We start from the raw sequence: 72089 nt of genomic DNA, 5'->3' as shown, positions 1-72089 counted from the left end.
TCCCAAGGGGGAGATAATGTAACACCCCTCAAATATTTTCCTAAGATTCGGACCCTTGTTGTATTCGTGTAGGGTCTAACTCAATTATTTCAAAGTAAGTGTGTGAGTTAAGATGAGTCCCCGAGTAATTGAAAAGTGTTGGAGGTGAGGTGGGGTCCCTAGGACCAAGCTAAGACCAAGAAGGTTCGTCGTGGCTAAGTTTTAGGACGAGTTTGTATGAGGAGTCGACTTCTAATGACCCTATATTTTGAGAGACGGAAATATAGGTGGCCCACAACCTATTAAATTAAAGGTCGTCGAGTCTTCTTTCCAACGCCACCAAGAATGTAAATTTTGGAGTTCGGAGTCGAAAGATATGCCAATCCTAAGATGAACGAGCACAACAGAGATTTTCAGGCCTGGGGTTCAACTACTGGAAATTTGGGCTTGGCGCCGTAGTGGCGCGATGCGCCACTATCACTCCAGGAACATGCCTCAGTAGTTTGGCCCCTGGCGCGATGCGCCGCTAAAAGTTGTGCAGGGTTTTTCAAGCCAAATTTCCAGAACCCAGAAAATATGGCCTTGGCGCTGTAAGGGCGCGACGCGCCACTATCGCGCCAGAAACATGCCTCAGTAGTTTGGTCTCTGGCGCGGCGTGCCACTGCGAGGTGTGCAGGTTTTAGGCGTAATTGGCCTGACGCTGCAATGGCGCGACGCGCCACTATCGCGCCAGGTGCGTTTTTGCCTATTTTTCAGAACTTTTGAGGAGGGGCAATTTGGGAATTTACCCAAATTATATATATGTTACCCTTGGTCTTTTGGGAACATATTTTTGCAGCCTCACTCTCTCTTTAAAAAGCCCTAGGAGCTTCTCTCTCTCTCTTCTTCTTTTTCTCCATTTCCAACAAAAAGAGACCAAGAGCTTCAAGATTTGAGTCCTCCATTGAAGACCCAACCACAAGGTTTTCTTCAAGTCTTCACTAAGGTATGTAAGGCTATCCAAAATATGTGTTGAGTCCACCCATGTGCCCTATTCTTGCTTTGAGGTTAGATGTTCATGAAAATGGAGTTTCTTGGTATGGTTTAAGTTTAAATGAGTTTTGTCCCTTATTTATTTGATTCTATATGTGTTGATGTTGTGGAGTTAAGAAGTTCCCAAAATGAGCCTTTATGTGAGTATGAGTTGATGAAAATGAGTTGTTAAATATGTTCTGTTGATCTTCTTGAGTATGTAGATTTTGATAAAGGATGCTATTTTCTTAAAAATGTTGCTTATTATAAAGATGTAAATTTAAAGTCTTGAAATTGTGATGAGTCTCAAAGATTTCTCATATGGATGGAGGAAATGATTGATTATATCTAGATGTTGCTATATATGTGCATTTAAATTTCTTTTGAAGATATGATTGAGATTGATCGGATAGTATGATTGGAAGAGATTTGATTGTGATAGAGTTGATGAGTTGACGAGGTTATAATGAGACTTGTCGATGTGATTTGATTGAGTTTATTGGATGGAGTTTTATGAGCATTGAGTCTTGGGAGGAGTATCGAGCACCGAATTGGGCGAGAGTATAGTCCATACTCAAACCCAATAACTGCGTCGCCAAACGTAGGGGGGATGGAACCGTTAAAGTCGGATGCTTCCCCGAGAGATTTGTCCTGACATTATAGGACCTGGTTGGATTGGATCCATGATTTGTTGATTCGTTCATACCCTGGCAAAGTATGAAAGGACGCGGCAACAATGTCGGTTTGTTGTACTTTCACTGGCTTATAAGTGATGGTTGTCTGTTAAGAGAAACTCCCAAATAGGTCTTGATAGTACTCTGGGTCAGATTGAGTTGAATTGTATGTGATTGGTCCCGTCTAAATCATATTCTTGTTTAGACTTAGGACATTTGATTGAGTTGTTATCCCTCTTGAGTTGAGCTCCCGAGTTGATTAATTATTCCTTCATATTCGTTGTATTCGGCCATTTTACATACTCGTACATTCCATGTACTGATGCCATTTGGCCTGCATCATTTCATGATGCAGAGACAGGTACTAGAGATCATCAACCGGCGCTCCGTTGAAGATCCACATACACCCTCAGCTAGTTGGTGAGTCCTCTTAGTTTCCGGAGGATATTGAGCCTTCATGTACAGTTTTGTTGACATTTCCTTCATTTTGATTGTTGGTAGCCATGGACTTGTCATTGGCACCTCTTAGACTTTGATAGAGGCTTCATAGACTCGAGTGTGGGGAGGTCGAACTGTTATTTTGAGGAGTCTTATTTTATTGTCCTGTTGGGCTGTAAATGTTTGGCCTCCGGCCCCCATATATATATGATCAGTATTTCATTATTTGAGTTTTCCACTAAGAGAATATGATTGAATGAAGGTGTGACTAGACCAGGTGGTTCGCTCGGAGGTCAGAAATGCCTTCGAGTGCCGGCCACGCCTAGGGTACCCTCCCGGGGCGTGACATGATGGTTGTAGGTTAGAGAAACTCCCCAAGGAGTAAAATATTATATTTTTATATGATGAGTTACATTTACTTATTCATATCTTTTAAAAGCATTCTTTTACATATGTTGCATGCTTTATTAAGCTGAGTTGTGTATTTTCAAAGTTGAGTACATTGAGCTGAATTGAGTATTTTCAAAGTTGAGTTCATTGAGTTGAGTTGAGTATTTTCAAAGTTGAGTCCATTGAGTTGAATTGAGTATTTTCAGAGTTGAATCCATTGAGCTGAGTTGAGTCCTTTTAAAGTTGAGTCCTTTGAGTTGAGGCTGAGTATTGTTGATCGTATTTCCTTTCAGCTATTTTATATACTCATAAATTTCATGTACTGACGCCTTTTGGCCTGCATCATTTATTATGCATATACAAGTACTAGAGATTATCAACAGATGCTCTGTTGAAAATCCATTTCCTTCCTGATAGTTGTGAGACCTCCTTGCTTTATGAGGAATCATATTTATTTCATTCATTATTTGAGTAGTTCCTTTTGGGTAGTCATAGACATGTCATTGAAACCTTCTGGATAGGGATAAGAGGTTTCATAGACAGATAGATGATAGTATTGAGTAGATGTTTTGATTTTCAAAAATATCCTCATGATATGGAGTTGATCTGAGATTTATTTTAAATACATTATTCTTCTCGAAATATTGATTTGGTTAGTCTACTTGAATGGATTTTAAATTCATGTTGAGTCTTTCGCTGATTGAACAAATGAACAGATATGTAGGCCAAGTGGTTCACTTGGGAGCCAGTAATGGCTTCTGAATGCCGGTTAAGTATAGGATACCCTCTCGGGACGTGACAATATAATAAATACTAGCACGGATCTATAAATTAGCAGTTATAATAGTTCAAAAATTTAACAATTGCAAAATACATCAAGATTTAATATGGAAAATGTCTTCAATTTGAAGAGTAGAAAATTAGGGCCAAATCTTTAATATATCACTGAGAAAGTTACAAAAATAAAGAAATAATGGCTACAATATTAATGTCAAACACATAGCAATAATAGCAACAAAAATAACAATCAAACTAGAAAAGATTGAAAGAATATTATTCAGATATATAATTATTATTGTTCACAACCAAACTTTGGAGCTATATGACTTCAAATCGTGCTCAAATATATAGTTTTTAATTTAATACCAAGATACCCGAAATTCTAAAATCAAATTCAGCTTAATCAAATAAAAACAAAGCAAATATTATTTTTTTAAAAGCTGATTGGTCGTATGTATTATCAGCCAAGTAGAACGTCCATTTGGATTGTAAGGATCTGCGGTTCGAATGCTAATTATTAACTTAAACCTTACAAATTAAATAATAAAAAAAAACAAATAATAAATGAGTAGTTGAGAAAAAAATCCTAACAAGTAGATAAGCTGAAAAAATATCTCAAGGCTCAAATGAAAAGGATAAGCTTAGACATAAGAATGATTTATTGAATATCAATCTCCTCTTTATTAGCTACTAACTTTCTAGAAAGACAAATTAATTTATAACAATTATATGAACCACCTATTTCTTAATGAGGCCTTCAGCAATTTTTGACATTAATACAAGATCGAATTGTTTCCTACTCCTATCTAACATTTCAGGCGTTGTCTTGCTACCGAGTGCATTTTGACAATCAGTCACAAATTTGGGACACTTTGAAAGGTCATTTTCCAAGCCATTAAAATCCTTGTTAGCTAATGCTTGGGCAGCATCTTGGAGCACGGTTATCAACAATCCATAACCGCTATCACAAATACCGTACAGGTCTTGGGTCTCTTTGTCTTTTGCGTTTGCTTTAGCTTTCTCTATGAAAGCATGATTGTCGTTAGCATTTTGTAATGATTGCGCGATAGCAGCTCGCGTTACTTCTTCAGGAACATATGGATGAGTATGTAAAATTTGTCTGAAAGTGGTTAAGCAAAATGGAGGATTTTGTACTTGTCTACATATACTTGTTATTAATGCTTCGTCTGCATTGAGATCACACAAAGAGGTTTGAAAGTTGAAAATGTTTGCAACAAATACTAAAGGAAGAAAGTATGAAGTAAAAAGAGAGGCCATTTTAATTTCTTCAATAATTATTGTTCTGATGTTTGAAGTGAATGCATACAAGTGAATATATATAGGGATGACATTGAAGCAAAATAGGAATACACATAAATTTTGTTACCTTATTATCATCTTCAAGCATCTATGACACATATAGAAAAAATGTTAAGTTGATATATTTTCTCCTAACTAATTAAGTTATTTCCTCATATGTACATTTTCTTGTCACCCCATTTACCTTATGTGAAGTGAAACAAATTTAGTGAGAGCATAATACTTTCTAACAAAATTATTTTGAGTTTTCTTTCAAAACATACTTTTATCTTAGGCATATTCCTTTTATTCTATGTTACTTGGGTCTTATTAAAAATAAGTTATTATTTTTTAATGTTCATTTTAGCAAATTAAGTTTCTTTTTTAATATTACCCTTATCACTTAATAGTTATATAAAGAAATAATAGTCAAATTTAAATTTTGGAAACATAATTATTCTAGTTAAAGGAACACATAGAAGTTGGTCAAACATGAAACTCACTGATATCATTTAATGTATAAATCTAGTCAAAGGAACACATATGGGCTATGAACTTGAGAATTAAATTAGAAAAATTACGTAGTAAGATAAATATGTGATATTATTTACTATACACCACTATAATTTGAAAGAATTATTATTCGTAGCTATAATTAAAATTTTATAACAATTTTCTATCTCCTCTTTCCCCCTCTCTCTTGTCTCTCTCCTTTTTCTCTGCACTCAACTCACCTCTCTCCTCTCTCTTTGTCCTTTCTCACTCGTCTCTCTTTGCCCTTTGCTCTCTCTCGCCTCTCTCCTCTTTCTTTCTCTACCCTCTCTCACTCGCCTCTATTTGCCCTCCCCCTCTCCATCTCGCATTCTCTTTTTTCTCTCAATACAAATACAAATACAAGTAGTAACATTCAATGATACAAATACCAATGTTAATAGTCAATGATACATAAATAAATGATAATTATCAACTGTACAAAGCCTTTTCAGTAATACAAAATACAAATACACATGGCAATAAACAAATAGAAATACACATAAGACAACAAATACAAATACTACACATGGCAATAGACAAATAGAAATACACATAAGACAACAAATACAAGTACTACACATGGCAACAAATGCATATAAATACACATGAATACAAATGCAGTTTGTTACGAAATACAATATTGATACAATTACATGTGTTGATACAAATTTTATTTATTAATACACTTGAACTTGATAGGATATTGATAATTATTTTTGCTGATACAATTATATTCATTGATACAAATTATATTCGGATATTGTATTCGTTAATACAACTGTATTCATTGATACCTATACATACAATTTACATATATACAATTACCCAATAATTACAAATATAATTGACCTCTCTCCTCTCTCTGGCCCCTCTCTCACTCGCCTCTCTCCTTCTTCTAACATGTAGCTACAAATCGTAATTAATCAAACTATAGCTAAATAGCATGATTACGTTTCTAGTCTTACTTATTTTTTGAAATTTCCTCAATTAACTTTCAGTAGCAAATTTATTTCCGAAGAGATCCGCTATATATGTGGCCCTTCAAGAAAATGGTTTATAGTGACCCTTCAAGAAAATGGTTTATCAAGGGTTGAAAATGGTCTTTTTAAAAATAATAATAATAATAATAATAATTATAGAATTAACAGTCAAAAACACATTTAAAGTATTATAATTTTTTTGATTCACATACCTGATAACTAAGACTTTCAAAATAAGTTCAAATATAGGTAACCCGCTCAGAATTTTATGAGTTGGGTTCAAGATTGTTGTCACGCTCCGGGAGGGTACTCTAGACGTGGCCAGCACTCGAAAGCCATTTCTGGCCTTTAAGCGAACCACTTGGTCCAATCACACTTTCATTCATTATCATTCTATCAGCGGAAGACTCTATTATAAGAATATTATTCATAATTTTAGGGCCAAAGGCCAAACAAATACCCAATCAATAACTAACTAGAATAAAACTAGTCAAAACGGATAATTCAATACTTTCACACTCTAGTCTATGAAGCCTCTATCAACAATCCAAGAGGTGCCAATGACAAGTCCATAACTACCAACGATCAAAATAAAGAAAACAAAACAAAGCTATAAAGATAATCTCGGTATCCTCCAAAAACTGGGAGGACTTACCAACTAGCTGGAAGTGAGGAGATCTTCAACGATGCGTTGGTTGATGATCTCTAGTACCTGTCTCTGCATCATGAAATGATGTAGGCCAAATGGCGTCAGTACATGGAATGTACGAGTATGTAAAATGGTCGAATAAAACAACATCAGAAAGAATCAAATCAACTCGGAATCTCAACTCAAAAAGAAGAACAACTCAATCAAGTATCCTAAGTCTAAACAAGAATATGGTTTAGACGGGACCAATCACATACAATTCAACTCAATCCGACTCAGAGTACTATCACGACCTATCTGGGAGTTTCTCTTATCCGATAACCATCACTTATGAGCCAGTGATAGTACAACAAGCCGACGTTGTTGCCACGTCCATTCATACTTTGCCAGGGTATGAACGAATTAACCAATCATAAATTCAATCCAACTAAGTCATATAATGCTAGGACAATAATTTTGAGGAAGCATCCGACTTTAACGGTTCCATCCCCTCCTATGTTTGGCGACGTAGTTATTGGATTTGAGTTATTGCTTACTCTTACCCAATTCGGTGCTCGATACTCCTCCCAAGACTCAATGCTCATAAAACTCCATCCAATCAACTCAGTCAAATCATATCGACAAGTCTCATTTAGAACCTTGTCAACTCATCAACTCTATCATAATTACACCTCTCCCAATCATACTATCTGATCAATCCCAATCATATCTTTCAAGAGTAAATTAAATATGCATTTATAACAACATACAAACCTATCCAATCGTTCCTCTATTCATTTAACAAATCCCTTGGGACTCATCACAACTCCAAGGTCTTAAATCAATAATGCAAGATAAGCAACATATTTAAAAAAATTAACATTCTTTATCATAATCAACATAGTTAAGAAAATTAACAATATATGTTCGACCTCTCATCTCAATCAACTCATACCAACATGTAGCACATTACTTCCTTGACTCCACAACATCAACATAATAAAAAAATTAGGTTAATAGATGAAACGGACCTATATGGACCTAACTCTATCAATAAACTTCATTCTTATGAACAATCAATCTCAAAGAAGATATAGGGCACATGGGTGGACTCAACCCATGCTTTGAGTAGCCTTACATACCTTGGTGAAGACTTTGAAGAAATCTTGATGTTGGATCTTCAATGAAAAGCTTGAATCTTTGAAGTTCTTGAAGGCAATCCTTGTTGGAGATGGATTTGAAGGAGAAGAGAGGGGATTTTTAGGGCTTTTAGAGAGAGGAAAGGGCTGAAATAATGGTCTAAAATGTGACCAAATCATTGTATATATAATTTGGGAAAAAGTCCAATTTGCCCTTCCTCAAAAATCTGAAAAAACAGCTAAAATCCTCTTGGCAATATAGTGGCGCATCGCGCCACTGCAGTGCCAAGTTGAATTTAGGCTTAAAACCTGCACATCTGATAGTGGCACGTCGCGCCAAGGACCAAACTATTGAGACTGTTTTATGGCGCTATAGTGGCGCGTCGCGCCCTTACAGCGCCAAGCCTATATTTTCTAGGTTCTGGAAAATAGGCTTAAAAACCTTTCACATCTCATAGTGGCGCACCGCGCCATGGACCAAACTACTAGGGCTTATTCCTAGCGCGATAGTAGCGCGTCGCGCCACTACGGCGCCAAGCCCAGGTTTCCAGCAGTTACCACCCAGGCCTGAAATTCCTGCAGTATTAGTCTGTCTTAGGATAGTTATAACTTTTGACTCCAAACTCCAAAAATTACAATCTTGGTGGAGTTGGAAAGAAGATTCAAAGACCTTTAATTTAATAAGTCATAGCCCACCCAGATCGTCATATTTCAAAAGATATGGTCGTTAGAAGTCGACCCCTTATACGGACTCATTCTAAAACTTAGCCAAGACGAATTCTTTGGACTTAACTTGCTTCTAGGGATCCTTTGTGACCCCACATCACCTCTAACACTCTTCAATTACTTGGAAACTCATCCTAACTCATGCATACACTTCACAATAGTCGAGTTCGATCCTACACGTACACGTAGAAGGGTTTGAATCTTAGTGAAAAAATTTGGGGGGGGTTACATTATCTCTCCCTTAGGATCATTCGTCCTCGAATGACGAGTAAACCAAGGATGGACTCGGGGTACAAATCACAATTAGAATTCAGTCATTCAACCAATCAAATTCTCAAAATAATTTACTATCCGAACTCAAAATGCACATATAAATTCAAGTCAAGAAAATTGACATTACCTTCAACATTCTCATCGATGGGCATGAATAGATGCAGATATTTAGCTTTCATATCTTCCTCCACTTCCCATGTGGCTTCCTCAACGAATTGATTTATCCACAAGACTTTGACTGAGGCAATATCTTTGTTCCTCAATTTACGAATTTGGCGATCAAGAATTTGGACCAGAACCTCTTCATAGGACAAGCTATCCTTAACTTCAATACTATCAATGAGGACTACCAATGAGGGATCGCCCAAGCATTTCTTCAACATTGAAATGTGAAATACCAGATGAATGGCAGCTAGCTCCGAGGGTAACTCCAATTCATAAGCGATACTCCCTATCCTCCGCAAAACCTGGTAAGGACCAATGTATCGAGGACTAAGCTTTCCCTTCCTTCCAAACCTCATGACGCCCTTCATGGGTGATACTTTCAAGTATACCCAATCATCCACCTCAAACTCCAAGTCTCTCCTCCTCACATCGGTGTAAGATTTTTGACGGCTTTGGGCTGTCTTTAGCCTATCTTGAATAACTCTCACTTTCTCCATAGCTTGGTAAACAAAATCGAGCCCAATAAACTCAGCTTCACCAACTTCAAACCACCCAATTAGTGATCTACACCTCCTCCCATACAAAGCTTCATAAGGAGCCACTTGAATGCTTGCATGATAGCTATTATTATATGAAAACTCAATGAGAGGTAAGTGATCATCCCAATTTCCTTTGAAATCAAGTACACATGCCCTCAACATATCCTCCAATTTCTGAATGGTGCGCTCTGCTTGGATATCTGTCTGGGGATGAAAGGCCGTACTAAGATTCACCTTTGAACCCAGTCCCTTCTGGAAGGATTTCCAAAATTGAAAAGTGAACTGAGCTCCTCTGTCTGAGATGATAGACAAGGGGTCCCCTATGCAATCTGACGATCTCCTGAATGTATAATTTTGCATAATCTTCTGTGGTGTCAATAGTCTTAACTGCCAAGAAGTGAGTTGATTTCGTCATTCTATCCACAATCACCCAAATTGAATCATATTGCTTTCGGGACCTCGGCAAACCGTAATAAAGTCCATATTGATCATCTCCCACTTCCATTCCAGAATTTCTATGTTTTGAGTTAACCCACATGTCCTTTGATGCTCAACTTTAACCTGTTGGCAATTCGGACACTTAGAAACAAATTCTGCGATATCTCTCTTCATTCCACTCCACCAATAAACTTCCCTCAAGTCATGGTACATCTTTTTAGAGCCAGGATGAATAGAGTATCTAGAACTATGCGCTTTGGCCATAATCCTCTCTTGAACATCATCGACATCTGCTACACACAATCTATTTTGGTACCTCAACACACCATCTCTACCTTTGGTAAAAACCATCACCTCTTGCATGTGAACAACTTCCTTCAACTGGAGAAGGATGGGATCTTGGTCTTGTTTCTCCTTTACCTCTACCACAAGTGAGGATGCAGACCCATCCTGAATATTAACTCCGCCTTTATTGTTCTTTTCAAGATGAACTCCCAACCGAGCTAACCTATGTACCTCCTTCGCCAATTTTTTCCTTCCCTCCTTTATATGGGCAGTGCTACCCATAGACAACCTACTAAGAACATCAGCAACAATGTTAGCTTTACCTGGATGGTAGAGGATGCTCATATCACAGTCTTTAAGTAGCTCAAGCTATCTTCTTTATCTCAGGTTGAGTTCCTTCTGGCTGAAGACATATTGTAAACTCTTATGATCAGTGAACACATCAACATGCACTCCATACAAGTAGTAGCGCCAAATTTTAAGAGAAAATACCACATCTGCCAGCTCAAGGTCATGAGTTGGGTAATTTCTTTCATGAATCTTAAGCTATCTTGAAGCATAGGCTATCACATCTCCCCTCTGCATCAACACATAGCCCAAACCAACTCTAGATGCATCACAATAGATCACAAAATCATATGTTCCCTCAGGCAAAGTTAGAATAGGAGCAGTGGTTAGCTTGATCTTCAATTTCTGGAAACTCTCCTCACAAGCATCGGACCATTAGAACTTAGCCTTCTTTTGGGTCAGCTTGGTCAATGGTGATGATATAGATGAGAATCCCTCTACAAACCTTCGATAATAGCCAGCCAAACCTAAGAAGCTTCTTATATCTATTGGGGATGTGGGCTTGGGCCAATTTCTCACTGCCTCAATCTTCTGAGCATCAACCTGAATACCATTTCCATATATAATGTGGCCTAGAAAAGCCACTGATGCAAGCCAAAATTCACATTTGGAGAACTTTGCATACAATACCTGGTCTTTCAAAGTTTGCAAGACGACTCTAAGATGATAGGCGTGCTCCTCCTTATTCTTGGAGTAAACCAAAATATCATCTATGAATACAATTACAAACATATCAAGATATGGTTTAAATACTCAGTTCATAAGATTCATAAAAGCTGCGAGGGCATTAGTCAACCCAAAGGACATAACCAAGAACTCAAAATGGCCATAACGGGTCTAAAAAGCTGTCCTTGGGATGTCACACTCTCTCACCTTCAATTGATGGTAGCCCGATCCTAGGTCTATCTTTGAGAAATAGGTAGCACCCTAAAGTTGATCAAATAAGTCATCTATTCTAGGGAGAGGGTATTTGTTCTTTATGGTGACCTTGTTCAGCTGCCTGTAATCAATACACATTCTATGGGACCCATCTTTCTTTCGCACGAATAGGACAGGAGCACCCCATGGTAAGACACTCGTCCTAATAAATCCCTTATCTAACAAGTCTTTCAACTGTTCTTTCAACTCAGCCGGAGCCATTCTATATGGAGGGATAGAGATAGGCTGGGTATCAAGAAGAACAGCAATCCCAAATTCGATCTCCTTATCAGGAGGGACTTCGAGCAGGTCTTCAAGAAAGACTTTGGGAAACTCATTGACAATCGGAACTGACTCAAGGGATGGAGACTCAACCTTGTCATCTTTCACTCAGACAATGTGATAAATACACCCTTTTGAGATTAGCTTTCTGGCCCTAAGGTATGAAATAAATTTACCCTTAGGCACGACAGGACTACCCTTCCACTCTATGACAGCCTCATTCGAGAATTTAAACTTGACAATCTAAGTCCTACAATCAATAGAGGCATAACAGACATAAAGCCAGTCCATGCCAAGGATCACATCAAAGTCAACCATGTCCAACTCAACTAAGTCAGCCAAGGTATCCCTTTGATGGATTAACACAGTGCAATCTTTATAGACTTTCTCTGCTAAGATAGAATCACCGACAAGAGTAGCTACGCAGAAAGGCTCACGAAGACATTCAGGAATTCTATTGAATTTACTTGCCACGTAAGGAGTCACAAAAGATAGTGTGGTACCCGGATCCATCAAAACATAACAGTCATGAGAAAAGACTTGAATCATACCCATCACGACGTTTGGGGAGTCCTCCTGATCTTGGCGACAACCCATGGCATATAGACGGTTTGTACCTCCGCTCATACCTAAAGTAGTGCCCCTCTGATTACCTCTAGCTGGTGGTGCGGTGGTAGAATACTGAGCCCTGTTGCCCCATGTCGGACACTCCCTCTGAAAATGGCCCACTTGACAACATTTATAACAGCCCTTATTCCCTTCTCTACACTCTCCCAAGTGGAGCTTACCGCACTTGCTGCATGGTGGTTTTCCCTTTGAACCTTGACCCACGCTAGCTTGGGATTGAGAACCCTAAGGTCTGAAATTCTAGTGACTCTGTCCCTGCCGATCATACCTGTTCTGCGGTATAGGTGCACTGGCGGTAGATGAGGCATAGTTAGAAGGCCTCTTCTGGAAGAAGGACCTGTTGCCCTTGTTTTTCCTCTGTTCATTCTCATGCCCCGCTGATTTTGCCTTCTTGCTCAGATGCTCCTCTCTGTCTTTCCTCTTCTCATCCTCCACTTGTTGAGCATACACCATTAATCTTAAAATATCCATGTCAGAGATTAACAATGTCGCTTTACACTCCTTCTTCACATGTCTTCCCAGGTTACCAGCAGTTACCACTCAGGCTTGAAATTTCTGCAGTACTAGTCCATCTTAGGATAGTTATAACTTTTGACTTTAAACTCCAAAAATTACAATCTTGGCGGCGTTGGAAAAAAACTCGAAGACCTTTAATTTAATAGGTCGTGGGACACCTTATATTTCAAAAGATATGGTCGTTAGAAGTCGACCCCTTATACGGACTCATTCTAAAACTTAGCCAAAATGAATTCTTTGGACTTAGCTTGGTTCTCAGGATCCTTTGTTACCCCACATCACCTCTAACACTCTTCAATTACTTGGGAACTCATCCTAACTCATGCATACACTTCACAATAGTCGGGTTCGATCCTACACGTACACGTAGAAGGGTCCGAATCTTAGTGAAGAATTTTGGGGGGTGTTACAATTGTTTAAATTGGATTAATTTCATCTCATTCAAGTCTTATCCTATTTTAAAATGATCTTCAATTGAGACTAATTTAATCTTCTATTCAAATCATTTTAATGTTCTTTATTTGCATGGGTGCAAAGTATGTTCCCACATTGAGCTTAGACATGAACATATTCAGATTTTTTTTGCAAGAACTATATTCTCAATGTTTTATAGGATGACCTGTATAACATCTTCAATATTTGTAAAACTTCTAGAGAGTTGTGATACACCATTGAGAAGAAATACAAAACTTTAGATGTTGGATTAAAGAAATTTGTGACTGTAAAATTGTTGGACTTAAAATGGTTAATAACAAGATTGTTATGTCTCAAGTCCAAGAACTACAAGTCATCTTTCATAATCTCTTTGCGGAAGGTATGATTAGATTCAATAGTTTTATTATTAAATTTATTAACTATGATGTTGATTTTAAATTATCCATCAAGGGTATGATCATAAATAAAATATTTTAACTAGTGACATCTATCGAGAAATTGCCTTTTTTATGGAGAGACTTTAAATATTACTTGAAATATAAATACAAGGAAATGACTCTTGAAGATCTGATCGTTCATCTAAGAATAGAAAAAACCAACAAGGCAACAGAAAAGAAGTCTCGAGTAAGTTCAGCAATAGCAAGAGCAAATATATTAAAGGAACACCAAATAACAAAAAGAGAAAGAAACCGTCTGGACCAAAAGGTTACCTGCCTAAGAAGAAGTTCAAAACCAATTGCCACAATTATAAAAAGACTGGATAAAAAACTATGATATGTCATTGTAATGACCCCTCCGATTGTTATGAAAATCAATAGTGGAAAGATTTGGCTTGAAAACTTCTTGGGCAGTAACTTAAAATTTTTAGGTTAAGCCAGTCTCAGACGTAACCTGGTAAGGTAAGGTCTAGGAAAATTCAGAAATGGATGGGGTGATATATCTAAGTGTGGATCGTATTTTCTAATAGATAATACATTAAGAAGTTTGTAGGAATTTTAGAATTGAATTCTGGTAAGTAAAACTTCTAATATCGAGTTTGGCATGAAAAGGTTGGCTATACTACTCATAATTTGAAAGTGTGTTGAAATTAGGCTAATTTGAGATAATTTTTGAGGTTTTTTGTAACGACCTATCCCCATCGTTATGGATAGGCCAATGGGGAAGGATTTTGGGCTAGAAAACTTTGGGTAGCAACTTCGGAAAAATTTAGCCTAGGCCAGACTTGAACGAATTCTGAGTCACGTGAAATTTAGGGTGAACTTATGAATGATGGGGGATTAAATCTCTTATTTTGTTAGGTAAGCTGATAGCCAAGATGATATGAAGCATTTACGTCTTTGCGGAATTGCATTTGAGTGAGTAAAACTACCGAAATTGGACTTGGCGTGAAGGGTATAATTTAATACATCTTTGGAAGGGGTGTGTTGTGAAATGGGAGTTTGAAACTCAAGTTTCAAGCTCACTGTTTCTGCATATCCTGTCAAAGGGGGATTACTCCCGCTAGAGCGTGGCCGCCAAAGTGGGATAGGTCCCGCCAAAGCGGGATAGTCGCGACTTAATTCGAGAAAACCCCCCTTCATCTATTTTCTATGAATTTCCATACTTAAGGTAAGCATTTTACTCCCTAAACTCATCCTTCGATTCCTAATACTCATGAATAGGATGGGTGATCATTGTGGGAGGGTTTTGGCTTGTGGGTAAGAGTGGAAAATAGCCCTAGGGTGGGATTACGATCATGGGTTTGGCCTAGGATGAGAATTGTGTTAATTTTCTTGATAGTTAGGTCATTTTGTTGATCCTTTATACGTATTTACTATTTCTAGACCAAGAACAAATGGAAGAACCCGTAAAGGGAAGGCTCTGGCACTTTAAGGTTGTTGAAGCTCTAATTCGAGGTAGGTGATGGTTTTTTTCCCGTATGTGTCTCATATACTTGTTAAATTGCTTCATGGTATGCATATGTGTATATGAATAGGGAACATGCTAGACTTTATGTGAAATGATCACTTGCTAGCCTGTTTTACAATGAATATATTCTTGGTGAAATAGTGGTGACTATGGTTGTGAAAGTATGATTGTTTGTATGTTGGATTGGGTGTCATGTTTCGATACATAATTAGATCGAGTTTCACATTCCGACACACATTTGAATCGGGTATCACATTCTGACATAAATCTGGGATCGGGTGTCACATTCCGACACAAGTGTTTATAGATCCCATGAGAGGATCCTTATGTGAAATTGCATGATATGGACTTGAATGAATTGTGGTCTTGTTAAGTACTTAATTTGGTGAAAATGGTTAACTTATTATGTATATATGTGCTTATTGTGTTGAGTTTACTTATCCATGATCCGCTTAGTGCTAACCGCATGATCCTACCAGTACACTGTTGATTTTGTGTACTGATACTATACTTGCGCTGTCTTTTATTGAGTACAGGGCATATTCAGCCAGCTGCGGAGAAACCTCGCCTAGAGGAATAATCTTCTTCAATTCCAAGGGTGAGCTATTCCTTCATGTTGTCGTGGACTCTCACATTTATCCTACTCCTTCGTCTAGGACTGGGGTGTTCAAACAATTGTTAACTTTTAATGGTTTTATTTTGGGGATTGCATTCCCTTTTCTAGACTTGTTTGATGTTTAAAGTTTTGGTACGATTGAATTTCAGTTCGTACGATATTTTCTCATGTTAAGTTTGATGACTAGATTATTTTCCGAGTTTATGGAAACTCAATAGTTCTTATTAATTAAACCTGTTTTCGCATCTTTAATTTGTGTATATCCCACAAGTGTTGTTAGTTTGAGCTGTAAGAATGGTTCTCCCACCGGAGTGTTAGTGTGGGTACCAGTCAAGGTGGGTCGGGATTGTGACATTTTATCTTGTGTAAGCCGCTATAGCATGTGACACACTTCTATATCAGAGAAAAAAAGTGGCCAATCTGGGCCTCTATAGCGGGATTTGAGCCATTATAGCGAGATTGGGGGCCGATTGGGTTGTTATAGTGGGGTTAAGTCACTAAAAATTGCAAAAAATCCCCAAAACTACTCACATTTGGAAAAATTGTTTTGGGGAAGAGAAAGGGCAACCTAGGGTGAATTTTAATTGTTTTTCATTAGGATTCTTTGTAAAGACAGAGAACATGCTAAATTTTCACAAAAGAAGTCAGAAGTTCGTGTCCAGAGTTCTTCAGCAATTAATTAGCGTCCAAGTAGGCTAAGCTTAACCAAGTAGTTATAGACCTATTTCCATTATATAATATATTGTAAATTGACCGGAAACATCATGATTAGACCTTCAGACACGAAGTCTGGATGGTTAAAAGTTGTTTTTTATTGTTGTTAAGGCGAGAAAAGATAATGACTAGGGGTGGTTTTCTAGTTCTTGATGGTTAACCTTGAGTTTTCTTGTTGATGTGGTTTGGTGGTAATTGTAAGGTTAAGTGTATAGGAAATTGTTGGGTTATAGCCATTTTTGAGACTTGTGGTAATTAAGGAGAACAAAATAAATGAAAAGAGTATTAATTCATGAAATTATGAAGGTAATTGCCGGAAATGAATGTGTGCTCATAATGGAGTCCAATATTGGACTATTGATATATAGGTGTATATATATGTGTGTATGTTCATGTTGACTATTCCATGTGAATTGCTTGTGCAATACATGTGGGGAAACATAAGAGATAAATGTGAAATGTCATCATATTTATAATCTCATCCAATGAACCTGTTTTAATTACTTGTGGTTTCAAGTATGATTGTTCATTGTGATTTGATTGTGCATGTTGTTTGTGATTGTATGGTTGGCACGGGTACCACGCCTGGTACAGAATATCCCCACGGTTATCTCAAATACCACGCCTTGTATATACTAACAGTTGGCATGTTTACCACGCCTAGTACGGGGATATTCATATATGGTTGGCTTGGGTACCACATCAGTACACTAATAATGGTTGGCTCAGATACCATGTCGGTACACTAACAGTTTGTGTGTGGGTACTATGAGAGAATCAGATTGATTTGTTGTGTTGTGATTGGTCATATTTATTGTGCATACTTACTCAGAGAAAGGACTAGGAGTCTGGGCGTACATGATATCATTGGTTGGCTCAGATACCACGCCGGTACAGATGTGACATGTTTGATTGAGTGCATATGTGATTGCTTACAAGTGTATTGGTTTCTTGAGTGGCCTGGGTATATGTTGATGTGATAATGTGGGACATTTTCATGCAAAGGTCAGGACGGGTGACTGGGAATCTTGTTTATGTTCTGATTGTGGCTATGATTATATGTTGGTCTATGATTGGCCAGGTTATTGTGTTTAAATAATGGGTTGGTTTTTATGTAGACATGTATTGTATGTTAAACACCATAGAATATGTCTTAAGGGATCCTTGAGTGGTCGGAGTTACTTGCAAGGTGAGTTAGACTCATGCATGGGTGAGCGTGATAGTCTGTTCATGTCTCATGTGATGCTTAGGTCAGATTGACGATCGAAAAGCCTTAGTCTGTATAAAGGATTAGGCTTGGAAAACCTTAGTAGGTATAAAGGGTTAGGCTTGAGAAGCCTTAGTGTGTATAAGGGGTTAGGCTTGGGAAGACTTAGTGTGTATAAAGGGTTAGGCGTGGGAAGCCTTAGTGTGTATAAAAGGTTAGGCTTAGGAAGCCTTAGTTTGTATGAAGGAATCCTTAGTGTGTATGAAGGATAGGCTCGGAAAAGCCTTAGCATGTTAAGAGAGTGGAATGATAAATGATAGAGTTGGCAGCGAAGCGGGATAGAATGTTGGGATCAAAGTGAATTAGTTATGGATATTATACTCTGGATGGCAAAAGCATGTGGATAATGATTAGGGTGGTGCAGTTTTTATTGCTTGTTTTCTTCTGCATATCTACTTTATATTATGTGGTGGGTTCGGCCTAACCGATGATGCCTACCAGTACGTATTGTTTGTACTGATACTACTCTTACTATGCCACTTGACATAGTCTGGTTATAAGATTAGTTATGTTTCTTAGGTGAAGATGACAATGATCTCCAACATCTTTTACTTCTCTCTGCCTTGGTGGAAGCTGTGACTACTTTATTTATATTTATTTCTTACTTTTAGAAGCTCTTATACTTGTTTAGAGTAGTTTCTTGGAAAGTTTTCTTGGTATTTTCAAAAAGATTTTAATTGAATTATCCTAGAGTTTTATATTAAAAGGTTAAGTTGAGCTCTTTTCTGTATGTTATAAAAATAAATCATGTTGTTTTTATTTATTCCGCATGATCCATTTTAAATTTGATGGTAAAAATTCTTTTATTTAGGTGTTAGAATAGGTGTCCGCATGACTCGATGAATTGAATCATGATAATCGTGCTCCAAAGAAAGACAAGAAAAAAAGTCAAAGCGAACATGATTGAAAAGAACGAGGAAATGAAAAACTTGTGTGTCATGCTTTTAGAATGTAACTTGGTTGGCAAACTCCAAGGAATGGTGGACTGATTTTAGATTCATTTGTCATGTTTGTGCTAAGTGCTAACATAGGGCTGTTTGTCTTATGCTGCTGCGGGTCAAGATGTGACTATCTTCATGGAAAACTCCTCCACTGCTAAAATTGAAGGAGTTGGAAAGATATGTCTGAAGATAACTTCTGCAAAAATAGTGACTCTTAACAATGTTCTTCATAATTCGCAAGAATTTAGTTTTTACCTCATGTCACATTAAAATTAGATTTGAGGGCATTTTTAATTCTGAAAAATTATAATTAGCAAAAATGAAATACACGTAGAAAAAGGTTACTTGAGTAGGGTCCGTTCAAACTCAATGTAATAGTTATTGAAATGAATAAAGTTGAAGCTTCTTATTTGTTTGAGTCAAAAATTTTATGGCATTCACATTTAGGTTACGTCAACTTCAAAATATTGCGTGAAATGATTAACTTAGAGGAATTACTGAAGTTTAAAAGTGATAAATTAAAGTGTCAAATATATGTGGAATCAAAGTATGTTAAACATCTTTATAAGTCAATTGAAAGGAATTCAAATCCTTTAGACTAATTCACAAAGATATTTGTGACATGAAGTCAATACCATTTCGCAGTGGGAAAAAATATTTCATAACTTTTATTGACGACAGTACTAGATATTTCTATATTTACTTACTTAATAGTAAAAATAAAGCAATTAATGCATTTAAGCAATACAAAAATAAAATTGAAACACAATTAAATTAAAAATTAAAATGATAAGAAGTGAAAGAGACTATGAATATGAATTTTCTATTAAAAAAAATATGATTGGAAGTTGGAATATGGCATTATTCATTAAACAATGTCCTCTTACTTACCACAATTTAACGGAGTTGTGAAAAAGAAAACAAAAACTTTAATCAGAGGTAATGAATGCCTTATTAATCAGCTTTGGTTTATCCCATACTCATGGAGGAATCTATTCTTACCACTAATAAAATATTTAATGGTGTTCCCATTACAAAATACAATCTAACGTTGGCATCTGAAGGGGTTTTATCAAGTTTGATAGTACTCCCTCTATTTTATATTACTTGATCCTTGTTGACGTTACACACTTTTCAAGAAAATTTTAATTAAAGATATATTTTAATAATGTTTTGAAATTCTAAATTTGTCTATTATTAGTACTACTTTATGCAGTTATTTAATAATTAAGGTAGTATGAGAAAGAAATAAATGATAAAACTCTTTTGATGATCGAAAATGGATAAATAAATTAAAATATTTATATCTAATTACGATTAGTAGAAAATGACTATTTGATCAAATAATAAGATATTATGGTTCATGCATTATGATTTATGGATTATAATCAAGTTAGACTTATCAGTATCAAATATCTAAAACATACACTCAGTACGATGAATGAGCTTAGAGTTAGGGTTCGTTTGGTATAAGGGATAAACATAAATAGTCCTACGATAAAAAAATAATTCAGGAATAAAATTTTGATGTTTTGTTTGATTGACAAGTTTGGAAAAAGAAGAATACTTGAAATGAAGTACTTCTTCCGTTTCATATTACCTAGGGCGAGACCATTGTTGCTCTGTTGTCGTATACACTTTTTTAAAGTTTTAATTAGAGATATATTTTATTAAATTAGTTTTATTAATAATGCTCAAAAATTCTAGATTTAACTATTAGTTATTTAATACTACTAAAGATCAAAAGAGTAAAATAATACATAAAATTTTCATAATTTCATAAATTGGATAAATAAATTGAATTAAATTTTATAAGTGTGTTATACAAAAGTGTGTAGAGGGTAGGGCTGTTCACAGTTTTGGTTAAAATCAAAACCAAATCGAAAATTTAACCAAATCGAATAAAAAAACCGACATTCAGTTTGGTTTGGTTTGGTTTGGTTTTAAATTTGAATAACCGATAATATTTGGTTTGGTTATGGTTATAGAAAAAAATAACCGAATAAATAACCGAACCAAACCGATAATTATATACTTAAAATTTATAATTATTTATATGTATAATATTAGTTTTTCATAAATAATTAAAGATATTTTATACGTTTTAATTATTAATTTAATATTAATATACTTATTTTTTAGGCCCAACAATCCAAACCCAACTCTCAAGCCCAATTATAAATTCTAATAAACACTAAACAGTGGTCCAAGTCCAACAATCCAAGCCCATTAGCCCAACTCTCAAGCCCAATTCTAAATCATAAATTCTAAATCCTAAATTTCTAATAAGCACTAAGCACTTGAGTAGCAGGCAACAACATAAAATAAAAGTTAAAACTTTAAAACCCTAGTATCTGTTTTCCTTTTACATTTTTGTTCCTCTCACGTTGGTTTCTCACAAAGTCACAGACTCACAGTCATGGACTAACAGTGAAGGCTCAAGAGCAACCACAACTCCTCAACCCCAAGTATAAGATTGTCAAATTTTGAGAAGGTTTGTAAGGAGTTTTTCAAATTTTAAATTGATTTTAAGTTGTTTTCTTTTTTTTTCCGAATGTTTAAGTTGTTTCATTTTCTGTTTTGAACCTCTGTGGGTCGTGAGGAAAAAAGAACTTCATAAGAATTTGAAGAATGTAGAGAGAGAATATTTGAATTATCTCGGCTAGTCATAAACCGAATAACCGAATCAAACCGAACCAAACCGACAATAACCAAACCCGTGGTTATTATTTTACTTGGTTTGATTATGGTTTTAGACATTTAATAACCGATTAAATTAATTTAATTATGATTTTAATCAATAACCATCCAAACCGAACCATGAACAGCCTAGTAGAGGGGTGTGTCAAAATCAGTTGAGAGACGGCCCCCGAATCAAAAAGGCAAAACCTCGGCTCAATAACCAGAAGGATACTCTTTAGGCCTTCTCAAGCTCAGTTTCTTGGTAAAGCAACAAACTTTGGCTAATTTTGAGGTCAGTTACGTGCTTAGCATGTTTTTCTTGAATTCCGGCTTCTTTTTTGCAGCTTGTTTCCTTTTACAATCCTAAGCTATTTTGTTGGAAGTGTGATCACTTGATGTCTGCTCAATGCTGGTTCAATATTGTGCGTTTTTGTTCTTGTACATGGTGAATCTTTGAAAATCAGCGAACCCCATTTCGTATTTCATGTGGGTTTGGCCATTATTGGTCCTTGATTAGTAATTCTTGAAGAAAAATCTGTTCTTTGTAGCTGAGTTGTATTGAGAGTTTTCTTGAATTAAGGTTAGTTTAATAAGCAAAATTCTGTCTGTGTTTCATTTGGGGTTGTGGTTTGATGCTATATTTCATTGTTTATATGGTCATCAGGAGCTAATAGTTGGAAAAATGTCTTCTTTCTGTCTGATGTTCTTAGTTACAGTCATTCTTGTTCGGGTCCTAAATTGTAACAGAACTTAGCATAAAATGATTGTTTTTGTTTCTGGATGAGGGTGTTTAAGAACTGGGTTGTTTTTCGAATAATCCGAACTGTTTCTCTGTGGCATCAGGATAAATACAGATAATCATGTATTTAGTTCGTGGGAAGAGCATGTTGGTTCTCAGGGGAAGGGACGTCGTGTTATGCACTACTACTTGAAGGATACCTCAGCGGAGTTAATCCTTGTTGTTGTGGGTACTGAAAGAAGTTTGATGCACATGCTATATGTTCTCTCAGAGAATTGTTTGGATGCTTTTGGGCACACAAGTACTATAAATTCTGACACAAAGTGGCGTGCAAGAAAAGAGGTAGTGGAATGGCTGACTTTTTTGATTTCAAAGCATCACCGATCACTCCCATTTCAAGTACGTATAATCATGTTGCAGTCTAAGATTTCAGTTACATGAGATTTGCAGTATTTATTGGCGTACATGTACATCAAATGCTCTCATTTCTAGTGTTTAGCATTTCCTGAAGAAGTTGATCATAGATCATTGGCTGCTGGTTACACTCGATCAATCTAGAGACAGCAGATGTCTTATGATCATGTCTAAAAGCAACAATGTTCAAGTTCTGCGAGTGTCCAAACTTTATCAATTTGATGGGTTAATATCAGTCTCACTTTTTGTGAACTATTCATTGGGTACAATCCTTTGCAAATCTAATTTGAAGATGAAAAACCCTTTTTTGATGAGTTTGTAGATGAAAGATCTTATGCTTCGACAGGAAAGAAACTAAGTTATGTTGCGATTATTGTTTCCATAAAGAATCCTCCTTCCCTCGATTTTTTGGGGAGGGAGCAGTGGGAGATAGTGAAAAGTTATTTCTAGTTCCATTTTTATTTTGTGATTTCTGTTCCCGACATCAGTTTTTCCGGCACAAGTTGAATTTCAATTTAGTTGTGCATCTGGATTTAAACTAGAGTGGTTTACTGATGGTAGTTCTTTGTATCCCAGAGATGGATTATCCTTGTTTGAAGAATAAATGAGAACTTATCCTCCTAAGTAATTACTTCAGTATGCTTTATTTTTGCATGGAAAATATACTTTGTGCTCCTTGTTCCAACAATAGTCGCCTGTGTGTTGTTGTACTTGAAAACGTGCAGTGCACAAATTTGTGGGTTAGTATAATATTTTGAGAATGGGGCCTTTTTCTTTGGCTGATTCGAACATTATTAGTCATTCAGTCCTAAAGCTTAAATTACTATGTGATTCGGACTTCAACTGTTCCTTTTAATTGTTGAAGCACATAACTTAATATAGAACAATAGTTATGACCAATCTCATGATGTCTTAACATTGGCTACCAGTATATATTAAAGTTTCACCATAACATTGCAAAATCCAAACAAAACTTAAGACTGCTTCTTCACAAGGATCCTATCATATCAACTAGTGATTCAGCCTCCTCAACATAGCTTTCTTTATACCAAAAATGAAACAAATAAATACAGATCATCTTGATTTTCTGCACAAAATCGTATTTGTCTTCAAAAGCTCCACAGTTCTTCTACTTCCAAATAGTCCACCATATACAAGTAGGGACAAGTTTCCACCAATTTTTCTGACTGATTGCCCCGTCTGATACCAACATTGCAGTAAATCAACACTTGTTTCTGGCGTTGACCATCTGATTCCTAACATGTTCAAAAATAGTTTCCATAATTTCCCGGTAACAGGACAATGAATGAATAAGTGGCTTTTATTTTCCCTAGCAGCTCTGCACAAAAATCATCTCGAACACACCTTAAAAGGAGGTTTCACATGGGTATTTTGTTCTGCCCTTGTTAAGAGGCTTTTCTGTACTCCCTTAACCAGGCAATAAATAAATAGTCATATAGATTATGGGTTTCCTCACTATCATCAGCAACAAAAATGACGAGATTAACACCCAAGAGTGTGACCTAGCGGTAGCAACGAATTATCAGATTTGTAATATTCGATGAAGATGAGGAGATTAAGGGTGAACGGTGTTCATCATTTTAGGATTAAATTATCTGGTTAATTGATATTTATTCGTCTTTTTCAGGCCATACTTCTTACTATCTAACTAAGACAGGTGGATTGCTATTCAATCTTTTAAATTTGAATTTATTCCTTATTATATAAACTGTATTCATCATGTTTGCTCATTTTTTGCTATTAAGAATAAGTAAATACATTCCTTATTGTCAAGCAAAAATGATGATCGTAAGCTATGTCCTCCATCATAATCTCAGATGAAACTATCCATGGAATCATACGCAGTGTAAAATGTATATCATCTTTGTTCTTAACCAAGACTCATGTTAAGCTCCATCTCAGAACGTTGTGGTATTAGGAGTAAAGCATCCTGAGGTTGGCTTATCTCATTGAGCATGGAGAAGCATTGGGAGCATTAATTCTTTTTTTTTTTCCAGAGCTGTTTCTTTTTCCGTCCGCTGTCCCGACATAGTGTTTTTCTTATGGTTCTTCGGAAGAATCAACTTACATCTTCCTTCTTCATTGATTTGGGTGATCAACGTGTGTATGGAGACTAGAGAGGAAGATTGCTTGAATCAAATATACATTTTGAAATTAAAACATGTAATAATCAGTTGGATTTGAAGCATTTGCTCATGGATCCAATACCCGAATTTTTTAACTTAAGAGTGCCAAGAAACATTACTACCTATCACTTTTGGAACATTTTTAACCCTTACACAACATAGAGACCAAGAACCTGACGTACTCTTGTTTTCTTCAATTTGGCTTGAGTTACTATTATTATGTCATTAATTGATTTTAGCTTAAAGGAGGTTCCCCATCAAGTGATTGTCATGAAATTTTACACGTGATGTTATAAAGTATAAACATATCAACAAATAAATCAAAATGCATGGTGGACTAAGTTGCTCGGTCTTCACTTTGGGTGCCACACCCGTGTTGACATGGCATGGGTGTGGGATCTGTATCGGATTTAGTCAACCGATTCTGGATAATTTGAACAAAATCAAGTGAGAAATTCCAGATAGATACAATGATTTCTATAATCAAAGTAAAAGTTAAGGTGAAATAGAAGAAATAGAGTACCTTGTATATAGAAATTTCTATGTTAGTCCTTTTATTTATATCACCATATACAATTCTCCTCTTGATCAATAAATTTTTCGTCAAACAAAGAAGATACGTACCTGTGAATCTTAAAACTTTAGATCATGAAGGATCCATCTCTAGATCCACACCTGTATTGAACACCTACACACGAGTTCGAGCCACTTAGATGGTGGATCATAATTCTTATTGTTCTATTGGTTCTGTTATTATTCATACAATAGTAGCAAATGTAAGAATTTGCGCTTCCTTACATCGTAAGTTGTGAATCATATTTTTAATCACTGTGAAATTGACACCTCACTAGGAAACTCCTTTTCTTTTGATGTCATTAACATCATGAGATAAATGTTTTTTTAGTGAGTTGATATATTTTCTATCTTAAATAATTTAAAGAAGTTTTAAATGTGCTATTTTAAGATCCACGACAATCTTACTTCATGCTCTAGGTATTGGGCTGCTATAAATACTAAGCTATAGTATAAATGGTAAAAGAGAGTCCTATAGGGAAAAGATAGCATTTTTAATTCGCAATGTAATGAATCTATTTAAATTGAATAGGACTCTGCATATGTGAGTTTTGCAATCCATCTCTCCAGTCCCAAACTGGATAAAAGAAGATCCAAAGAGGGTTGTACTAGGTGGAGGAACAGTTCAAAACAATCAACCCAAATGAATCCTTTGAATATTGGATTCAGGTCTGTATAGAGGTGAATTGATCATTTCCCTGTCCTTCTTCGAGAAGAAGCATAAAAAAGGGAGAGGGAGAGGGAGACTCCAAGGCAGAGCCAAGATTTTAAGTTTGTGGATCTGGGATTCTAGTCCTTTTAAGTTATTGGGTTCGAAATTAATAATTTATACATAGTCAATGAATATTTTAACGTAGATACAGGGTTTGGACCAAAGCTAATGGGTTCAGCCAAATCCGTAACCAAAACTTTAGTTCCTCCCCTGGAGGGAGTTTCCTTCACTACTTAGATACTAGTAGGGCTCATACTATTTTAATGGATGTTTTGGACATAAAAAATGTGAAATTTGAAAAAACGTTAAAAATAGTAATTGAAAATTGTAGTTGTGTTTGGACATGAATACAACTTGGAAAAAAGTTGAATTTTTGTGGGTGATTTGGAGTGAAAATGTGAAAACATATATATTCTAACAATTCTATGTCCAAACATGATTCCAGAATTATATTCTGGAAAAAGTGAAAATTATCATGGCCAAACAGGCCCTTAAAGACTTGGAGGGGACAATGTTTGAAAGAATAGCTAAAGGGGGAACTTCAACCTCTTAATTAGTTTCGGGGCCAACGTTGCCTTTTACTTTTTTGATGAATATCTATCTCCTGCTACTGTAAGGCTGTGTGCGGTATGATGGAAAATGTTTTACATTGAAGTATTCGACTATCTGAATCTTTACCCGATAAAAAGAATTGAGTACAATAAAGGGTGGGATTTTGTAATACCAAAATCCGCTCTTCCACGTGTTTAACTGCACTTGTGGTAGATGCAAAATAAATACAACCTTTACTTAGTATCTTAGTAGTCTCAATGGTGTATCTAACCTTCTGAGTCCATCTTTCTCTATTGTCAATTTTAGTAGTGTTTGTGAATAGATTAAGGTAAAAGATTGCATTTAACGATTAAAAAAGAAAAAAAAGAAATCGAGGTAAAAGTTTCCTACTACATCTATGCCATCCTTTTTCTCCCCGATAAAAGTCCAGAATGTATAACTTTCTTTTTCTGATACATCAATTTTTGCTTTGACAGAAAAGGAAAAGGGGGTTTACGGTTCTCGGCCTTTTGTTTAATCAGTTCTGCTCTAATTGATAGGCAAGATAACCGATGAAGAATGTTTGATGCTTTTCTCCTCTTTTTCTTGATAGCATGAAGTCTTTTGTGTGGGTTTCACATAAAATTCGATGGCATCCTTGCTCTAATGTGTAAGGGCGCAGTCTGTAATGTACTCGAATGAAGTGAGAGAATATGTAATAGGAAAGGGGAATTTTATTATGTTATCATACTTGTCACAAGCATCTGTATTTTACAAATTATCACAAACCCAAGTTCTTAATGTTATCACTTCAATACAATTACAACCAGAATTGTATGAACTGAATTAAACCTAACTAATCCTCCATAGCTGGCATGAAACTACTATAATGGTCCTGTTAAGAAGAAGGATCAAGGTGAGAAGAAGAAGAAGAAGAAGAAGTAAAGAGAGAATATTGGTGTAGAGAGAATTTTAGAGAGAAGAATTACTAGTATTTTCGTAACTGCCTATCCCTGATTCTGTTAGGATATTTATCAGCTCCTCAACAACTTGAGAAATCCTGTACATTGATCTTATTTGGGATGAGAGATCCTGAGTGTTGATCTTATTTGTTTACCTCGAATCTCGGCCATTGAAGATCCTTCTCATTAAAAGTATGTCGTCATCTCCTGTGTCCACGTGTAATCCCCAATTCAACCTTTATTACTCCTCACCGAATCCATTGCCTCAATTTGTATCCCTAGCTTCTCCTTTCGTGACTATTACAATCCTCACTCCTTCAAATCGACCTTGGCCTCAAGGTTGTAATTGAGCAACAAACTAGGGAAAAGGGCTGGGTATTTACCCCCAATCTTCCCATGTGGCTTCATCGAGGCTCAGATTAGCCCAGTGAACCAATACCTGAACCCCGACAATATTATTCACTTTCGAGACACGCCATCGGAGAATTTCCAACGGTTCCGCCAATAGGTGACCTTCAGCTTCGCAAGCAGGGGTTGTTGCTGTGAGGTGATGTACGGACCAACTCGAAGCTTCATATGCGACACATGGAAAACCAGGTGCACTTGTGACCCAGGTGGTAGCTCTAATTGGTAAGCAACCGACCTGACTCTTTCTATACCATATAGGGACCGTAAAATTTTGCACTTAGCTTGAGGTTTCGCCTCACCTCTATATATGATTGTCAGTATGGCTGAACATTGAGATTGACTTTATGTCCTACCTAAAGAGTTCTTTTTGAATGTTGTTTGTCAGCATAGAATTTCATACGCGATCGTACTATCTGAATGACAAAGGGGTTCAGCGCAAGGAAATAATCCTGGAGGTGCGACGCTTCTATGGGGAAAGAGAAGGTCAATTGGCCCTTAAGTGGCATGGTGGGGGCAAGGAAGCCGAGGGTCTATCGGAAATAGTCTCTCTATTTCTACGAGATAGAGTTAAATTCGGTGTGGGATTACACTGGGTATGTTGTTGTAATGGGGGTGTTTTATGTAGCATTCAACGAATAATGAAGTCATCCTTCTCAAAAAGGTAATAATAATGAGGTAACAGAATGTCTGATTGTGATCTTGCTGCTGTTTGGCTGTGGTCTGTTGTATTTCCAAGACCTAGTTGATCAGTACGAGTCTGCCCTTTGTTTCTTACACCATTTTAGAATTTCACTTGAACAATAAACTTCTCTTTTATTTTTATTTTATGTTTCCATGTTGCAAAGATCTATTGTGTTAAATGTGCAGTATGCAGTGTGGATCTTCCTTTTATCTTTTCTTCCCCCTTTTTCATTTTCCCCTTATGCATCTATTTGTGATCCTTAATATCATGCATGTTTGGTAATCTTATTAACATTGATACATTTTTCAACTTCCTCTTATGCTTTGCTTTATTTGACATTGGTGTATATGTTCTGTGTTGTGTTTTGATGTTCATGTAGATCCCAATTAATTAATATCCAATTTTAGAGTATATTTTCTTTAAAGATATGTAGGCAGGCGACTGAACTTTTTTGAATTAAGTCCTCCAACTATAGCTCAGGATCAATTATACTAGCCTTTGGTTTGATGTACTTGGTAAATGTTGTCATAATATTGTTGCCATATTTCAACAATGAATTCTTTGCTCTTCTTGATGGTTATATGTACAAGAAGAATTTAAAGCTTAATATCATTCATGTTTCTTGATGTGGGAAAGGGGAAGTAGGTGGTTCTTAAAATCATTAACCTGCTCCATTTCCTGCCGCTGATAGGTCCAGAACATCTCCAACTGCTCTTCCTGCTGCTCAAGGAGATGCTGCATTGGGTACCCAGAGCACTTACCCGCCAATTGCACAGAGTTGTTTTCACTGGCGTTTTGGACGAGGGGCGATATGTAATTCTATCCTTGTTAGAAGTGCTGGTGAGAGGGGCCATTCTGGTATCAGAAAGTCAATTCCTGGTAACCAGATAGCAAAAGCCAAACCACCAACTTACCCAAAGTTAAAAATAAAATTTCCAAGCATAGGATCAATTGGAATTCAGCTTGTTGAGCCTCAAAATAAGCTGTCTTTTGAAGTTGGTGACAACTCAGAGGTTCTTTACCACGATAGTGGCATGAGAGGCTGCTGGATCAAGTGTAAGGTCTTACAGGTATCACAAAAACGTCTGAAAGTTCAATAAGATGACATCCAGGATTGTGATGGTCCTGAAAAGCCTGAGGTACCCTGCTACTATAACTTAAGTTTATACACTATAAGTTATGATCTACTTACATATATTGACTTGTCCGTTCTCCCTTCACCCTGTTTCCTCATCACCTTTGCTTGATTTATAGGAATGGATTCCTTCCTACAGAGTTGCATGCTCTGATAAATTGGGCATGAGATGCACAGGATGCATCACAGTTCGTCCACGGCTTCTGGAGGATTCTTCTGACTTTTCTTTTGAAATAGGAGCTGCAGTTGATGCTTGGTGGTCTGACGGATGGGAGGAAGGTGTTGTTTCTGGATTTGATGTCTGTGGAAGCGGTAACTTAAGGTTTACTTCCTGGTAAGAATTAACAGTCCCAAAAAACTAAATGTTTAAATAGAAATAGAAGACGGAATAAAAGGAGAATTCTTGCTTATTGGTTGATGCATAGCAACTTCGCGTAAGGATAATTCAACAGACAATAAATGTAAAATTGGAGTCTCTAACTATTTTCAATTCTTAGTTGAAATCATATGTCTAAGCTCAGCATTGTCACAAATTGGCTTTCTAACTCAGCAGTGGAAAAAGTTTTAAACAGTAGGCCTAGCTTCTGGCTAATTTGTTGTCCTGGATTTTGAATGATTGATGTTGTTCATGGCCTGATGCCCCAAGGTGTTTTTTTTAACTCAATAACAGGCGAGAACATATTATTGGGGATTCAAAGGAAGAACGTGAGGGCTTCAAGAGATTGGATAGATGACAAATGGGTTGAAGTTAAAGGAGAGAAAGATATAAAGTCGTTCATAAGCTCGAGTATAACTGATGTATCCAAGTGCAGTATCAAAGAACATGGGAACTGCGAAAAGCGGATGGCTCCCAAGCTTGTGGCACCTGAAGACAACAAAATGGCGTCAACTTCTAAACACTCAGCGGAGAAGCAAGACACGAATGTGCTTAAACTGAAAAAGTGATGGTGTATTGATTTTTCTTGCAGGTAACAAGAACTGATTTCAGACAATTCTACAAGTGATAATGCTGGCGTCTAGCAGTCGTTAGTTCTTTTCGATAATTCTTAAATACTTTTTGGCACTGTGGGTAAATTTTGACTTGTAAGTAACTTTAAATGGTGCTCGATTTGCCTTTGTAAATGTATAGGTCTTTGACAACAAAACATGGAAAAGGCATCTTATAGAGCTATAGGCAAGCACTCTTTTTTTTAACCCCTCCCCAGGGAACTCCCACCTTTTCGCTCCCTTGGTGACTCGAACTCACAGCCTCAGGGTTGGAAGTGGAGGGTGCTTATCATCTACACTCTTCTGGTTAGTATATATTTCATATAAATAGTGGCTTGACATAATTTTTCCTTTTTTCATTTTTGTGAGGCGGTGGTGATAGACAGTAACAACCGTATCATAGTTAGAACAACATTATGATTTTGGGAACAACTAATTAAGATCAAATATAGCTGAAGATTAACTTCAATTAGTATAACATGATTGTCGATGGTGTTATTGGGTCTTTTAATATTTATTATTTGTGAAATTCATATCTACATAACATAAAAAATTAGCCAAGGTTCTTCATCACGAATTCTAGGATTTTCAAGAAAATTCATCGCCAAGGTTCAATAACGGCGCTCCAAAATTCTTGAGAATGTTCTGGTCTTTGGAGGAAAGGGCAGCAAGAGTCCTTATTGAACCTTGGCGATGAATTTTCTTGAAAATCCTAGAATTCGTGATGAAGAACCTTGGCTAATTTTTTATGTTATGTAGATATGAATTTCACAAATAATAAATATGAAAAGACCCAACAACACCATCGACAATCATGTTATACTAATTGAAGTTAATCTTCAGCTATATTTGATCTTAATTAGTTGTTCCCAAAATCATAATGTTGTTCTTACTATGATACGGTTGTTACTGTCTATCACCACCGCCTCACAAAAATGAAAAAAGGAAAAATTATGTCAAGCCACTATCTATATGAAATATATTTATATAAATAAATATATATATATATATATATATATGTTTTACAAATTGGCCAAGAAGTTGGCATGCTCTTGTATTTGTACACTCTCTTTTATTGGTTATGCTTAAAAGTTTTAACTTTATAAGTTTCCTCAGGAGCATGTGTTTGCTATGTTACTCTTAACACTCCAAAAATGTTGCCCCACCCATTTTTAGACTCTGTTTTCTTTAAAATCTATTACCACTTTTTTTTAAGAAGATGAACAAATTGTTCTAACAATTAAGTTTTGAAAACTGCAGATAAGTATTTTATATTTCAATCCATTGTTATAACCAAACACCAACTGCATATTTTACTCTTTGCCATATTGGCAAAAAGTGATTACATTTTTACCACTTTCTCAATTGTTTTGTTTGTAAATTTAGTTGGTTCATCTTTGGGATGCAATTTTATCAGTATCTTTTGAATCTATAGCTTGTAATTCAAACTACGGAAAAAGGGACAAAATTATTCCTATACTTCCCACTAAGTTCATCTTACAATCAAAAAAATTGATCTTATTAATGTCTTATTCCATAACTTTGATGGAACCATAGCCTGACAAAGGATTCGGTCCAAATAATGAAGTTGTCCTTAAAAAGGTAATAATAACGAGTCTGCCCTTTGCTTCTTACACCATTTTAGAATTTCACTTGAACAATAAACCTTTCTCTTTTATTTTTATTTCATGTCTCGATGTTCCAAAGATCCATTGTGTTGAATGTGCAGTATGCAGATTTTATCTTCTTCTTATCGTTTTCTTCCCTTTTTCATTTTCCCCTTATGCATCTACATGTGATCCTTACTATCATTCATGTTTGGTAATCTTATTAATATAATAATATTGATGCATGTTTAAACTTCCTCTGTATGCTTTGCTTTTAATTGACATTGGTGTATTGGTTCTATGTGGTGCTTTGTTGTTTATGTAGATCCCAATTAATTACTAGCCGATTTTAGAGGAGATTTTCTTTAAAGAACTGCAGGCCACGACTGAACCTTTTTTGAATAAATCCTCCAATTATAGGTCAGGATCATTTATACTAGCCTTTGGTGTAATGTACTTGGTAAATATTATCATAATATTGTTGTCGTATTTCAGTAATGAATTCTTTGTTCTTCTTGATGGTTATATGCACATGAAGAATTTAAAGCTTATGTTCTCATAAAAATTAAGATTACACCTAATTGATCTACCCCATAGCCGACAATGGAATTCTAGGCCTTGAACATCCTTATTTTTATGCAAAGTTGCTTATGATTTTTGAGTTGTTGATGCTGTATAAAATTGGACTTTAATCTACTTTACATTATAGTAAATTAGATTTCCCTTATCTTGCAGACACCCCGAGAAGAGAGAAGAGAAGAAGTGCTTTAATGACTGCTCACATATCTGAGGAGGTCTCACAAAATATAACTCGAGAAGATCCTTCAATGCAAGGACATAGAGGAAATAGAAGTATCGGTGAGACTGGCCGTTCTGGTATCAGAAAGTCAACTTAAAAATAAAATTTCCAAAGATAGGACCGGTAGAAATTCAGATTGTTGAGCTTCAATATAAGCTGTCTTTTGGAGTTGGTGACAACTTAGAGGTTCTTTGCCGCGATAGTGACATGAAAGGCTGCTGGTTAAGGTGTAAGGTCTTACAGGCATCGCAAAAAGGTCTAAAAGTTCAATATGATGACATCCAGGATTGTTATGGTCTTGAAAAGCTCGAGGTACCTTAACCACTGCAAATATAACTTAAGTTTATATACTTAACTTATGATCTACTTACATATATTGAGTTGTCCATTCTCCCTTCACCCTCTTTCCTCATCATCTTTGCTTGATTTATAGGAATGGATTCCTTCCTACAAAGTTGCAGGCTCTGATAAATTTGGCATGAGATGCGCAGGACACCTCACAGTTTGGCCCCGACCTCTGGAGAATTCTTCTGACTATTCTTTTGAAGTAGGAGCTGCAGTTGATGCTTGGTGGTCTGACGGATGGTGGGAAGGTGTTGTTGCTGGATGTGATGTCTGTGGAAGCGGTCATCTTCAGGTTTACTTCCCTGGTAAGAAATAGCAGCCCCCGAAAACTAAAAAGTTAGAATAGAATTAGAAAACAAGGAATAAAAGGAAAATTCTTGCTTATCGGTTGATGCATAGCAACTTCGCTTAAGGATAACTCAACAGCCAATGGATGCAAAATTGGAGTCTCTAATTATTTCTATTCTTATTTGAACTCATATGTCTAAGCTCAACCTTGTCATAAATTGGCTTTCTAACTCAGCAGTGGAAAAAGTCTTAAATAGTAGGCCTAGTTTCTGGCTTATTTGTTGTCCGGAAGTTTAAATAATCGATGTTGGTCATGGACTGATGCTCCATGGTGTTTTTTTTTTAATCTCAATAATAGGAGAGAACATATTATTGGAGATCGAAAGGAAGAACCTGAGGACTTCCAGAGATTGGGTTGATGACAATTGGGTTGAAGTTGAGGGAAAGAAAGACAAAGTCATTCATAAGCTCGAATTTAAATTATGTATCCAGGTGCAGTATCAAAGAGCCGGGGAACTGTGAAAATCAGATGGCTCACAAGCTTGTGGCACCTGAAGAAAACAAAATGGCTTCAACTTCTAAACACTCAGAGGAGAAGCAAGACATTGATGTGCTTAAATTGAAAAGGCGATGGTGTATTGAGTTTCTTGCAGATAACAAGAACTGATTTCAGACAATTCTACAAGTGATAATGCTGGCATCTAGCAGTCGTCAGTTCTTTTCGATAATGGTGAAATGTTTTTGGCACTGTGGGTAAATTGACTTGTAAGTAACTCTCAACGGTGCTCGATTTGCCTTTGTAAATGTATATGTCTTTAACAACAAAACTTGGAAAAGGCACCTTATAGAACTTAGGGATTATAGGCAAGTACTCTTCTATCGGAAACAGTTTCTCTACACCTCAAGAGTAAGGTCTGCATATTTACTACCCTCCTTCGACCCCACTTATGGGATTATAGTGAGGATGTTGTTATTGTCGTTTTGTTTGCAAATTGGACTAGAAGTTGGCATGTTCTTGTATTGTACACTCTGTCATCAGATATGTATTAAAATTGTAGCTTTATGAAGTTTTCTCTGAGTATAAGTTTGCTATGTTAATCTAACTCTCTAAATATGTCGCCCCACCTGTTTTTCAGTTTCCTTTTTCTTGAAAAAACTATTACAACTTTTTTAATTTTAGAAGATGAGCAAAATGTTCTTACAATTTAACCGACTCATTTTTCTCGAAAAACTTATTCTTTTTCTTTTGAAAAATGCAGATAAGTATTTTTCAGTTTTAATCAATTGTTATAAACAAGGCATAATACATAAACAGACACTCAAACTTGGTCTTAACTGGCAACTAAGCACTTCAACTTTGTGAGTGCACATCTAGGTACCTTAACTTGATCTCAATTGACAACAAAATACTCCAACTCGTCTCCACTGTATCTCATAGACATCGGTCGTTGATGTGACACATAAATTTTAGAGGTGTTTAGATGATTATTTTGTAAGTTGGAGTGTTCAATTGACATAACGGAGACAAGCTGAGGTGTCTAGATGTGCATATTCAAAGTTATAGTGCTTACTTGCCAGCTTAGGCCAAGTTTGAGTGTCTTTTTATGTACTATGCCTATAAAAAAACACCAAACTGTATACTTTACTCTTTCCATATTGGCAAAAAGCTCTTACATTTTACCACTATCGCGATTGTTTTGTTTGTAAATTTAGTTGGTTCTTCTTAGGTTGCAATTTTATTTCTATCTTTTGACTGGGTGGATTGTAATTCAAATTACGGAAAAAGGGCCAAAATTGTTCCTATAAATTACCTAGTTGGCCGGAGATCCCATAATCTAGGTTCAAGGAGATTAAATAAAGTTATGAATGACAGTTCAATATTGTTGCTAAACTAAATCTATTCTCATGATAAGACAATGTTTAGGAACAAGGATAAACTGCTACAACTTTTTAATGATATCTAAGAGTCACATGACATGATCAAATAGTGTAACTACGGGTTACACGTTTAGAAATCACTCATGTTAGTGTGAGGTGTAAGCTGCCTCAAGTAGAATTAGTGTACGGTCAGTTCTCTATGCACACATAAAACTAGGTGTTCATGGCTGAATTGAACACAACAATGACAACCAAGAACAGCTAACGGTTAATTGTTTGACACATGTTGCCTAGGTATATCAAAGCTCGATGGTTCAAAGATATTGAATATACCGATTGATCAAGTATACCCGATGTCTGTTCGCTAAAGAGAGTTCAAAGGAAAACCTACTTACTCAGATGTGATTAATCCTTATTTGTATATCACACAGTTTTTCGTGCATATTTTCATAATATAGATATTCCCCATTCATGTGGGAGATTGTTGGGTTTTTTTAAAGGTTAAACCTTAAAAAATAAGTTATAAAGTGAATTGGGAAATTGAGGGAAAATGAAATATGAAAAAAGTTCATTTCTCCCTCATTGGTAATAACGAGGACTTTTGTGCTTATATATAGAAACACTTCTTTGAGCTCATAATGGGATGAGAAGAGTCTCCCCGTTCGCCCTCATCGCACTCGGCTCGGCATTGGCATTTGATTGATAAAATGTTTGGACAACATTTATTTTTTAGTTTATTAATTTCCTTTTAACTGAAATTAATTTCTGAACATATGCCTTTGCACCTGTTTACAATTGCAATATTAATACTCTGAACTAATCAATTACGATAAATTGGATCGAATTTTGCGGGGGGGGGGGGAGGAGGGGAGTGAGGCAGGTGGTTCTGCACTATCTCGACCTAACATGAGCATGACGAGTTCAAGATTGGATTTTTTAGTTTAATGTTGGAATAAAATTTATGTGACTAATACTGTTGTCACACTAATTTTGTTTAGTGTAAAGGCCAAAACTCAAGAGCTTCAGTTTTGAGTTTCTCCCTCTTGTTGCTCCCACATGTCACAAAGAAGTTCAAACAAAAACCCAAAGCTCAACCTTTTACTTGTGTTGGCAACAATGGCATTTGGCTTTTTCTCCCCCCTTCTCGTTCTTCTTTTCTTGTTCTTTTACTCTATCCTTTTCCCTAACTGTCACCTCTTGTAAAACAAAAAACCCAACTCAGCATTCTCTGGCTTTTTTCTCCGTTAAGCAACAAACTTTTGCTATTTTTGAGATAAGTTAGTACTAGTTAGGTGCTTAGCTTTTTTTCTTGAATTCCTGATTCTTTTTTGCTGCTTGTTTCTATTTCCTACCCTAAGCTATTTGTTGTAAGTGTGATCACTTGATGTCTTCTTAATGCTGGTTTATGTTGTGTGTTTTTGTTCTTGCACATGGTTAATCTTTTGAAATCAGCAAACCCCATTTCCTTTTGCACGGGGGTTTGGGCTTCATTGTTGTTTTTCATTGTGAATTTGATCCTTGGTTGGTAATTCTTGAAAAAATATATATGTTCTTTTTAGCTGAGTTATAGCTGAAGTTTCTGGAATTAAGTTTAGTTTATATTTGGATTAAGCAAAATTCTGTCTGTGTTTCTTTTGGAGTTGTGGTTTGATGCTTGTTTTTTCATTGTTTATATGGTCATCAGGAGCTAATCATTGGAAAAATATCTTCTTTATATCTGATGTTCTTAGTTACAATCATTTTTTGTTTGTTCGACCGCGTCCTAAATTGTAACAGAACTTAGGTGGATTATGTTTGCTCATGACTCTTCCCGTCCATTCATATTAGTAGTCATACTATTGCCCCTGTAGTTTCTTGTCCTTTGATGTTTTTCACTATCTGTTGTTTTTTGTACTTCTGTTACTTCTTGTTATTTTTTTCAAAATGATTGTTTATGTTTCTGGATGAGGGTGTTTAAGAACTGGGCTGTTTTTGATTAATCCAAACTGTTTTGATTAATCCAAACTGTTTCTCTGTGGCATCAAGATGGATACAGATAATCATGTATTTATATCGTGGGAAGAGCACGTTGTTTCTCAGGGAAAGGGCTGTCGTGTTGTGCACTACTACTTGAAGGATGCCTCAGGAGAGTTAATCCTTGCTGTGGTGGGTACTGAAAGAAGTAAAAGGCACATGCTATATGTTGTCTCAGAGGATTATTTGGATGCTTTCGGGCATACAAGTACCATAAATTCTGACACAAAGTGGTGTGCAAGAAAGGAGGTAGTAGAATGGCTGACGTTTTTGATTTCAAAGCATCACCGATCACCACCTATTTCAGGTATGTATAATCAAATGCTCTCATTTCGAGTATTCAGCATTTCCTCAGATGATTTCAGTTTCATGAGATTCACAGTATTTATTGGAGTACATGTGCATAAAATGCTCTCATTTCTAATATTTAGCATTTCCTGAAGAAGCTGATCATAGATTACTGGCTGCTGGTTACACCTGATCAATCTAGAGAAGCATATGTCTTATGATCACGTCTAAAACTAAAAGCAACAATGTTCCAAGTTCAGCGAATGTCCAAAATTTATCAATTTGATGTGGTAATATCAGTCTCACATTTTTGTGAACTATTCATTGGCTACAGATCATGTCTTATGCCTCGACAGGAAAGAAACTAATTATGTCGCGATTATTGTTTCTGTAAATATTGTTTCTGTAGAGCAGCCTCCCTCCCGTGGGTTTTTTGGGGAGGGAGCACTGGGAGATGGTGCAAAGATATTTCCAGTTCGATTTTTATTTTGGGATTTTTATTCCCGACTTCAGTCTTCCAGGCACAAGCTGAATTTTCAATTTAGTTGTGCATCTTGATTTAACATAGAGCTGTGTACAGGTGGTAGTTCTTTGTATCCCAGAGATGGATAATCCTTGTTTGAAGAGTAAATGGACAATACATGATCTACCCCATAGCCCCCTATGGAATTGTAGTCCTTGAACGTCCCTGTTTTTAGCTGAATCCCTAGTAAACTGTTATATAAGCTGCAAAGTTGCTTATGTTTTTTGAGCTGTTGATGTTGTATACAATTGGATCTCTGTATGAAGAATGCTATAAATTGCACTTATCTCAACTTTAATCTACTTTACATTATAGTAAATTTGACTTCCCTTATCTTGTAGATACACCGATAAGTGAAAAGAGAAGAAGTGCTTTAATTGCTGGTCACATATCTGATGAGGTCTCAAAAAATATAATCCGAGAAGATCCTTCAACGCAAGGACCTAGTGGGAGTAGAAGTTTCGATGAGAGTGGCCATTCTGGTATCAGAAAGTCAATTCCTGGGAACCAGATTAGCAAAATCCAAACCACCAACTTACCCAAAGTTAAAAGTAAAATTTCCAAGCATAGGACCGATTGGAATTCAGCTTGTTGAGCCTCAATATAAGCTGTCTTTTGGAGTTGATGACAACTTAGAGGTTCTTTGCCACGATAGTGGCATGAAAGGCTGCTGGTTCAGGTGTAAGGTCTTACAGGTATCACAAAAATGTCTGAAAGTTCAATATGATGACATCCAGGATTGTGATGGTCCCGAAAAGCTTGAGGTACCTTAACCATTGCGACTGTAATTTATGATCTACTTACGTATATTGACTGTCCGTTCTCCAGTGGCGAAGTCAGAAATTTTGTTAAGGGTGTTCAAGATTTAATATATACGTATGAAAAATAATTTTTAACCTATACTAGCTACCCTGAGCTGTATGTTGCTACGGCACTGCCGTTCTCCCTTCACCCTGTTTCCTCATCACCTTTCCTTTTTTTATAGGAATGGATTCCTTCCAACAGAGTTGCAGGCTCTGATAAATTGGGTATGAGATGCACAGGACGCCTAACAGTTCGGCCCTGGCCTCTAGAGGACTCTTCTGACTATTCTTTTGAAGTAGGATCTGCTGTTGATGCTTGGTGGTCTGACGGGTGGTGGGAAGGTGTTGTTGCTGGATTTGATGTCTGTAGAAGCGGTCATCTTCAGGTTTACTTCCCTGGTAAGAAATAACAGTCCCAAAAAACTAAAAAGTTTAAATAGAAATAGAAAACAAGGAATAAAAGGAGAATTCTTGCTTATCGGTTGATGCATGGCAACTTCGCGTAAGGATAACTCAACAGCCAATGATTATTTTTAATTCTTACTTGAAATCATATGTCTAAGCTCAGCATCGTCATAAATTGGCTTCCTAACTCAGCAGTGGAAAAAGTTTTAAACACTAGGCCTAGCTTCGGGCTAATTTGTTTCCTGAATTTTGAATGATCGATGTTGGTCATGGCCTGATGCCCCAAGGTATTTTTCTTCTCTCAATAATAGGCGAGAACATATTACTGGAGATTCAAAGGAAGAACCTGAGAACTTCAAGAGATTGGGTGGATGACAAATGGGTTGAAGTTAAGGAAAAGAAAGACATAAACACGTTCATAAGCTCGAGTTTAACTTATGTATCCAAGTGCAGTATCAAAGAACCGGACAACTGCGAAAATCAGATGGCTCCCAAGCATGTGGCACCTGAAGACAAAAAAATGGCATCAACTTCTAAACACTCAGTGGAGAAGCAAGACTCTGATGTTCTTAAACTGAAAAAGCGATGGTGTATTGATTTTCTTGCAGGTAACAAGAACTGATTTCAGACAATTCTATAAGTGATAATGCTGGCGTCTAGCAGTCGTCAAGTCTCTTTGATAATGGTGAAATGCTTTTGGCACTGTGGGTAAATTGACTTGTAACTCTCAACGGTGCTCGATTTGCCTTTGTAAATGTATAGGCCTTTGACAACTAAACATGGAAAAGGCATCTCATAGAGCTATATAGGCAATCAGTCTTTTTTTCTTACCCCCTCCTAGGAGCTCCCACCTTTTCACTCCTTTGGTGACTTGGAGTCTCGAACTCCCAACCTCTAGGTTGGAAGCGGTCAGTGGAGGGTGCTTACCATCCTAGCACACACTTCTGGTTAGTAGATGTATACAACAACAACAATAACAACCCAGTGAAATTCCACAACGTGGGGTCTGGAGAGGGTAGAGTGTACGCAGACCTTACTCCTACCAAGGTAGGTTAGTAGATGTATATGTTTTACAAATTGAACAAGAAGCTAGCATGCTCTTGTATTGTACACTTTCTCTTATCAGTTATCAGTTATGTATGTATGTATATAGATTTACAAGTTGAATTAACTATTTAATTTGAAGTCCTAATTCAGATAAATGGCTTAACAATTTTTTATGTACCAATAATTTGACTCTCTGCTAGCACTTGTTCTCAATCAATCCAAAAATTCCTGTTTCTTATAATCCCATAGGATCACAAGGTGACCTCATCTCATTGTATGTCAAATAAACTTACGGATTTCATAACTGACAGAAAATGCAGGGCGGTAAAATTGGTCCTACATATCAAATTATTTGTCGTAGTTCTCTTTTACACTTCTCTTAAAAAAAACATTTATTAGAAGTATCTCTTTTGACTATTTTGAGGTGTTTGTAGCGTCCATAAACAATTACTATAACTAAGGATCAAATGGAAAAAATTAATTAATTTTATCTTGAACTTCTAAAATGATAAAATAATTTGAAACAACTATTTTTATAAATTACGACAAATAATCTGAGATTGTGGAAGCGTATAATAAAACAGACTTATTGAGAAAATACATCCAACACCATATCAATCTTCACAAACTAACAACCATATTTATATTGGAGCTATGGAAAAATAAGTTTTTCCAAACACACTAACACGTCAAAAGTACGTAAATAGATTAAACTACATATAACTCAGTGGCATAATAACATTATCACTCATTTATAATATCCAAATTAGGCAGCAACAATGGAGAAGGGGCAGGACCAAAATTATTAGGTGAAACATTATGATGAGTTGCATCACAATAACCTCTCAACCTATTAGTTTCTTCAGGAGTGAACCCAAGTGTAGTAAGCATACTAGGCCAACAATGATGTGTGATGACAGAAATGGCTTGACAACAAGGCAAGTCAATATCAATTGTACCAATTGTAAAGTAAGCAACTATCTCATTTGTGCATGATTTTATCTCTGCAATTGCACTAAAACACTCCACTATACTCCCTTGACTTGCTTCATCATGTCTTGCAAGGAATATTGGTATGTCTCTAGATGAATTAACATTGCCCAAATTTGTGATTATTGAACAAGTTAACATGATTAAGAAGAAAGTGCAACATTTCAAACCCATGGTAATGTTTTTTCTTGAGTAGGAATATCAAGATGGGGAAAGTTGGAAGTGAATTAGGGGATTTTATAGGGGTTTAGAAGGGGAGAGGAGAGGACTCTTATGAGTAAATGACATTTTTTGAAACTTATGTATTTGGTGTTATTACATGGTACCCAAAAGCCATGGGATAATTAAGACATACAATAATGGGATTCTACTAAAGTGAACATTGAATGAGAAATTAATCTCATGTAAAGAGAGACAGAGGGGCCACGAATGTGTTAGCTTTTCATTTTATTTTATTTTTGTCATTCGATGTTCAGTATTTATATTAAAGCTCGACTAATTTGGATTTGACACATGTAGGACTCTATTCGAAGGGAAGCACTCCCTATTAAAAAAAAAATCGTATTCATGACTTGAACCCAAACTTCTGATTAAGGAATGAGTAGTGTCATTCATACCAACACATTCTTTGGTGGCAATATGTTAGCTCTTCGTGCAATTTAGTTATGAAATGATACTATAAATTATTTATTTTTATCTCATTTGATTAATTAAACAATTGCTCACCAATCACTTAAACTATAAATAGCCTGTGAATAAAACGAAAATAATTGTAGTCTAGTATAGTTAATAAAATACTTTACATAATTTAGCCAAAACTTTAATGCTTATCTAAATTAGCCCAATTTTATGTCTTTCTCCGTAATAAAACTTTCGTCATTGCTAAGAACATATTTTTAATTTTTCTTTCACAAAGCCACATCAAAGACGCCTTCTTTCTGCTACCTTCCACCATGAAAATTTTACCTTTTCCACTTTGGGACTGAATTTCTATTCCAAAATTCATTTGAATAATTTACTTTCGATATCCATCTCAATTGATTTATCAAAAATATTTATTTTGGTAATTTTGTGCATCATGTTTTTAAACATTTTTGTAAAAAAATTAAAAATATATATGAAAGTTTTGTAAATTATTATATACCGGATTGAATTTTTGGCTAAAGATTTGTAATGTAAATATTGGGGCCATATTTTTATATGTAAGTTAGATAATTGTATTATTTTTCCTGAAATTTTCTCTATATAATATATGTAGGGGTGACAATTGGACGGATTGATTAGGATCATATGGGTCAAGAATCAACCCAATTCAAATTTGTTTAGATCACAACGGGTCAGGTAATGGGTCATATAATGGGTCAAGTCCAACTCAACCCAAATCAATTTTTACTAAGTTTAATTATATAGTTTGTTCTTTTAAAATATTTTAGTATATAATAAAAATATTTTTTTTCATTATTATGGCTATATATAACATATCAAATTTTTTTAAAAAATATTTTGACATGATTTCTCATGAGCCAATTATGATTACATATCAACCTAATTTTAATGGGTTAAAATGAATTCAAATGAAATAGATTGAGCAGATAAATAAACGGGTCAATAATCCATCCAAACTTCAACAGATTGGATGGATTAGGTGGGTTGGGTTTGATTTTAAGGAAAACTACACAAAATGGACCCTTTAAACAAACTATTTACCACTTTATACTCATTTCCTAAATAATTCTGTTATATGCCCCTTCGGCCAAACTAATTACCCCTATACCCCCTTTAAGTATTTTTAAATTCGCGCGCTGACAACATGCTAACGTCAGCATCCACTCTACATGATATCGATAGGGTATCATATACCGATAAAGTATCACAGAGGATTAAGCTCAGTCTTATATGATACCGATATGGTATCAACATAACGACGGAGTATCACAAAGAATATATTTACTAATTAGTTTAATAAATAAGGTTGTAATTTTAATAATTTTCTCTTAATTGTTTTATTTTTATTTCTTAAAAAAAGAGTTCAATCCTATATGATACCGACAAGGTATCAATATATTATAATGGTATCATTGAGGATTTTAAAAGTGTCTCATTAAGAATTTTCAATATCATTATAATATACGAATATACTGTGGTAGTATCATTCATGCAATATGAAATGACTTAGAAAAATCTTTATGATACCATCAAAGAATATATATGATACCATGCTATTATATATGATATTATGTGATGGCATCATTGATATTTCACATATTGCAATGGTATCGTATATGATTTGAGGAGTATCTGGTCCAGTAGGCCCGTAAAATTCACTAGGATAAGCGGTATTATTGAACCCCAGAACTTAATAAATTTCAAACTTTCTATTCCATATCCGTTGCAACTAGTATTTGGGTGTCCCTTTTTTGATTGTTCCTCGATATGGTCCATTTAACAAAGGATCATACATTTTAGGCACGTATTATTACTGATTATATGAAATAATCCTTAATGATACCATGCCGGTATATGATAGTTTCAAGGAGATGTAGCTGAAAGATTGAAGTAGACATCAATGATACCATGACAGTATATAGATATACTGTGGTGGTATCATTAAGGACTGAAGTAGCCTCAGTGATACCATATCAGTATATTGATACTACGACGATATGTTGCTCGCGAATCTCATGTTTTGCGGGGTATGAATTGTAAAGGGGTACTTGTTTGTAATTATTTTGTTTTTATTGGGCAGTCAGTTTTTCCTTGATTTTATCACCATCTAAATAATTGTATAGTATTTATTAAGGGAATATTACACCCAGTGGACATTCGGCCAAAGTAATTACAAAAAAAAGGTCATTCGCTATATAGGCATGTATAGACAGTGTATATTTCATATATAGTCAAGCTATATTAAGTTTTTGAGTATATCATAATGTATATTTAGTCTCATGTATAAGTAATCTATATTGTATAGTCAGTGTATAGTTACTGTATATTTCTTATGATTTTGACAATTTTTTATGTAAATAAAATATAATTATATTTATTATAAATAATTAGTTTACAACAACAACAACCCAGTGAAATCCCACATCGTGGGGTCTGGGGAGGGTAGAGTGTACGCAGACCTGACTCCTACCAAATTATAAATAATTAGTTTATTGTACATATTTAAAATTATTCCTTTATTTAACTATGTGTATACTTTCTAGGAAAAAATAAATAATTAATATGTCTGGCTATTTGCGTAAAGATTCCTTTATATTATGGGATAAGTACCCACATAGCCATTTGGCAAATTTGTTTACGAAAAAATGGCCATGACCTTTTGTCTTTAAAAAAATGCCAAGAAACTTACACGTGGCTCTACGTGGCCTTTATTCCATGTTCTTTCTTTTTCTTCCTTTTCTGTTAATGCTTCACACGTAGCCCTTCATGACCTGTTGAAAATATATATTCTACATTCTTTCTTATTCTTTGTCTGCTAATGCTTCTCTGCGTCTGTTGCTTCTTCTTTTGTATGTGTTGCATCTTTTTAAAAAATAAATTAATGTACCATAAATATAAATTATTTCTGTAAATATTAAAATTATATTAAATTTAAATCCATAAATTAATTTAGACTATATTAAATTTAAGAAAATAGTCCAAATAATGTGGCAATCAAAGTCAAATTAAATAAACCACTAAAATCACACCACGTGTCAAATTTATATGGCAATCCAAGTCAAATTAAATGAGCCATTAAAATCATGCCATGTGCCAAAATTATGTGGTAATCCAAGTCAAATTAAATAAGCCACTAAAATTATGTCACGTGTCGAAGTTATGTGGCAATCTAAGTCAAATTAAATAAGCCACTAAAATCATGCCACGTGCCGAAGTTATGTGGCAATCTAAGTCAAATTAAATGACCCACTAGAATAATTTCACGTGTATATGTGACATGTTCTGACCAATCAAATTAAAATTCTTCACCAAAGAAATCTGATTGGTCAGTTCAAACCAACCAATCAAATCACACCCTCATACCACTCCCTACAACTATAAATAAGGGTCCTCATTATTCTGAGAAGGTTTTTTTTTCAAGAACAAGAAGCAAGAAGAGAGCTCGTGGATCAAAGACTGCAAATTCTCTACAAAGCTACAAATTTCAAGTAATCAAATTCAAGTTCAAATTCAAGATCAAGAACGAAGAAGAATATCAAGAAGATCAAGATCAAGTTACTTGTTCATATTTACTATTCGTCATAACCATACAAGTGTTCGTGACGAATAATTCAAATTCAAATTTGAAGACGAAGATTCAAGATCAAGCTATTCAAGCCCTTGACTCTAAATCAAATTCAAGTTCAACGTGTTTCATATTATTTGAAGAATCAATGGATTATCATAGATATTGTAACACGCACTACATTTTGAAATCAAATATTACACTTTTTTACTCCAATTTTTCCGGTCTTGATTATTTATTTTTCTCGGCTCGAAAATTTTTTGTTTATAGTTTCGAATAAATTATATATCAAAAGGTTAAAAATATCGAAAGGATTTCATATCTAGAACTTAGGACTATTTAGAAGTAATTTTAAGTTAATCGATATTGAATAATCAATGTATACTTCATGTATAGTTAAGTTATATTCAGTTTTTTTAGTGTACCACAATGCATAGTCGGTGTATAACTCATGTACAGGTAAGTTATATTGTATAGTCAATATATACTTTCTATGACTTTTGGTAAGCTGTTTATATAATATCGATACAATATTAAACACATCTATACAATATCGATATATTATATATACACTACATAATTATTTGTACATTATATAACATGTTTATATATAATTTATATGATATTGATACATCTTTATACACGATTTATACAATATCGATATATTACATATACACTACATAATTATTTATACTATATCGATACATTACATATACACTACATAAATGTTTATACAATATCAATACATTACATATATATTGTGCAGAACTATTTATAAAATATCGATACATTACATATGCACTATATAATTGTTTGTATATTATATATACATATTTTTACACCATTCAATATTGATAGATGAAAAAAAATATGGAAAAAGTTTTGAGAAAAAAAGGATATTTTTATTTTAAAAAATGCATCAAAAAGAAAAAGAAAAAGAAAAATAGTTTTTTTTAATTAAAAAAAATCAATGCTGCAAAGGAAAATAATAATTAAAAAAAAGGCAGCCCTGTGCATTAAAGCTCCCGCTATGCGTAGGATTCGAGGAACAACCCAACCACAAGGGTCTATTGTACACAGCTTTATCTTGCATTTCTACTAGAGGTTGTTTCCAAGGCTTGAACCCGTGACTTCCTGGTCACATGATAGCAACATTACCAGTTACTCCAAGGCTCCTCTTCAATATAAAAATTAATAAAACATTATAATGTAGAAATTTACAAGAAAGGCGATTAATAAATGCATGACGTATAAATTGAAATACTTATGCTAACTGACATGATTAAATTTCATCAACTTATCGAATCCTGAGACGAGAACATCCAAAAGTGTCTCATTGTTTCTTTAAAAATGTTTATTAAGTTTTAAAAAATTTAATTGAGAGTAAATTCTTTAACGGATTAGTGATGAAACAAAATAAATCCTATTTAATTTAGGTTGAATTTTTCATTCTCTAACCTCCGCATGTCCAATCCGTTAAGTTAGGAGTATATATGAAATTTTGATTGACAATAAAGGCTCATATAACCAAATAATATAGCAAGAATAAATTCGAACAATAGAAAATAATAGAAAAATATATTCAAGCCTTTTTCGTTTAAATTATTTTTGAATTCACGAACAAAATTTTAAAAATTGATTTTGTTTGAAAAAGAGGAGAAGCATCTAGGGTCTAATAAATTGCGTAACCGTATCTTCTAAGATATCCGAAGAAATTGCGTAAGCGCTGAGCCATGAGGCCCAAATTCATCTTTCTTCTCCAGCGCAACTTCTCTCAAGAAAATAAACTTTTTCCTTTCTTCTCCGTGTAATTTTTCCAATTACCCCTTATATTATTCTGTATGGGGGCCCAAAAGATCTTTGGGATACAAGCCCATTATATTTGGTTGATTTGGCCCTACAGAGTCCGTTACAGGCGAAGATGACCGCTGTACAACTGCCGAAGCAGAAGGTACACGTGCTGGAAGGACACGCCGGAGCTGTTTTGGCAGCGAGGTTCAATAGCAATGGCGAGTATGCCCTGAGCTGCGGCAAAGACCGTACTATACGGCTATGGAATCCTCACCGTGGAATTCACATAAAAACTTACAAAGCTCACGGCCGTGAAGTCCGCGATGTCCATGTCACTCAGTAACGTTCTTCTCTTTTCCTGTTCTTCTTCTCTCAAATTTTTTCAATATCCGTACAGTTGCGTTTCGCTATCTATTATATTGTGAATAAACTTGTGAATTATTTATGTAATTTTCTTTTGAATTCCTTATTTTGTTGAATATGCATTTGAAAAAAATCAGTCTAACCGTGCAAAGAAACCAAAAAAGGAATAATGGAGAGAGAAAGGATCATAAGTTATTCAGCTGGAGAGTGTGAATAATCACGTTCTCTTTTAGTGGTTCTTCATTACATCAATGTAGAGGGTGGAAAAAACATTTTTTGTGTTATGTCCTTTATGCTTGATTAAATTGTAGTATTTGGTTTTAGGAAAGATGAGGGGATGTAAAAGATAGGATTGGTTTTCTTCTTCCAGGTGATGTTCTAGGATTCTTAGTTTTAATTTGTTTGGGATGGTTGGAAAGAGAGTAAAAGTTACTCCCTCTGTTTTAAATTGAATGTCTAATGTTGATTTTTGGGGTAGATGAAGAAAGGTTAAATCTTGCATTGTATAGTATTTGTTGAGAGAATGCGTGGTCTTATGTAAGCTTTTTGGTTTTGTAGAATAAACTAGAGAAATTGCTTGGACAATTGTTAAAGGATCTTGGTTCCCTTGTAGAACCTTTTAAGGAATATATATATATCATGTGATTCTGTAAATACCTTATTCTTGCAAAAGTGGACATAATTTGATACGAACTAAAAGAGAAATGTGCACGTTCAATTTGAACTGAGTATATATTTCTTACTTCCTATCAACCTTCAGAGGGATTAAAAAAGCTGAACATAGAAAGGTATCTTATCCGTCAACTTATTCACTTATCCTCTTCTTTTACCTACACTAGCAATATAAGAAAAGAAGAGAACATACACCATAATATGGTTCTGTACAAAAGCCACACATTCATATCTACAATTAGGGACCTCATGGGTACTCCAAAAAGAAACTAAAGGTACAGTTCTCCTTCCATCCTTCCTCATCTACTCCAATCAAGCATTAATGCACAAGAAGATCCATGGATGTTTTATAAAAGCTAGTGAGGAGAACCTGAGACTAAGTTTTATTCCTATTTAAACTAAATTTTGTTACACAGAGCGTCGCCAGGTTCAGCACCTGAAGATAGAATATGAATTACGGTTTTATCTTGCTGCCAAAACTTTTTCTTATCAGTAGTAAAAGATATTAGTAAAAAGAAGCACAACACTAAGCTAGTGCGTCAAAACCTAGTTACAAATTGTGCAATTTCCCAATCATATCTAACATGGCATCCATATCTTTTATAAAGACCAGGTAGCACCAAAAAGCTAGCAAAGAAAGAGTTCTAAACTCAAGGCTAAGTTTAATAGTATATTTGTTGATTTGCCTTCAACATGTCTGTAGCTTCTTTCGGTCCAAATTGACCACCAAATAGTAATAGGAATCGTGTTCTAGATTCTTTTTGTATGAATACTTAGTCTCTCTCTGATCGAGCTCTTCAAAAACTCCATAGACCAAGCTACTCCCAGAATTCCATAGAACAAGATCCACTACATGTGAGTTCTTACCGTGCAAGAACAAATGATCGAAATCGTCAGGATGTTTTTCGCAAAGGGGGTCTGCTACAAAGTTGGAAACCACATCGTTGAAGGTTTGTTTGAGTGGTTTAGGCTTCTTTAACCACTAACCAAGTGAAACAAGATACTTTCAGCGGCACTTATTGTGCCAAATCTTCTTCCAAGGCCAAAAATCTCTAATGTCAAAAGCGGATAGCAACTTATAGCATGTTTTGACTGAAAAGTTACCATTTTGTTGACCTCTACAGGTAATGGAATCAATCTTTGATTGGTTCAGAGAAGTGTTATTAAGCAAATGTAGAAAGTTGACATGTAGTTTGTACTTCCTAATCATTCAAGTTTCTTCTCAGAAACAGATCCCATCCTTGAGCAGTACTCAGCTCTCTCAGCATTATATTGAGAAGATATGCTGCAAGTCTCACAAAAAATTCTTTTAAAGGAGAGTGCCCCAACAAAGCGTCTTCACAAAAGCTAATTTCCCTTCCCTTTCCAAGTGAGAAAACAAAATATCATTAAACTTGCTCCAAAATGAATGCATGTGCTTCCAGGTTCCTACTCCAAAAGAAGCACTTGAACCTTTAGTTACCCAGGGACTTTCAAAGGAGAACTTTTCAACTAGAACCTGTTATAAAGCTTAAACATCTAAGTGCTATCACTTGTATTTGTCAACTGCTTATTTAATAATGAATGAAAAGTTTAAAGTCAATATACAGATTAAAAAAAAGGGAATAGTCAATGCAAAGAACTAAACTTTGTAAATGGTAACACATCATGCCTTGTAAAAAAAAAACATCTTGCATGCATTTATATGTTTAAGCTGGATATTATCTCCTTGTGTACATTCAAGTATACAAGTCTCTAGAATTTAGAATATACAATTTGATTTTATCATTCTTTTGGCCTGATTCCGAAGTCTTTTTAATGATGCAAAAAATTTGATGGCTCACATGCTTCTACTGTTACTATTGTAGGGACAATTCAAAACTTTGTTCATGTGGTGGCGATCGACAAGTATTTTATTGGGATGTCTCAACAGGTCATGTAATTCGCAAATTTCGTGGCCATGACAGTGAGGTTGAGACAAATTCTTATTCCTAATTTCAGAATGCAAAGAAAGCTTCATTGGAAATTTTTAATGAGTATAATACATGAAGGTCTGTTCCAATCAGTTGGTAAATATGATATGGAGGCAGATCTTTTTCAGCAATATTTTGTGAAGGAAGTATCAGTATAACCCTGGAAACATATATAGAAAAGTATCTTTAAAAGGAATCCTAATAGGGGGGAAGACGGGTTGGGTTGGAGCTGCTTCAGGAAATATTGATTGACACTAAATCTATACTAGGCAGTGTTGGAGTGGTGATGGTGAACTAATGATGATAGGATTAGTAGAAGGTTGCATTAATTTCTAGCTGCAAATAGTGATAACCCATGGCAATACTTAGTGATGGTAGTGGCAGTAGTGAAGAGTAGTCTTAGCATGAATACTATCAAGCAAGCACGGAATGACTACCATTGGAAATGTGAATCACTATCCTTGTCGTGGTGTAATAGTTTCTTCACTTAACTTATCAAACTAATAATTTAATAATAATTTCTTCATTCAAAGAGATTGTCTGAATAAGGCATCTAAGTTGTAGAAAACATTGGAAAGGGGAAAAGCAGAACTCTGAAAACATTTACGTCAACATAAAACTTAAACGATGCCGATGTCAAATATAGGGTCAGGGTTCTTGATATTCTATGTGTTCTTCAAATTATTCAATGTAAACCGGTGGTAGAATGTCATGGTTCATGGCCTAGGAGTAAATTTATCTTACTGTTTTAAGATTCCACTCTTTTTTGTGTGTGCTTTGATATCTTTGTTTCTTGTTATATTTGTGATGCCGCAATATTGACTTCGAATTTCAATCTCGTTTCTATGTGGAAGCTTCCAGAACTGGATTACATCTAATGTGGTGCTTTTAGGATTGAAGTCTTAATCATGCTTGATCTAATTCGGAATTGCTTCTTGCTTTGGCTAGAATGCGCTGTAGATAAGAATCTGAAATCCTATTTGGCATAGTACATAGGCAACAAAAACTGGTCAAGAGGACAAAACATCTACAGATTTATGCTCCTCTGTTTGATTGTCTTAAGCTTTCCTACATATCAATGTAGAACATGAATGAGTAGAAAGAAATCCGGTATTATGTTAAATAGTTGACTAGAAATTCTCTTAGGTGTTCAGATTTATATTTAACTGTTAACGTTAAGGTGCTGAAGCTATAGCTATTTAATCATCCTTTATGTCACCAATAAAAGAATTTGACAATTACCTCTTTTATTTGATTACTTTTTGCTAATTGTATCAAAAACTTACAAATTACGTATCTTGTTTTCCTTGAAGAGTGAAGTTACTTTAGTCCTCTATGTGAAATCCTTTTTGCTTTATAACTATTATTTTTTTCGAGATTTTGTAGTTCATATTTATGTTTTTGTGTTAACATTACCTTGTTAAAAAGAAAATATTTATGTTCTTGTGAAGCTCTGCTTTGCTTTTATGGATGCTTCAAAGCTTCATCTTTGGGTTAAACCAAGTGAATTGGGTCTTTTGTGTTTTTCAAATTCTAGCAACAACAACTATTACTACAACTATGCCTCAATCAACAACGACTACGCTTTTCAAGTTCTAGATGAAATTAAAAAAAAACTGAACTTCTACTGTTGATTTGTTATTGTAGCCTTAATCTGGCCCGGATTTGTTTCAATTATGCTCATACCTTTCTCTTTTGGCATTTCCTTTGTAACTGCGGCCTTGGAGGTCATTTTCTTGTAGCCTTTTCTGAACCTTCAAGCGGGCATGTCAGATTTCTTGCCACTAAAGTCGAAAGAAGGTTTTTTCTGTTCTGCTGGATCCAAAACTTAACCAAATCCCATTGTCTGGGTGTTGCCATTTCAAATATATCTTCAAAGTTCTGATAAGTGTTTGTTTTCACTATCTTAATGTATGACCGTATAATGCACAAAAAAATTCAACCACAGCTGTCCAGTTAATGCCATTGTGTACCATATGTAGCTCAGAGTACTTGTAAGAAAAAGAGCCATTCAGGTATTTAAAGAGAGTGACTATTTTTTGTGGGTTCTGCTAGAAGCTATCTTGATTTTAAAAGCATAATCTCTAACTCTTTACCTTGCATCTAAATGATTCAGCAGTGCATCCACTGGTTGTTTAACAGTTTCCTCTTTTCTCTGCCAGGTGAATGCTGTGAAGTTTAATGAGTATGCTTCTGTTGTAGTATCAGCAGGATATGATAAATCATTGCGTGTTTGGGATTGCAAATCTCGCAGCACTGAACCAATTCAGGTGAATAACTTCTCTTTGCTTTGCAAGATCTATCTGGTTAAACATCTTCAGTAGCACTAAAAGTTAGGATTAAACTTCATATAAACCAAATAAGTTGGATCTGAGGAAATAAATTGGGTGGACAATCAAGTGTGCAATTTTCATGTTAAACACCATGTCTAGGCCGATGGGATTAGAGGTTTGTTTTTGAGTTGTGAATGGTGCTTTGATTTCTTAGTGTTTCAGATGGAAGGAAGGACTTGTGCCACAATTGAACCTCAAAAACACCTATCCATTGCTTCCCTTGGGAGAGTACTTTCTCTTCTATTTCAATGCCCTTTAACACTGCAATGAGACAGAAGTCACAAAAATCAGAACGCATCTTCACATTGGATTATGTTAATAAACTGTTCCTCAACTGATCTACTTTTTAGCTTTATTTGGAAGTAAGTTAAGAGGAAGAAAAAAAGTACTTAATCTTTAATTGGTAGGACTGTACAGGAAAAACTTACAAGGGAAATAAACTCAATGCAATATGTTGTATAAGATGCAATCCATGGACTATTTTCAGTATCAACACTCGCAGGTAATCAAATGAGAACAGGAAAATTGACAAGAAATAGGGAGGGGAGAAGGAGAGAGAGAGAGAGAGAGAGAGAGAGAGAGAGATTTGGTAACTGAAACATTGAGCCCATGAGAAACGTTTGGCCAAGACATGCCAGATTCCACCAATGTACAAATGGAACCTAACCATACATGTCATATGATAATAGAAGTTAAAGAGGGTGTTTATGCTTGTCTTGCTCTTTGTCTGGACATTCAAGACGGATCCATTGATTTGACACATACAGACGAGAATTTGACTCCATGAGAAATTGAACAAGGACAGTTGAATTAGCCTTACTTGGGATGTCGAGCAAAATTTTAATTTTCCTCCTTTATTACGAGGCCCTTGGTGCCACCTTTTTTTTTTGCTTTTGGTCTTTTAACGAATAACATTTGAGCTGGTTTTGTTTAATTTGCAGATCATTGATACCTTTCTAGATAGTGTCATGTCTATTTGTCTCACAAAAACTGAGATAATTGCTGGAAGTGTTGACGGAACTGTTCGAACATTTGACATCAGAGTTGGTAGGTATGTACTGCCTATATGTTAACATCGTTAATTTCCTTTCTCATTTCTGCTCCGGGATGTAATATTCGAATAGGATTATTAGTTAATGTAATGTATATGTTCTCTGTAGAGAGATATCTGATAATTTGGGTCAGCCTGTCAACTGTATCTCTCTTTCAAATGATGGCAACTGTATCTTAGCAAGTTGTCTAGATTCAACCCTTCGACTTCTGGATAGGTAATTTCTTTTGCAAGTCTGTCATCTTGTTTCCTTTGCTTTTGGTAGCCCTTGTTATTCATACCGTCTTATTTCTAATTGCTTTCAACAGGTCTAGTGGCGAACTATTGCAAGAATATAAGGGCCATATTTGCAAGGTTAGGATGGAAACCTGGTACTGAGTGGGGGTCTATCGTTCTTATAGCAATCATTTTTCTCTCTGTTACAAAAAATAAATTAATAAATAGGAACTTTTTTCTAGAAGATCCCTGCTTTGGCACTTTGGTGGTTCTCCTTTTTCTTTTCTTGATTTGTCTACTTTCCAGGTAAAACAGTGTAATAGTCGCTAACGATTCTGTTTAACTGTTTTCTTCTTGAAGTCTTTCAAAACAGACTGCTGCCTTACAAACAGTGATGCACATGTGGCTGGCGGCTCGGAAGATGGCTATATTTACCTCTGGGATCTGGTAGATGCGTCAGTTGTATCCAGCTTCCGAGCGCATGATTTAGTGGTAAAGTATTTATTAGATGCATCTAGCAGACTATCTACAAAATATATATTCTATTTTCTGGAGGATCCCAAACCTAATTAGTTAGGAAATATCATTCTAATCTCTTGGCTGTTGCTTATTCTATACTTTTGTGCTGTCTACTTCTGTTGCCCCAGATAGCCTTGTATTCTCATCTTCATCATAATCATTCACTTCTAGTACAATCTGTTGGAGCCCATTAAGATTAATGTTTCTTTTGATTATTCAAATCACAGTATACTTAAACAGAGATGGCAGTCATACTTTCATAAACTCTTGAATGACGAAGGGGACAGAGACTTTGTGTTGGGAGATTTGGAACGTACACGGAGGCGTCGCGATTTTGGGTATTGTAGGAGTATTAAGGTCGAGGAGGTTAAGAATGTTGTTCGTAGGATGCGTTGGGGAAGAGCAACCGGACCTGACGAGATTCCTGGGGAATTTTGGAAGAGCGTGAGCTCGGTAGATTTGGAGTGGTTGACTAGGTTATTTAATGTCATCTTTAAAACGGCAACGATGCCCGAAGAATGGAGGTCGAGCGTAATGATCCCTCTATACAAAAACAAAGGGGATATCTAGAGTTGCAACAACTATAGAGGTATCAAGCTACTAAGCCATACTATGAAAGTGTGGGAAAGAGTGGTGGAGATAAGGGTGAGGAGAGGCGTGTCTATTTCAGAAAACCAGTTTAGATTTATGCCGGGATGCTCAACTACAGAAGCCATCCATCTTATGAGGAGACTGGTGGAGCAGCATAGGAAGAGGAAGAGAGACTTGCATATGGTATTCATCGACCTAGAAAAGGCTTACGATAAAGTTTCAAGAGAAATACTATGGACATGTTTGGAGGCTAAAGGTGTACCTGTGGCATACATTAGGGTGATCAAGGACATATACGAGGGGGCCAAAACCAGGGTAAGGACAGTAGGAGGGGACTCAGAGCACTTCCCAGTGGTGATGGGGTTGCATCAAGGATCAGCTCTTAGTTCGTTTTTATTTGCCTTGGTGATGGATGGATTGACGCGACAAATTCAAGGTGAGGGGCCATGGTGTATGCTTTTCGCGGATGACATAGTCCTGATCGATGAGACTCGTAGCGGAGTTAACGCTAAGCTGGAGGATTGGAGACATCCCTTGGAGTCTAAAGGGTTTAAGCTGAGTAGGACCAAGACAGAGTACTTAGAGTACAAGTTCAGTGAGACACCTCAGGAGGTTGGCGTGGAAGTTAGGCTTGGTGCCAAGGCCATCCAAAAGAGAAGTAGTTGCAAGTATCTTGGGTCTATCATGCAAGGCAGCGGGGAGATTGACGATGATGTCACACATCGTATTGGGGTAGGGTGGATGAAATGGAGGTTCGCTTCCGGAGTGCTATGTGACAAAAAGGTGCCACCAAAACTTAAGGGCAAGTTCTACAAAGTGATGGTTAGACCGGCACGTTCAAAAGATGAAAGTTACCGAGATGAGAATGTTGAGATGGATGTGTGGGCACACCAGGGAGCGACAGAATTAGAAACGAGGCTATTCGGGATAAGGTGGGAGTGGCCTCGGTGGAAGACAAGACGCGGGAAATGCGACTGAGATGGTTTGAGCATGTGAAGAGGAGAGACACAGATGCCCCAGTGCGGAGGTGTGAAAGGCTGGCCATGGATGGTTACAAAAGAGGTAGGTATAGGCCGAAGAAGTATTGGGGAGAGGTGATTAGACAGGACATGGCACAGTTACAGCTTATCGAGGACATGACCTTAGATAGGAGGGTGTGGAGGACCCACATTAGGGTAGAAGGCTAGTACACTCTGATTTCTGTTATTATTTATTATTTTCTATACTTTGATTGCTCTATTTTATCTGTGACGCTTTCGTTATTTGTTTTTCCCATAACGCTTTTAATTTCTTAGCCATATCTGACATCTTTTTATGCTTTTATTGAGCCGAGGGTCTCCAGGAAACAGCCGTCCTACTTTGGTAGGAGTAAGGTTTACGTACACTCTACCCTCCCCAGACCTCACGTTGTGGAATTTCACTGGGTTGTTGTTGTTGTAAATCACAGTATAATATGTTGAGATGATCTTAAATGGAAAGATATAATTGGTGAAGATTCGTAGCCAATCCAATCTCGGGTTTGGGGTTGAGGCATAGTTGTAGTTGTTGTAATTGTTCAAACCACCAAAGCACCTTCCAATGACATCCCAGTTATTTCAAAATATAAACTTCGTCGCTAGCCAAGGAGAAAAGGTCATTTGTAGCTTTTTCTTATTTTTTAAATGGATTTAGAAGTTCAAAAATCAAAATTTTTAAAATAATTGAGCAAGGCAATTATTAAAAATTTGAAAAGAGCCTATTTAGTCTGCTTCATAAGGATATTGTTGACATTTTAGCTATTTTTACTCGAGCTATTCTTACTGAAACAGGTAAAAGTACCCACTAAGAAAAAATAGAGAAGGGTAAGGAAAAAGGCTTTAGAGATAGAAGTTTTGTATGCTTCAAACGTCCTTTATTCATTGTATACTTGCAGATAGGACTCTAAATCTGTTTGCCCCTACATATATCCTCAGTTAGCTCCATTTCCAACTGTTAGCATTCATATGAAACAGTATTCAGTTGCAGTATGCTGCATATTATGGACTGTAGTTGGCATAAAATACACTATGCGTGGTTATTCTTCAATCTTCATAAATTCCTTGTCACCCATCTTACTTTCTTTGGAGTTGTTTTCTGGTTGACAAGTTTATAAGTTGTTATCATCTAAAAATGGGACAAGCCCAGCTACTGAAGTAGAAAGAAAATCCATTGTGGCCAACATACAAAATATAATCATGCATTACTGCTTTCTTAACCTTCTCACTGATCAGTATATTCCAGTTCAGTCTGATGATTTCTTGATCCCATTGTGCATAAGATTTTCAGGTGTTACATGTTCACACCCCTCTTTCAAGTGTTCCGCGATGCTATAGTAATGATACAACTTAACTAATTTGGGGTAATTTTAATGCGTGATGCTTCTCCCTTGCAGGTAACTAGCGTAAGTTATCACCCAAAAGAAAGCTGCATGATAACTTCTTCTGTAGATAGCACAGTCCGAGTTTGGAAAGCATGAGATATGGAACCAAAAGAGCATCTGATCTTTTCCTGATAACCGCACATGAAGAAAGTTGTGTACTCGAATCAAACCAACAGTTTATGAGAGAATACTGCTCACTTAGTTGGGCATGAGAATTATCACAAAGCTAATACCTCAATGCCATCACAAAGGTGTCAATCTGGGGTTTGTACTTACAAATTGGTGAGCTTGATTTTTTCTATTTCAAGTTTGTAACTACTTTTTACGTGGTGGCTCTAACGTGATCGTTCATTCGTGATATGGTTGTGCTGTAGAACTTATTAGAGAATTTTTTTTTTCAACCTCTGATTTCATCTTTTCTCCCCATATTGGGGAGGGGTGGTGGTTTTCACATAGGATGATGTAGCTTTTCGAAAGTACCCTTTTCACTTGATTGTGTAAACATGGAAAGTAACTCCTCTTAACTCAATGATAAATATCAAAACAAAGATTTAGACTACCTATATATTTCATGCTGTTACCTTCTTCCTTTTTAAAGATCTTTTCATCATGCATTGTTCAAATCAAGCGCTAGTACATCGGTGGCGAGAGATGGAAGAGTAGTATCCCACTCCATCGAACCAGACATAGAAACAGATGTTCTAGCAAGACAATGAGGAACCTGATTCGTTGATATCTTAATATACTATAGAGAAAAATAAAATAACTCTTTGAGAATAGTTTTATAATCAAAGACTAAAGCATCAAAATAAGATTGATTCCCCAAATTTCCTTCCAGAGCTTATGAGTCTATTCATAACCTCATTGTCACTGCATGCATGTATGATTTTTAAAAGTTATGACACTATTAGAAAGCATAGGTGTTAGTTGCATCTGGCACGAGATGATAAAGAGAGAGCTTCGTCTATCGATGAACAGCGGATTGATGGAGCGCACGGGTAGAGAGTCTGCCTGAGTCGTGCGGCCCCAGGTAACGCCTAGTTTAGTGTAGCACCTGGGCTGGGCTTGAAGATCCACATTTCAATATTATCCTGGGAATCAGAGAGCTAATGAGAAGGGATTGGGAAGGCAAGGCTACTCTATCAGAATCGGAACCTTGGCTAGGGCTATCTAGAGACTATGGCTGTCTAGAGTAGAGTCTTGGGGCTTTGCATCTGACATTCGTTGGGCTTCTCTCTTCGGGAGCCTGCGCCCCGGCCTTTTTGTGCAATAAACCCCTCCGGCCGATGAGTTGATAGAAATAACGCTCACTAGTCACTTTTTGGCTCCGTCTTTAAGAATAAACACCATAATCTCAAGTTTCATAGAGTTTTCATAGGTGGAAACTCCATCAACAACGTGATGGAGTTTTGCCGGTGGAATTGGAAACTCCATGACCCTGTTAGAAAGCATAGCTGTTGAATCTTCCTAGGAATTGTGGTCTAATAGTGATGGTCAAGCTGGAAAACTATTGCCTCATCCATACCATGCTTATGGGCCTTGGCCTTTCTTTTTCTGGGCCTGTACAGAACAACATTGGTTCCTAGTTGTATATGCTTACCCTACCTATTTGTATACGATTTTTTGATATATTTGATTTGTATAAGTTATGAAAAATTCATAACTGTATAAATTTTGAATTTGTATATCATTATCCTATTCGTATATAAATTGTTGATATATTTGATTTGTATAAATTTTGAAAAACTCTTAAATGTCTAAATACAAAATTTGTATATACTTCCCTATTTGTATATTGGCAAACGAAATCTATAAACGAAGTTTTGAAACTTCCTAAATATATAAATACATAATTTGTATATATCATATTTATATATTGACAAACGAAGAATACAAATAAAAATATCCGTAGTAAATGAAATTATAGTTATAAAACGTAATTAAATAAATTATAACTAAATAGCATAATTAAAATACTTTGTGAAATTTCGTCTCAAACGACTGATAAATGATAATCTGTTTCCTCGACTTGTAATTTATCCACCCACTCCATGTGCCTTCCTTTTGTCTTTTCTCTTGTATTTGGAATACCAATGTGCTAGATATTCTTTAAAATATTCTTTTTGGAATTCAACTTCAAGGGCTATCTCAGACTCAAGAATTTAGAAAAAGTAGTCTATAACAACATGCCAACAGCACTAGGGTAAAAAGGGAGAAGCCCAACGAATGTCAATTTTTTCATATATTCTTTTTAAAAAATTGAATTATAAATTATTGTGTCTTATAATATTTTTTATATAATTTTTAAATATATAAGTTTTATTTCAAAAATATGAACATTTCATATTGAAACTATAGGTAAACTTAAATTATTTGGCTCTTGAAATTCGAACTATGTCATATAAATTGGAACAAAAGATCAAGTAGTAGTTAAAACTAGTGTCGAAGGTTTATGTAAAATTATTTCTCTATTTTTATAAAGTAGGAATAAAATTATGTGCATATCATCTTCCTCATATCCTATTTATGAAATTACAATGAGTATATTATTATTATTATAGTAATTAATAATTAAAAATTAAACCAATCAATAAGGATCAAGTTTACTGCTGCACCAAGGTAAAAGAGATCTTATTATATAAAGAATTCTTCAAATAGGTTGCGATCAACAATATTTTAGTAACATAAAAAGATCATATTTACTCCTCTACTTTAAAAAATTATTTATATTTACTCGTTATTATACTTATTGATCATATTTATTCTTATTATTATACTTTTGAGTTATATTTATCTTCTTAGTTATAGTTGATTTAAATATACCTCTTGTTCTAATGTAGACCAGGATACCGACAAAGTATAAAGATAAATTTGATCTTTATCTTAAAGCATGGGATAAATTTACGTTTCATCATACATTTATAAACGTAAAATTATTCAGATAACTTACCTTAATATTCTTCTAAAGTGGTTAAGTTTCAACTCTAGAAAAGGAAATTCTGATTTGCTATTTATCTAATTTTCTTGAAGTATAAACTAAAAAAATTATAAGAGTCACCATCAAAAACTATAAATTATAAGAGCCACCTTTTATTAAATAAAAATCTATCATTGAGCCATATAATTAATCATGTCAAAAGAATATCTATATTATTTAATTTGTTATGTCGTCCAGTAGTAATATTTTATTTTAGTTAAATTCTATAATCCATAAAAAGACAAGTACTTTTTGTGACATAAATGTGACCTTACATATTAGATCACTTAAGACCGACATGTAAGTTAAAACCAATATTCTAATTAAATCGTACAGGTAAGCTTGGAAATTTTTCAAGATATTTAACTTAACGGTCAGGAAGACTATATATTATATTAATATATAAAATGGAGAATTTTGTCAACAGCCAAATAATTCTCCTGTTTCGTTTATTAATTTAATTAAAAAAGAACTTCGACAAAACGAAAGAAATTTTTTTTTTTTCGTTTTTGTTGTTTTTGGGATAAGGGTGGTATCGGATCGATTTTATATATTATTGATTTAATTTATTAGTTTTTTATTTTAAATACTTTAAATTAATAACTAAATTTCTTATTAATTTTTGATTTATCGATTATTGATTCTTAACGGTTCAGTTTTCGATTTAACTAATACGAAAATACTCAAAAGAAATAAATATATGATTTTTCAAATAATTTGGCACTACAAAATAATATAGAACTTTACACAAAGCTCATAAAATAGAAACAATAGTAACTAGAATATGAAAAAAAATATATACAAGTGCAACATAAATAAAAAAATTAGGACAATAATGTAAATTAAAGGCAATAGAGCAAAGATAGTAATCAGTAATGTATAGATATTAATATTTAATAGGGGTAAAGTAGTAAATTCCTTCGATTTTAATAGATTTCAGTTTACCGAATAATTCAATATTAAAAAATCAAAACTGAATCGATAACCCGATATTTTTTATAACATCATTAAAAACTGGTTAATCCAATAACTCAATAACAATAAACCAATAATATTTTTTCGATTCGATTTTTGCACGCCTCCATTTTATGATGTGCACACACTAAATAAACTTTTTTTAATATTACTGTAATAGCCTTCAAATCACATTAATAACCCCTGCATAATAACCTCGATCTAGAAAACATGAAAATAAAATTTTGCATTTGAAATATTACTAGCTCAATCAATTCAATCACTCTAAAGGATCGTTTAGTTGGGAACACGTTATTTCAAGATTAATTATCTTGAAATTAGTTATTTTGAAATAATTTATCCCATCACTATAATATAAATAGTGGGATAAGCATCCCAAATTTGATAACCAAATAATATAATAAAATTTATTCCTAAATTATTTTTTTATTTCATGATTATTTTCCCTTAAGAATATGATTGAGTAGTGTTGCATACTTTGCAATAATTGGCGGAAATCTACTAGGTTAGCACATGGAAAAAGAATGGTCAATTCTGCCACATGTCAACTTACCAAAAAAGGGACCCAGCAAATATAGTAATGGATGCAATTTCTTTTATCTTTGATATATTTTGAGTTTTAAATTTAAGGATTGATTGATATTTAAGATAAGTAATTTATATTAATCAGATTAGTAAATATCGAATATAATCAAAAGGAGAAGGCAAAGGTTGAAGTTATTCTGAAGGAAAGTGAAAATGCCAAATTAGCTTTCATATTGTGGTAATAGATAATTATTAGCAGTCACACATATACATAAGTACATAAATATTTAAATTATTTATAAAATAATATATAAATTTTCTCATAGCTAATTTATGTATTACTAATACATGCATAACGCTAACTCCTCGAAGTACAATCAAAGTGTTCCAATTGATTATGATTGATTATTGATTACATTATGAGAAATAAGGCAACAAAGTGGATGTAGTTTAGTGGTGAGAATTTCACGTTGTGGCCGTGGAGAACTTGGGCTTGAATCCCAGCAGCCACACCTTTAAAACTTACATGAAAATTTATAACTCTTGAATTATAAAAGTTTACTTTTTGCCACGTTAAAATTGATTTCTCTTCACTTAAGCTCCTCTTATTACAAATTCACACACAAAAATATGTACCAAAACCCTTTATATAGTTGCGTTGTCTCATTTATTTTCTTTTTCAACTTTAAATAAACGTCTCATAAGTTCAAATTGTTAAGTTTACATCAAAGAATTTAAGATTTGCACTTTGTGAGTTCAAATGTTAAAGTTTATATATATATATATATGTTTCGACTCTAATGTACTAGGTTCAGATGAATACAATGCAATATTAATACTGCAAGCTTGCAACCACCACTGGAAGCATCTTGTCCACGAAAATTGCAGCATATAATAATTCGCTACATGAGTTCTTACTGATCATATTACTCTAGTGTTTAAAACTCATTTTATGCTAATATTATGCAAGAATAAACTATAAAGAAAAGTATAAAAAAATTTCAAGAATTTCTATTGGTATAGAAATCTCTATATTCTATAACACATGTCAATTGTCATATTAGAATTTGAAAATATGAAGAGTTGAATATGTTCGTATGCTAATTTTTGAATATTTTAAAATAATATTTTAAAATGTAACTTTATCAAGGTATCTTAGATAAAAATAAAATTTCCTTACATAAAAATATTTTAAATGTTTAAAATTGTCACAACCAAAAGGTAACATGCTTGCCTTTTCATTTTGTTTTATTGAGTTGTTTAGTGGTGGGGGGGGGGGGGTAAATTACTCACAAAAAAAATTAAAAAATCAGATAATTTCAATTTTGTACGTTAAGATTTCCTTTTTAAATAAAGAATAAAATAACTGGAAGGATTCATGTCTTTAATTTAACCAATGAAAATCACTTTCTTTAACAAGAGAAAAATGAAGACAGAATTTATGTTTTTTTTTTTGCATTACTTTCTTTCGCAGGGGTTTTGGACTGCTACAGTAATCATTTATTTGGTTGCTTGCTCTTGCAAAATATTGTTGGATAATATCATGTCAATTGTTGATACACTATAGATTTATAATGACTAAAATATAATTATCTTTTTTTATTTTACATTCGATTCGATGTGCGATATTCATGTGAAGTCTGACTAAATTTGAATTCGCGTCGAAAACTTCCACATAGCACTATTTAACAAAGATGATTTCATACCTAGAGGAATTCGAATCCAAATTTAATTTATGATTAAAATGAAGAAGTAGTTATCACTGCACCATAAATTTTATTGGTGACTAAAATATTATTATCACCTTTCACTTCCACAAATATCATTATTCATAGTCATTGATTTTGTCTATTTATTGAAAGTAAATGACAAGCACTGACAATATAAAAAAATTGCTAATATAATTCAACTGATTATATAGTAAATTACTTGTCATTACTTTTAACTTATCAATCAATGCTTATCATATAAAACTATCATTAAAATAATCTAATTATATAATAAATAATATACATAAAACTTAAACTCATTAATTTTTTTTTATTTGAAATGGGGTTAGAACGAAGTCTTTATTATTTTCTAGGAAGACATTTTCAATTATATCATAGGCAGGGGCGGAGCCAACTTATAATGAGGAGGTTCAGATAAAAATTTATACTATTTATACATGATTAAAATAATATTTTTTTGTATATATAATAAATGTCGAAATTTCTTTGACTAATTCACGTGTCTGCTTTTTCAGATTTTGAATCACTTTAATAAAAAATTTGGCTCCCCATTGTTCACAGGTATGTTCACCTCCCAAAAAAGGAAAAAGAAACATTTGTTAGGTCTCAATTAAACCATAACAAGTGGAAGAAGTTTATTGGAGACTTTAGAAGCAATGATTTATACCTTTTTCTCAAATTGCACATCCAAAGTGTTTAGTTTAGGAAATAATTTACTTTCAACTTCAGCCTTTGGTTTCAAGATTTCAGAAAAAAGCAAAAAAAAAAAAGAAAAAGTAGTAGCAATAATGTTTCCCAACTTTTTAGAAAAACCAGTGAAATATGAGCATGTGTGATTTATTAATCATAATACATAAGCCCTTTTGCTTGCTTGGTTCTCAAATTTGACAATATCGCAAGCTTTCCTTCTTTTTTGTTTCACCCACTTTTTAAGGGTCTATGGGAACTTTCATGCATTGATTAAAAGTTGTTAGGTACATTTAATTAAATAACACAAGAAAAGCTTGTAGGTGGCCATGGCAAATTTCTTGTGACTTAACTCTTAAGTTGTGCCTTGGAAAGTAGATTGAATAATAAATCAACAAAGGAAGGAAAATGATGGAGAAAATAAGTTTCTTTCACTAGCGAGGGTTGTGGTAGAGTAGTAAGTACTCTTTCATTATTAGCTAGAGGTCTTGAGTTTGAGTCTCTTGGGTATGAAGTCGTTTTTGTTAGGAAACAATTTACTCTTAATATGAGACTTTCTGATGCGAATCCAAATTTAATCGAATTTTAATGCAGATATAAAACAAGTGGAAAAAAAAAGATAAGTTTCTTTCCTTTGTTATTGTAGAAAAGGATTTAGAGAGGAGAGAAAACTTATCATTTTTCTCTTTTTATTTTGTTTTCCATTAGAGGACATTGATTTTTGGCACTTCCTTTCTTTCCTAAAATGGAAACTAAATAGTAGTACTAATTATTTTCTTTCCTTTATAGGAGTACAACGTTGTAGCACATTTGAAGAATTTTTTTTATCTTTCTTTGTTATTGGAAGTGTAGTATTTGTTATCTTTATGTAATGGAAAATATAATTTCAGGAAACTAAACAAATAAAAAAACAAAATGCAGAAGAAAGCAGAATGAATTCAATTTTTCCTCAAGGATTTTAATCCTCTCCTAGTATATATTTCAAATTTAGGATTATTTTCTTTCGGAATAAAATGAATAAATCACATTGGTGTTGCGGTACTTCAAATTGTCCCAATAATAGTGTACAACTCTTTCAAGTGGCTTTTCGTGAAAATATTTATTAAATTACAGTTTATTAAATTTGGTCCAAAAAAATAACTAATGTCGAAGTTGAAGTCAAGCCAGTGACGACAACGGTGCAAGACACCACTTCTTCTCAACTCTTTAAGAGCTAGAATAAGTGTTTTTATATTTATAACAACAAATAATATTCAGTGTAATTCCATGAATGGATCTGGAGAGAATAGTGTGTATACAAACATCACTCCTACCTTGGAAGGTAGAGTGCTGATTGTGACAAAATATTCTAAATAAGGAATACTATCTACAATAAAAATACAATACTCAAAATAAAAGAAACAATAAATAGTAACCACAATCGAAGAAACAAAAAACTAGAAGGGTAATATACTTCTTTATGCTACCTCTACCACTCTTGAAATCATCTATAGCCAATTTTTCACACTTCCACACTATAGTATTTGTATATTTCCTTTTCAAAGCCTAAACCATCTCAGTCTTGTTTTATGTATCTTATCCTCTACCAATTTAATAAAAAATATTTGTATATCTCATTTTCACATGCCTAAATCATCTCAATCTCAATCTTGTCTTATGTATCTTATCCTCCACCAACTTAATAAAAAGTATTTAAACTCAACTATTTGCTTTTCCTACTACAATGTGGGAAAAAGTCTTTTTTGTAAAAGAAACTTCTTTTCCTACTACAATGTGGGAAAAAGTCCTTTTTGTAAAAGAAACTTTCAAAGTTTTACATTTTCCTTCATTTTTCATTCACACCATTTTCATTCAATAAAAAAAAACTCAAACAATAACCAAAAATACTATTTATGAGCTTTTCTTTAATTAATTGAAGCAAAATTGAAGCAGATCTACAACGATCACGACTCAAGTCATCAATTATCAAATTAAAATTATTACAAAACGAATGAATATGATGTTTCTACTTTGTGCTTTATTGAAATGAACAACTTTATTATGAAGATTGTTATCAATCATATTCATAAGCACTTCTTATTTATTTAAAACCTTTTAGCTTTTTTAGTGGAAAATAATGTTGAGTTTAATTGATAGGTTGAATGAGAAATGAAGAGAAAACGAAGTGGAGGAAAAAATATTTGTTCTCTCTTGCTGCATGAAATAAACATTTGTCCCACATAGGTGGTGGAAAGAAAAAGTCTCCTACTTAAAATTAGAAACACTCCTTCATGTTGCTAAAGGGTCAAGAAGAGGGTCTCCCCTCGCGCCGTCGTCGTCGTCGCTCGCTCGGCTACGGCTACGGCTACGGCTACGGCTACGGCTACGGCTACCTTGTCCGAAAAGTTGCAAACCTTTTTCCAACATGCCTTTTTTCTTAAAAGGTGCAAACAGGTTATATATCTCTGTTAATCCTCAGAATGTTATATACGAAAATTCTGACAGACATCTTCTTCTTCTTCTTTTCTGCACTTCTTAAAAACTCATGTGATATACTGCCTTCGAGTGGTTCGCAGACACCAGAATTTGCAGTACCTCTATTTTGGTGAGTAAATCGTTCTATCCTAGGAGGAAAGATTCCAAAACCTCGGGTACGTTGAGGGAAATAATTTCCTTAAGGACACACTGTGTATTCAGTGAGCTCGATTTTTGTTCTGACATTAATTTTTCCAGATACTATTCTTATTTGCAGTTTCAGTCCAGATTCTGTCTTTTATTACTTTCAGTAGTTATTGTTATTGTTTTAATATTTACAATACAGTTTGCTAACAAATAACAGATAGTTAGCTTCCTAGGGGAGAAAAGGGAAATTCAAATTTGGAGCCTCCCTCCAATATTTTTCCATTCTTTTTTACCTTCTTTTATATACAAAAAAAAAAGTTATTACATAAGAATATGAAAATGTTTAAAGGAATGCTTCTTATTAGACATGAACCCAAACACAATCTTTAAAGAAAGCTTAATTATTTGTGGTTTTGAGGGGTTTCTTTTTCCTTTTTTTAAGAAAAAGAAAACTACTTTTCCAATCATAAAACAACTAACAAATCTTTTTTAAGAAAAATTAGAACTACAAACTACCATAACATACTGTTTGCATAGACTTTTCTTCTAAACATTCATTTCTGAAAAATATATTACTAAACGTTTGTTCACTTTGATGTTACGTGCATTATATATAATATAAAAATTTCTTGGTAAGGAGTGGTATAAAATTATTCAAATCATAGATTCTCTATCTAGGTTAAAAATTAAAAATTATATATAATATAGAATGTATTAGATAGATGGAGGATTGAAAATGTCAAGGGTAAAATAGACATTATATAAATGGTGGATTGATATTATCAAGGGAAGTTCCATTATTGAGAGTAAAACACTCCCTAACAAAGGCGACTTCGTATTCAATGGAACTCAAATTCGAGACCTCTAATTTAGATTAAAGGAGTATTTATCATTCCATCACTATCACGCTCCGGGAGAGTACCCTAGATGTGACCGACACTCAGAAACCATTATTGGTCCCCAAGCGAGCCACTTGGCCTGATCGTTTGTCCAATCATACAATGGAAGACTCAAAGGTAAGGAAAAACACCTCATAGAGGGTAACACAATCAATAACTCAAAGAATAAAGGCCAAAGGTCAACAATCAAATCCAAATCTATATCGTAAGAATAGTCTGAGAGTAACTAGTCAAGATATAATGACATCAAATCAAACTATCACTGTCTAGTTTATGAAATCTCTACCTCTACTATCTAGATGGGGCTTATGACAAGTTCATGGCTACCTCAATGAAAGAAAAGTACAATTTCAACATAATAAAAGATAAGTGTGGAATCCTCCGAAAGTAGGGAGGACTCACCAAAGCTGATGACAAATTTAATCCTCAACGAAGCGCCTGTTGATGATCTCTAATACCTGTCTCTGCATCATGAAAAGATGCAGGCCCAAATGGATGTCAGTACGTGAAATGTACGAGTATGTAAAATGGCAGAAAAATAATAACCATCAAGATATAATAAGCTCAAATCATAATAAGGAAATCAATCAGGATATCACAAGTCTAAAGTAAATATGATTTAGACAAGAACAATCTTATGTCAATCAAACCAATCATTTAGAGTACTATCAAGACTTATCTGGAAGTTTCTCTTATCCAACAACCATCACCTATGAGCCGATATCATTGTCACGTCTGTCCAATACTTTTCCAAGATAAGGGATGAATCAATCAATCAAAAATCCACAATTCGTCAGTGTAACGATCTAGCACGTCGTTACTTAAAAATATCTACGGTAAAGATATACGAATCTCATTCATCGATTAGGATCAATACCTTGGTATGTGAGTGTATTACTTGTGAGTTAAGGTCGTTCTAGCTCCTATCTTAAAGTTGAGCTGAAAGTGTCTTTCTAATTTAGTTTTGGACTTGAGTTCAAACTAAGGTCTAATTCAAATGACTATATCTCTGAGCTTATAATGAATTAGGTATACCATAACCTATCAAATTAAAGTTCTATGAGTCCTCTTTCCAACTTTTGAATTTGCCTCATTTGGAGTTCGGAGTAAAAAGTTATGCCATTTTTACTAAGCACTGTCTGTGCTGAAGCCGTTGTGGAGGGAATTAGGCTGCTATAGCGGGATGGTCTCGCTGTTGCGGAACAGATGGAATTTAAAGTCTAAAAAAAACTAGAATGATTTATTTTATTTTCACTTCGTTCTTAAAAGATCAGAAGCAACCAAAGACGATTTTCTACTGGTTTTCACTCTAATTTGTGTTAAAGATAAGTAATTTACTTCCTAAACTTTTAATTCAATTCCTAGAACCCGCAATTGTTGGTGGGTAATCATTAAGGGAGGGTTTTGGCTTGAAACTATTGGTAGGAAAACCCTAATTTGGGTGGGAAAATCATGAGACGGGTTTGGGATTTGGGATTTACATATAATCTGGAAGTATATAGGTCATCTGTGACTGATTTTGTATTGTGCTATTATTTTATACCAAGAACAAGCTAAGTTTCACTAAAGGAGTCAAGGTTCGCAATCAGACTTTTGCAGCTATTGCTTGGCGCCCAGGTAGGCTAGGTTTCTCAATTGAGTAATTATAAATCTGTTCCCATTGCATAATGTATCATAGATTGACGGGAGATTTCATGTTTAGGCCTTCGGGCATGAAGTTTTGATGTTTGAATGTGTTGCTATTGCTGTTTATGGTAGGAATGTACTATGTGGTTTATGATTATGCTGTGACTAGTGATGATAGTCTAGTTCTTGATTTTTAACCTTAATACTTCTTGTTGGTATGGTTGATGGTCCTTGTAAAGTTAATATGAAAGGAAATTATTGGGTTAGAGTGAGATTCTGAGAGTTGTGATAATCAAGGGGGGATCCAATGAGTGTGTGTGTGTGTGTGTGACAGTTCCATGTGAAATGATGGAGTAGTGCACATTCATGCAATAAAATAAAATAAAATAAAATAAATGAAATGACTATTTGTGAATAATTACATGCAATGAGCCTGATTACTTGATTATGCAAGTATGTGAATTATTATGTGGACTGTGATTATGTATTGTGATTATGATATTGGATCGGGTGTCGCATTCCGACACATATATTGAATCGAGTGTCATATTTTGGCAAATACTAAATATTGGATCGAGTGTTACACTGACACACTAATAATTTGGGTATGAGTTCCATGAGAGAATCATTATTGGCTATCATCTACAAATTAATCTTGACTATATGTATGATGATAGAGAAACTGACTTGATGATAATTGAGCATGACCATCTTGTGTAGTAGTTGATATGAAAGGACCGAAGGTCCAAGTATAGCTATGTTGAATGTTGTAATTGAGATTCACCCTATAAAATTGTATATTGCTCTTAAAATGGTAAATTGATAATCTGTTCTTGTGTATGCCTGTTCGAATTATGTTATGGGTGCTAGATGCATCCGCATATTAGTTATGAGATTGTCGGTAAACAAGTGGAAAGCAGTCAATGTGTTATGAAGTGAGATTAATAACTTAATAGTTAGGTATTGTTGATGTCCTGTGGGCACATGAGTTGAAATGGGGATTGGGAGGTTAATTGGAGTTTCTGTCTCTGGGCAGACCGCTTTGGCGGGAGGAATCCCGCTGCGGTGAGGCCGTTAGAGCGCGATAGATCCCGTCATGGTGGGCCAACATGATTAGAAGGTGAGCCTTAGTCCCCCTAAATTTTGCAGGTTAGACAGAGTTAGTGGTGACCTATAGTTTGGAAACTCCTCTATGTGTTAGGAGGGCTAGGCCTTGATCTATATCAGAGTTGACAGCGGACCAACTAGAAGGAATAATAGTTAGGCTTGAGCGACTCTAGTGAGGTTAATGGGAATGATAAGAGTTATGCATAAAGTTTGGCAATGAATCTCTTAAGAGCATGTTTTCTTCTTGTTGATTTCTTTATATTATACGGTGGGTATCGGGTTGACCTATAATGCCTATCAGTACACGTTGTTTGTACTGATACTCTTGCTATGTCAATTGGCATAGTCTGGTTGCAGGGTCAGTGATGTTTCACAGGTAAAGACAAGATGACTCTCCAACAACTTCTACTCTTTATTCCTTATGGAGGGAGCAGTGTCTTATTTTTATTTATATTCTGTATCTTTAGAAGCTCTTGTACCTGGTTAGACTAGTATCCTTAGGGTTGTTAAAGTATTTTTCTTGTAAACAAACTTGGAGTTAAAATTTTATTTACGGTGTTTTCACTACTCTTTTTGGCTATTAATGGCTTTTTATCAAACTTTCGCATGTATTTCTATAAAGGTTCTCCTATCTAGGTGTTAGAATAGGTGCGCACACGACCCAGTGGGTTGGGTCGTGAAAATCAGTCAAGTCAACTTTAGGGACAATAAGGGAATTCATCCGATGGTTATGTAGTTATTGAGTTCGAGTTGTTAGTTACTCTCACCCAATTTGGTGCTAGATACTCCTCCCATGACTCAATGCTCATAAAACTTTATCCAATTAGTTCAATCTGGTTATTCGACAAGTCTCATTTAGACTCTTATTAATTCATCAATTCTATCACAATCAAACCTCTCAATCAATCATACTATCTAATCAAATCCCAATCATATCTTTTAAGAGTAGTTTAGATATGCATTTATGACAATATTTAATTATATTCAATCATTTGGGTTCCATTTGTGAAAATACAAAGGACCTTCAAGTTTCATTA

General features: G+C 34.9%; 2 protein-coding genes and 3 pseudogenes across 2 annotated transcripts; 4 read left to right on the top strand and 1 right to left on the bottom strand.

The window, feature by feature from the left end:
• Nucleotides 1-4010: 4010 nt before the first annotated feature.
• Nucleotides 4011-4550, bottom strand: LOC129891287 (uncharacterized). The gene has a single exon (XM_055966595.1). It carries the CDS (start codon nucleotides 4548-4550, stop codon nucleotides 4011-4013), a length of 540 nt encoding a protein of 179 aa, XP_055822570.1.
• Nucleotides 4551-21702: 17152 nt separating this feature from the next.
• On the top strand, nucleotides 21703-31771 carry LOC129901187 (uncharacterized; annotated as a pseudogene).
• Nucleotides 31772-32971: 1200 nt separating this feature from the next.
• Nucleotides 32972-34928, top strand: LOC129901195 (uncharacterized; annotated as a pseudogene).
• Nucleotides 34556-40932, top strand: LOC129901176 (uncharacterized; annotated as a pseudogene).
• Nucleotides 40933-47873: 6941 nt separating this feature from the next.
• LOC129901164 (uncharacterized) lies at nucleotides 47874-58484 on the top strand. Its single transcript, XM_055976292.1, has 8 exons — nucleotides 47874-48169; nucleotides 50713-50815; nucleotides 52980-53087; nucleotides 54092-54201; nucleotides 54311-54418; nucleotides 54510-54555; nucleotides 54778-54909; nucleotides 57938-58484. Exons 1-8 carry the CDS (start codon nucleotides 47961-47963, stop codon nucleotides 58019-58021), a joined length of 900 nt encoding a protein of 299 aa, XP_055832267.1. The 5' UTR covers nucleotides 47874-47960; the 3' UTR covers nucleotides 58022-58484.
• Nucleotides 58485-72089: the final 13605 nt, after the last annotated feature.

Source organism: Solanum dulcamara, chromosome 1, assembly GCF_947179165.1.
Source record: "Solanum dulcamara chromosome 1, daSolDulc1.2, whole genome shotgun sequence".
In the NCBI taxonomy this organism is placed as follows: Eukaryota; Viridiplantae; Streptophyta; class Magnoliopsida; order Solanales; family Solanaceae; genus Solanum; species Solanum dulcamara.
This window is presented reverse-complemented; position numbering and strand designations above follow the sequence as displayed.

Coding starts and splice junctions, on each gene's coding strand:
- LOC129891287 (XM_055966595.1), bottom strand. CDS start 4,550: ATGGCCTCTCTTTTTACTTCATACTTTCTTCCTTTAGTATTTGTTGCA.
- LOC129901164 (XM_055976292.1), top strand. CDS start 47,961: ATGACCGCTGTACAACTGCCGAAGCAGAAGGTACACGTGCTGGAAGGA. Junction 53,088..54,091: donor GCAGCACTGAACCAATTCAG/GTGAATAACTTC, acceptor TTTAATTTGCAG/ATCATTGATACCTTTCTAGA. Junction 54,202..54,310: donor TTTGACATCAGAGTTGGTAG/GTATGTACTGCC, acceptor TGTTCTCTGTAG/AGAGATATCTGATAATTTGG.